General features: G+C 35.9%; 2 protein-coding genes across 2 annotated transcripts in view; one reads left to right on the top strand and one right to left on the bottom strand.

The window, feature by feature from the left end:
- LOC145678966 (uncharacterized) overlaps positions 1-19,172 on the bottom strand; it is a 21,524-nt gene extending 2,352 nt beyond the window's left edge. The window contains exons 1-4 of the mRNA XM_081749570.1: positions 19,106-19,172; positions 9,797-9,944; positions 6,224-6,482; positions 4,244-4,357 (exon numbers count right to left, since the gene is read on the bottom strand). Coding sequence (XP_081605696.1) covers positions 4,244-4,357; positions 6,224-6,482; positions 9,797-9,944; positions 19,106-19,172 — 588 coding nt within the window. The remainder of the gene's footprint in view (positions 1-4,243; positions 4,358-6,223; positions 6,483-9,796; positions 9,945-19,105) is intronic.
- Positions 19,173-34,192: 15,020 nt separating this feature from the next.
- On the top strand, positions 34,193-58,778 carry LOC145679663 (uncharacterized). Its single transcript, XM_081750240.1, has 5 exons — positions 34,193-34,313; positions 36,892-37,039; positions 39,705-39,963; positions 51,937-52,053; positions 58,577-58,778. Exons 1-5 carry the CDS (start codon positions 34,247-34,249, stop codon positions 58,706-58,708), a joined length of 723 nt encoding a protein of 240 aa, XP_081606366.1. The 5' UTR covers positions 34,193-34,246; the 3' UTR covers positions 58,709-58,778.
- The last annotated feature ends 13,311 nt before the right edge of the window (positions 58,779-72,089 follow it).

Raw genomic sequence — 72,089 nt, 5'->3', positions numbered from 1 at the left:
GCAAATTCGGTAATGAAGAGCTGATGTGTCTCGCTGATGTAAAACATCATGAGTCTCTTTTGCATCTTTCCTTTTTCCCATCATTGCTGTACATGAAAACGGCATCCTTTTCCCAGGGAGCATTCGGAATATATTGTCACTCTTGTAGAAATTAATTACGGTTGCTTTTGCGTTGCTTCTTAGTACGATACTTTTACATTGTTATGTTTTCTTTTGTGCATGCCAAACTGCTCCACTATTTTTAACCACTCTGAGTATTCTTCTAGGACTACTGGGGAGGGGTTTTCTCACTCTTTGCACTGCTTTTGCTAACGATGCAGCATTCTGATAGCCCATACTCGATCCAGATAGGACAGAGTCTTCTCGGTTCCTTTCGCTGCGGACTTCTGCATGCGTATTTTTGTTTGCCGACGCACTTTTTGCCTTCGATGCTGACATTGTCTTTCGGTACTGCTGCATTCTATGCTTTTCTTTCTCACGATTTGCTGCTTTTTCTTCTTCACTTAACTTCTCTAGCGTTTTCCGTTGTGGACTTCTGGGGCTAACTGGTGCCATATTTATATATGGAAGTTGCAGAAAAGAAATGACAATGGTGCACTTTAACACACACCATAACTGAAATCAACGCTAAGACAATCCTGTCTCTAATGAACACGCAGCAGTCGATGCAGTGCTGCCATTTGTACTAACAATACTACTCGATTCAGGAACAATCAATATATATTGTTTCCACTGCAAAAGAAGGCTAGTATCAGGCAAGACTAGACATTATTTGCCGTGACGTACGTAACAAATACCATTATGTTACGTACGTCACGCATTCAGTTCGTTGGTCACGCACTTTATTGGCTAACTAGATGTCACAAACGTTTGCGGTAAATTCCTACTGTTAGAAGGTATGATCTATTTGAATAATTTAACGAATGAAAATTGTCCACGCGCTTTTCATTGTACAGGATAAACTTAACCCCCTTTTCCGTGACGTACGTAACATAACACCACGGGTCTTCTCGATTTCACTGCTACTAGCGATGCGTACCCACATAGAGCTGAAAATTTCTGTTTTGGCCTGGAAGATAACGTTCCATACACGACATTTCTATGAAGAATGGTGAAAGTATTGCACAGATGCTCAGTGGAACAATAACTAAACTATGCACTTCCCTTTCATTTCACAACATCACATTAATACACTTTCTGTTACAAAGAAGCTGATTACTTTACAATAGACAACAATTTCATAACAAATTCTGCAAACCATATAACTACACTTCATTCTCTTTCTATTGATGTATAGCATGTTATGGTGGAAGCATTATGGTTTTTTCCCTTCAATGTTCTGAATTGTTTGCTTTTACCCTTTTTTGTCTGGCAATTTTTAAAATAACTAGTAAACATATAACATACACGAAAGCTTTGATGGGGCTTCTAAGATATCCCATAAGACAGAGCGAGCCAGAATTTTCGTCGCGACATACGAAATGAGACAGATCTTGTTTTAATAGAAATCCAACACGATAATGACAAGATTTCTTCAAAACGACACAACTATTTCACGACACATTTGATGGAGTTAATAGTCTTAACGATTTTATAAAACTTTAGAGAGCTTAGTTACTGTAAATCGGAACTGATAGGTGTAGAATTTTCTAGTTGAACAATCTATTTTGATATCCATAAACATGCAGCAAATCAGATTATGCATTTATAATTAGATAAATGAATCTCAACTGCACCACAACTAATTTCCTCAGATTCTCATATTATTCTGTTTCATGATTTAGGTCAGATGCCATATCGTGTTTTCGACCCCTTTAGAAAACGTCAGCCATATGTATGTTGTAATATTCAGGAAGTTTTGTATTTGCAATTATAGATGAAAAATAACATACCCAGTTCTGTATGTTGTTAGTGAGATCACACTAGTTCTTTGTTATAAGAAAGTTTCATCCTATAATAAATTATTTTTTAATTATGCCAGTGTTATTACTTAAGGTAAGCTTCAGATAAGCATCCAAATTGTAGAAATGGCATCTTGCCAGCAGTTGGATTCAGGATAAGGCAGATATGTATGACTGCTGAATTTTTCTAGAAGGCACTTACGGCAGGTCTGACAGGAAAAAATAAAATCAGTTATCTTTCTTTTGTAAAACAAAAATCTAAATAGGTATATTTTTTTGATCCCTTGTATTAAGTAATTTTATTAACATCATCTTATGATATAATTTTAAAAGTTTCAAGTATAATTTTATTTCCCATATATCTGTATTTACTTAGTTAAGCTTACGTATATCTATATTATTATAGTCTTCCAGTGATTTACTTGAAAACATATTTGAACATATATTTCTTGAACCTTTCTAAATCATTAAAAAAACTAATTAGCTTAAATATTCACAATTCTTAATGGTATGTATTCTCTATGTGATCTTTTGATAATTCAATGTTTAATGTAAGATTCAATCCCATACAAGTTTTTTTTTGGGAAAGTGGTTTTACTTACATACAAACAATGTAAGAAACAACCAATTTCACCCTTGTATGCAAGTAATAATTTTACAGTATAAAACATAAACATAGAACATAATAATGAAGGTACTGTTTTGTTGCAAAAGTATCCTGGCCATCTAATTTGAATGCTGTATTCTGGCAAATGAACGTAGAAAATTCTAATACGTTGGAAGATCTCAAATGACCACATCAACGTTACATTTGACTCGAACAATTGGTTAGAATGCAATGGCTTTCAAAGTGAGGTAGGTTACAACATTTTTCTGATCAAGGTCGTACACACACTTCTGCTATGCTAATCACATTGAACTAAAGAATTGGGAATATACACTTGGATTTCAGAATCTGTGTTTCGATACTTCACATGGTTCTTAAAGTCAAGTCCTGAACAATGATGATTTGGTGTGTATATCTGTTCTTACAGTGAAGAACCGAATCTACAAAGAAGAAACGACATGTCTGCTTTAGCAATAGGTAAAGGAGAAAACCAGCAAAGTATTCAGTAAAATAACAACTTTATTCGTACAAGTGAATTGGAAGAGGTATTGTTCTTCATCTATCCCAATCGTAGTATGGATATAGCGAGTACTTAGGGATAATTTTACCAAACCAATAGCTCAGAAAATGCAATGTTATATATGTATTTATATATATATATAGGATGTTCCAAAACGCCCGATTAACCTTCCCAGAAATTTTGTATCCAAATAGGCACGGACATCTAATCCCCAACGAGGTGGCGCACCATCTTCTTCGAAAATTAAGTCCGAAACGTCCTGCATCTGTGGCACAACAAATAACGGCAACACACCAAGATGGGTGTTGACTGTGGTTGTCTTTTCACTGAAAAAAGTCATATGATCTTATTGTGCATAAGACCTCGCCACACGTCCAGGTTAGGGCTATGTCTGACGGTCTCGAACACAGTGTCGTGATTCTCGCCTCCCCCCTTGCCCCCGATTCTAGCATTGTGTCTTTTGACAACACCATTCGAGTGAAATGTTGTTTCATATGGAAAAAGAACAAGTTTCAGATAGCCAACATCTTCCTCACTCTCAGTCAGCATGCAACAGCAAAGTCATAATGAACGTTGTAATCCGTTGGTTGTAGGGACCTCACGACCTAATGTGTACACAATGAAAAGAAGATGTTTATGTAGGACCTGGGGCACTGATGTCTTAGGAACCTGCAACTCTCGTGAGGCTCTACGGACTGATTCTTGGGACTTCTCATGAAGGCGTCCCTCATTGTCTGAAGTGTCTGTGCACTAGGTCCAGGTCTTCCTGTTCTAGGGAGTTCACTGACACTGCCTGTTTCCTTAAAGTTCGCATATATCATCTTGATGCTTGTGACATGTGGTGGCTGTCTATGGTATGCCGTCTGGAATTGTCTCTGGACTGTTTTTGGTGACTGTGTCTCATGATACTAGAGAACACATTGGGCTTTCCCCTAGTTCGAGTATATATTTCTTCACATAGTGTCCGATTCCGCTGTTGTGATGTCACTGAGCCCAGTAAAAAAAATAACAGTAAATATGTACGTACACAGAAACTTAAATATGTTACATGCAATTCAAGATAAAAATGTATTTATCATGTGTCATATTTTATGAATTATGAATGTTTGTAATCAGGGAAAGAATTTTGGGACACCCAGTATATAATATAAATCATATTACAATATAAGATTATATAAGATAGATATAAGATTTAAAATTTAAACTATATATTACCTCTTCAAGAAAGAATGCAAGTATTGGTGACTCTATTCTGTTGCGGAATGTAGCTGGTCCGCCTTCCATTAAAAGGAAAGTGTTCAAGTGAGTATATCCATTAAAATGTATCAGCTAAAGAAAGGAAAATTATAAAATACACATTAGGAATTATAAAGAACATTAATGGCTTGGTTTAGGTTTATAGAACACATTACTGATATACATTAAGATACGTAGACTGAAAATTCGTGGTAAGGGCCAAAAATGGAAAGGTTCGGTTTAAAGTGAAGATGTGGCCTATTTGTTTAACGCTGCTCAGTGAGCAACGGGCTATCTAATATTCATTGTGGAAGTAGTTTAAATAATCACAAGAAGAATGTGAGTGGCTATATGTCCCACCAGTTCTGAAGTAACATCTGGGCTTTTTACTCAACATTTTCATTTTGGCCCTTAGCAAGGATTTTATAGTCAATCTACATATATTAAAAACATATGCGAATTTTAGGTCTTGTGTAATTGACGTGGATTATTTCAAATAGTTGAGAAATTGCCTTAATAAGATATTCAGTCATTTTAAAAATTGGCCCACCAACTAATATTTGTGAGTTTTTCAAATTATGTGAATGTATGTATTTCTTATACTGTACGTTAGAGACCTGCACGGGCCGGGCTTGGGCGGGCAGATTCTGTTATTCTTTTGGGCCGAGTCGGGCTTGGGCGGGCCGACACTGATTTCTCTTCAGGTCGGGCCGGGCTGGGAAAGATTAATTGCAATTCTTTAATAATTATTGACTTTCGTTAAACGATAAGTGGAATAAAGCCAAACGTTGAAGAAGTGTGCCCGTGAAAAATGTTACAAAGAATGCAATAGCTATTTATAGTGTGTTGCTTAGCGGCTCCACTTTCACTATAGAGTATTGCAGGTATCGCGCGGTAAATTGAGCTCTGACCTTGACCTTCACTGAACCCAAAATATGACAAAAAGGAGTGGGAAAGTTTTGCGTGTCGCTAAACAATATTGCCATCTTCACTTTATGCTAAAAATCAATTAAGTTAGATTTTTGTTACAGGAAATTGAGTTTTTGTTCTTTCAATGACAGGCAAAGTTCTAGGAAGCAATGGTACCATTCGAGAGGCAAGCGTCAGGTTGTGAACCAGAGTTTAGAAAATGTTTCTGAGGGTTAGGTCAAGTTTAATACTAAATTTTGAGAAAGATTGGGGCTCAAGTTAAATTTTTTAACAATTTATCGGGCCGGTGTTGGGCCAAAAACTTTTAAAACTTATCGGATCCGTGCCGGGCTTGGGATAAAAATTTTAAAAAAACTTATCGGGCCGGACCGGCCTCGGGCCGAAAATCTCCAAAATTTTCGGGCCCAGGTTGGGCCGGGTCTAGGTACATTCGGGCTGGATGAGCTCGGGCCGAAAAATTCGGCCCGTGCAGGTCTCTACTGTACGTGTATGTATAATTCACATTCGAAACTGAAACATTAGGTTTTACATCAAAAGAAAATATCATTATGATCCACTCTGTTTGTCTATGATTGATCGTTATTGTATATGTACAAAATTAAAATGTAAAAAGAAAAAAGGAAGTGTAAACTAAGTATCATAAACATATTTTACGCTGAGCGGTTCTATGTATTACAAAATTAATACAAACATTATTTTAAAAGTAGTTAACAAGAAATCAAGAAAAAATTATAAGTCGTCAACTATCGTTGAGTTTATTTTTCTAGTCGCATCCTTAACCTAGATTTTTGGGGATTTTTTATCCTGGTCACACTGTAATTCTTATGGATAGCAACACTGAAAATTCTTTTGATATGTATTTTCTAGTGTACAATAACGTAAGCTTATTATTGTGATAAGTCACATTTCATTATCTCTTTTCACTTACGAAAAGCGGACAAAAGAAAATTGGTTAGATTTGTATCATCTTTAGTATTCTGCCCTTAACTTTTTAAACTAAATTTATTCCGGAGGATTATACATACATACCGCAAATTCAAACAGCACTGATGTCATGTATATCTTCTGAAATTTTACTGAATCATACAAATGGGGACATCCGCTAACTAAGAATCCCTCATTCAGAACTGGACCCAACAATTCGACAGTGGTGTTTATAGTTACCCCATCATCAAACGATGAACCGTAATAATTCTCAACAATGGGTGTTGAGGTCCTTACAATGTCTTCAATCCTCACGATATAACCATTCTTTGTAGTTATGTTACAAGTGTATCCGTTGGGAATGCTATAACGAAATAAGAAACCATCTTGTATAACCAACTTTCTCATTAGCCTATGTTATAAATACACATAGTATTTTCGTATAGTATTTGAAGAGAGGCAAACTAAAAATTTGGAAGCAATGGGAGTAATAAAGAGGAAAATAAACATAGTACTCGAGTATAAACAAGGAAAAGAGGGTAGGAAAAATAGTTGGGGATTCACGGTTGTTAAGACTACATGGAAGACGGATCTTTGAAACAAGTTGTGATTGACGTTCGACTGTAAAACCAAATTCTTCATTCAGACCTTCTGCATTGGTCAGAGAACTCCTTCATGGCTAAGCGGTTAACGTACGCGCCTTTGACATGGGACACCTGGGTTCGATTCCGGGCGGTAGCTCATGTCGTTCGTATTTCACGTTAATCAGTAGGTCCCGTCTCATATAGCATCGCTACTGAAAGTTACGTTAAATTCAAACTCAACTGTGTTGGTCAGTGTCTTCTCCACAAGCACTTGGCTCTTTTGTTTGCTGGCATTTTGGAATTACTGCTAGTCCAAAATGACTTCCTTCCGATTTTACTTAAAGATAGCTGCATAACCTAATGTTTGTGTGTTGATATCCTTCTAAGGTCCTAGATAACCTGAGCAGCTGACCAACATCATTCCTCCTAAGACTGGCAGCAAGGTTGTATACTGATATCCAGAGTGCAAGTCCAATCAAGAGGAAAAAAATAGCTTTTGGATTTGTTTGCTGCGTATTTTATTAGAAAATAACGACAAGGATTCCTAGCTGCTGCTTATAGGTTTTGCCTCCATGTTGACTAACACATGCCAAGCCTAGATGCTAGAATGGACATCATACGAAAAGTTGGAGCAATCAGAAAAGACGATGAGGTTGACAAGGGGAATTTTATACCAAGATAGCACTAAAGGAATTTCTGTACAATGATAGCGATTTAACAATTTTTTGGTTATTTCTATATACTTTGGCAGGCGGAAAGTATGTGTTGCGTACTTTACATACAACAAAAGACAAATTCTGACCAAAATATATATTATATAATAAATAATAACTGTGCAGTTTCGGCAAAGTATCTTTGTCTTCATCAGACACATTATCCTTCGGGAAGATATTTTGGCGAAACTGTAATGAGACCATTTATTAGATAATATACACCGTATGCTTTGATCAGACTGTGTTTTATTATATACAAAAAGTTCCAAAGCCAGAATGAGTTATATATATATATATATATATATATATATATATATATATATATATATATATATATATATATATATATATATATATATATAACTCATGGTTTACATCCAAATAGTCTTCATCCTCCTGCAATACAATGTCCAGATTTGTGTAAGGAAAGCAGTTCTTCCTTCAGGATGACTTATAAAAATATATGTTTACTTCATGACAATACAAGTATCATTTATTCATGGGCTGGTTTAAAGTTTAACGTCCAATCTTAGCATTTCTGTTACTAGAGATGAACATGTTCTATAATATGAGATCAGAACAAAATTGGGAGTATACGCTGTGTTTTCAAGAATAAGGACAAGACGCTCATACAACGTTAGTTTCTTGGGATTATTTTTCTGGTGGTATATAACAAGACTATTCATGGCTTTGGATTGATTGTTTTAACAAAAGAGACACTGACCAAAGCTTAAAACCCACTTTATTTTAAGCTTTGGTCAGTGTCTCTTTTGGTAAATAATATGCCTATCTAGACAAGCAGGGATTTACGAGGACTTACAAACGAAAAAAAATTAGTTAAGCCATTTTTCTCTTGTGTAGTTCATAGTCATCGAATTAACACTACATTACTGCCTCGTGTGTTCAGCTGTATGCTCTGGAAGATAAGTATCATTGAGCATAATACACAATAGATGAAAGTCACCAATCCTTTCATCTGTTCATCTATATATTAAAATGCTAGAAAAGTTTATATATAGGTGTACGTTTATATGTTTGTGGCCAGTCCTTTCGACAGTGAGTTCTCGGGAACCATAGGCTCAAGAATGACACCGTTTTCACTGAATGTTACAAATTTCGTGTAGATTGTTTAGTTCTAATTGAATATTAAAAAAACATAGCCGTTATTTCTTTATTACATTTCTTAGGGGTACAATGGAAGTGTTAAAGACTTAAATAAATAAAGCATTATATCCTACGAATTATACATTTCATCACCACATATGTGTATACAGGAGTTGTATATCTCTCAGGCGTTTGTTTCATGGCCAAATAATAATGAAAAACTAAGGATAACCATTTCTCCAGTCTAAAATGAATCTTCATTATTTGGAGTGTTTTGTCCGATGAACATCACATATCACTCATATTACAATGAATGATGTGTGTAATGTATTTGCTTATTACATACTGCATGCAAGAAGAAAGAAAACACTCATCATATATGAATTAGAAACTCCGGCCGGCTCAAATCTAGCAAACTGTGCGAGATATTGAAAAAATCTCCCCTTTATGATATCCTTTGCCGATTTTTATCAAGATTCCCTTCACTTGTGTCTGTAGAGGAACATTTGCCTCTGTTGTGAGGAATGACAAGGAGATTCATGTTCATATGTGAATGATTCGCTGTGTAGAGAGTTCAGGTTTAGCTTGTTCTTAAAAAAGCTAATTTGGTTCTAGGTGATAAATTACATGAAAATTGCACGCCAAATAAACCTCTTCAAGTGCTAGGCAATTTATACAGCCCAGTGCTGGGTCACCATATAGAATGGCAGTACTAGAATGAAATATTTACGATGAAACTAACTTAGGAAGTGCAAGACATTAATAGAAATATATCTTATGAGAACACGGTAGTTCTTTAAAAATTGTGGCTAATTAAGGTTGTTTAATTTATTTAACATTTTGATTTCTCAGTCACTTGTTTTACCTACTTTACACTTTTAAAAAGAAATCAGGAAAACTATCTCATAACATCCCGATATACTCCAAAGAGAAAAGAAGATTATGTGCACATATTAATCAATCGGATGAAGAAATCAAGATGATGCTGGTAGTATTAACATACCTTGTTGTTCAACACCATTTTCTATAGCTATCACTACGCGCCTTTGGCGTGGGAGACCCGGGTTCGATTCCCGGCGGGAGCTCATGTGGTTCGGATTCCACGTTAATCAGTAGGTCCACGTCTCATATGGCCTCGCTGCTGAAAGGGACGCTAAACTAAAATCAATTCAACTCAACTCTATAGCTATCAAGTTACTACACTTCTATAGTGTTTAATTTCCTTTACTCACAATATTTATAATACCCAAAAACTTATTATTTTCCTTTATACTTACTCATATATGTGCTCATGATCAAGAAGAGTTATGTTTTTATATTCAGTATATATAAGATATTCATGTAATTTATTGAGAAAGAAATCTATATATGCCTCTGCTCTTCTCACCAATTTTGCATCAATAACCCGCTGTTCCACTTCGTGCTCTGAAACAATATTCCATAGTAAACACACACTTTAGATTAGCATTTAAGATCTACACTAATTTACTAAGGGATTATTTACAATAATTTATTGCCATTTATATCCAATTATTGTTACCATTTAACGAAAAATCTTTATATATATAAAGATAGATAGATAGATAATTATATATATATATATATATATATATATATATATATATATATATATATATATATATATATATATATATATATATAGATATAGATATAGATATAGATAGATAGATAGATAGATAGATAGATAGGTAAATAGATAGATAGATAGGTAGGGTGCTTCAAAACCACACCGATAACGTTTAGGAGGTGATTCCTGACAGCAAGGGAAGACAAAATATATAGACCAACCTGGGTGCACAAATGCTTCCTTTCGGAGTTATAGGCTACCGAAAACATGGAAAAATCAAATAGCTCCAAAACTATGGGACCTACTGTAGTCGGGTCAAGACTTCACTAAGGAATTAATATATACGCTACCCAAAAATCCATGTTTCAAAATTCTAAGGTACTCAAGAAGCATTTTTTATAGGGGGAGTTTGGCTAAGGGCATATAACTTGAAGTACTCCACCAACTACATCTATAAAAATTGTTGCGGAAGTACCGCAGGATTCTGAAGCACGAATATTTGGATAGGGCACATACGAATTCCTAAATGAGGTCCTAGGCTGCCGAAAACATGAAAAAATGAACTTTAAAGGTCCATAGCTCAAAAATTATGGGTCCTACCGTAGTCGGGTCAAAACTTTACTTAGGAACTAATATGTGCTCTATCAAAAATATATGTTTCAGAATCCTAAGGTACCACGCAACAATTTTTGTACAGGCAGTTTATTTAGGGGCATATAATCTGACATACTCATTAACTACCTCTATAAAAATGGTTGCGGAAGTACTGCAGGATTCTGAAGCAAGTATTTCTGGGTAGACCACATATTAGTTCCTTAGTAAACTTTTGACCCGACTACGGTTGGTCCCATAGTTTTGGAGCCGTGGACCTTTAAACTTCATTTTTGCACGTTTTCGGCAGCCTATAACTCCGAAAGGAAGCATTTTTGCACCCAGGTTGGTATATACTTTTTGTCTTATCTTGGTATCAGGAATCAACTCCCAAACGGGATATACCAACCTGGGTGCAACACCCTGTATATATATATTTATATATAGAGAGAGGGTTCGGAACAACAGGCGGACAAACTTCAATTTTGTATAAATCATCTTTTTTTTTTTTTTAAAAAAAAAAAATAGTACTCGTATGTCTACGCTTTGAAAAATTAATTATTAAATTATGTTTCCTAACGTTAGCAACGTCTATTATATCTGTGAAATATTAAATTTTTTATTGTATTATTCAAGTATCAAAAACTTTTCTATAAGTATGTACAGGAACTCAAAGACCTATAAACATGGTTTATTGTTAAAATATAGAAACTTTCAAATGCATAAACAACTCCAAAATAGTCTACAAGGATGTGTGACGTCCTAGTTGTTTATGTGTTATAAGCCAGAGAAAGTATTTCTCAAATACATATAAATACTTCTCAAAATTTCCAGTCAGAGAGAGAAAGAAGACGGGAAGGACTACTGACTTAAGTCGATATCAACGAGAAATGAGAATTTGCTTAGTACGAAGACAAGCGTGTAAGTTAACTTTTATCAAGTTGAATTGGTCTTGTTGAGAATATTTACAAATATTCTCATGGAGGTCTCCTGATAGGCCTACCAAAGACCAGATCCTTCAGATGTTAGTAATTTTATAAAGTTGCTTCTTTATTAGTCTTTTGTAACAGCAGACATTCTTTTAGTGCACTAAATTACTAAATTACTAAATTACTTATTTGCTTAATTACTTGCTTATCTACTTAATCAAGGTTTATATTGAATATGTCTGCAACAGTTGTAATGAATTGTTTTGTTAAGCAGTCCCTTTTTGAGCAAATAAATCATCAATTTTAATTTCATTTGTAGACATTTGAAACCTCAATTAACATTCAATATGTAAATCATAACCAATATACTACCAAATAAGATTGAATTCTATTAGTTAAATCTATAGACACATTATTAAATAATCAAAACATAACTCTCAAGATCTTAATTGAATAATCGATACACAATTTCCACTCGATGGCATGGCACTATCATGAGAGTCGCGTTGCACAAAAGGTTTCTACTGCATGGTTTTGGTGAAGACTGACACGCCACAGAGCAAAGATGGTATCCTGCAGCAAAGATAACGTTGTGTCCAGAAGAAAATTGTTTAAATTGTAGAACAAATATAGTGCAAGTATCAGCGGCGCAAATCTATCTTCAACATTGGAGGGCACGTGTAAGACTATTTTTTTATTTTTTTATTTTTATTTTTATTTTTATTTTTATTTTTATTTTTATTTTTATTTTATTTTATTTTTTTTGCGATGTTCAAAATATTTATGAAGTTGAAAAACAATGCTGTGGAGAGTCAGGGAGACAGAGTTGCATTCAACATTGGAAGGCGGGCAGATTTGAGGCTTATTCTGGGGGAACATCAATTTCATGTCAGTTTCCTTTGTATCAATCAGACGCAAATAATCTTTTTCCTCTATAAGCATATTTCAAATCGGATCATTGCGGGGGTGTCAGTCCCCCAGTTCCAACATTAGAGGGGACATATCCCCCTTTATCCCCTGGGATTTGCGCCAGTGGCAAGTATAGCTGTGTTCGAAGACAGTCCAGGTCAAGGCTCAGATCATCAACCATCCATCAGGCATCTTCATCGAGCCAGGTAACTAAATAGTAAATAAATTTTGTAAGAAATTATGTCATGTTATGGTATTATATCCACATTTTTCGAGTTTTATTTAACATACTTCTTATAATATTGATACTTTTGACTACAGAATTCGACCACGTGCTCAAACATATTCTTCTCTTGTACTTCGCTAGACTAAATAATGTTATGTGTGTGATTTAAAAATGGAAGGAATCTCCCTTACCCCAGGCAATCCTTCTCAATCAAGAAATGAGACTAGTGTGTCAAGTAATATTTTACAGTTTCGAATAAATTGAACGGTGAAAAAAAAAAAGGTGAAAAGTCAGATTTTTTTTAAAAAAAACTTTCCAATTTCCTGCTTTATTGTAAGCATTTCTTTTCTTTTTCTTCCCTTTCGGATAAAGGAAATTCGAAACATCTGGAGTAATTTTCACATCACAAATAAAAGCCGAAAAATTGTTTTCTATCAGGAATTACTTTTATTCTACTTTCCGCGGAATTACAATACTACACATAACAGATTGTACAAAGGCATGCCAGTATAAGGACATATAGGTTTGGATAAAGAGTTTCTTCGACATTGGATATACCCTACTGTTTTTTTAATTAAGAATGCTCTTGACATCATACTAAACTGTGTTCAACAGGTTAAGAGTATGCTTTAGGAATATCTATTTGGAAACAGAGAGATATAACATGCTCAATAAAGTAAACGTTTGTGAACACAAAGCAAAATATAGCCTACCAAAAGAAAATGGTTCTTTGCTTCTAAGAATGAACCCAATTTTTGTCTTTTATTCTTCCAGAGTTCCAGGCTTTCTCACAGCCTTAAAATCACTAGTGTCAAGCTTGGAGACGAGTTACTGAACATGGCGTTCGCTTGCTACGTGCTAATATTTACAACAGAAATAGAATACTCTTGAAGGCTTGTGTATAGCCTAAGCCCCTGCATTTCAGTTGGAACTGGAATTGTCACAAAGTGGAACATGTACCCATTGTCTACCATACCAATGTGATTCTTATTAAAATAAGTGCAAGGGCCTATATTCGACTTTTCTGCACCAGAAGTAAAGCAAACAAACCTAACTTTAACTAATCTGGAATCAGGAATCTTAAATATTTTTTCCCCTCAGACACAAGTAATTGTCATGTTAAAGAAAATACTTCCGCAATTTCTTATTACTAAAAAAATAAGAAAAAAAGAAAAAACAGGTGACTATCGATTTTCGCAAAGTTATTCAATTCTGATTCATCATTGAATCATTAAAATCATTGCAGTGAGCGAGCTATACTAAATCCTACTTGAAAGGCACGTTCAAGAGGGAGCTGAACCCCCTTAGAATATATATGCGTCCCCCTATAATATCTATACACATTCATTGAACGATTTGCTTTTTTTCTGTTTAATTATTTCGGAAAAAAAGGGTCTTATAAGCAAAGATTTTTTAAAAAGAAAATTAGTTTCCTTAATTAACAAACCGCATTTTCATATAAAGTCGAAGTTAAATTAGAATTTGGAGATTAGATACAGTCACACACTAACGCTATACAATGTTAGTTGGAGAAATATGACAATATGTTGGTTATTGCAATCGATCAGACAATAACAAGTCGCGAGTTCTGTTGCGACAGATTCCTGTTGTTCTATTGCAATTTAGAACTAAGTGGGTTAGCCAACCACAGCAAATATTGGTTTAATACACAGTGACATATCCAACGGCCTAGAATCCCCTCTTGCAGTGTTGGGAGCAACGGGGGAAGGCATGGAGGTGTAATGTGAGGGTTTTCCACATTTTTTTCTTTTTTAAAGCGAGTTTTCTGTGCTTTGAACTTTAATGCATTCCGGCATTCGCCTGGTGGGATTAAAGAAATTCTTTGGAAAAATTTTAGTTAGAATGGCCTTGCCGGACCAAATCTGGCAGTTTTTTTTAGGTGCCTCTTATTTTTTTGTCCCTCTTGTATAAAAGTCTGAATTCAACACTGCTTGAATCTGGCTGAATATCCCTTATTATTGACGAGAAAAATAAAATGAAGCAATGCTTCAGATCAGACTTTCTTAATACAAAATAATTTTTACACATACAATGTTTGCGCCTTCTGTGCTCTGACTTTTTCATAAACTTTCATTTTATATTCGCTGATAAGCTTTTACGTTATTTTCTGAAATGTATTTAATACTTTATTTCGTGCCAGGATGAACCTACCGTTGATATGCAATGTATTGTACGACGACCAAAAGAATGAAAAAAAAAAAAAAAACTCTTCAAAAGATGCCACGTAACCGGTGGAGAAACAGAGGCGGAAATAGAAAGTAAAAAGTGGGGCACAGCCAGAACCTAGACAGACTAGGATAGGTATATCATGAGTCTACTATAAACTTTCAAAAATATATAAATAATAATTTAAATTATTTTTGTCATTCAAAAAATTGGGGGCCTATGCTCTCCGGCCATGGGCTAGATCCACTACTGTAGAGGAATCAAAGCCCTGCATTTCATGCCGAAAACAAGAGAGAGAGAGAGAGAGAGATGGAGAAATAAAACACGTGAATACCGTAGCGAACGTTGGAAGACACGTTGCTAACCGTGTTGTTGGAACCCCATGTTCGTGAAATAAACCATGCAAATCCAAACTACTTAGTAAGGAGATAGACTTTCTTCACGGGTTTTGAGATCTTGAGCCCTATTACATACAAAATGCTAACTTGTTTAGTTGCATTAAAGTAAATCCTAAGAAGAAATCGCGTAAAAAAAATATTCACGAAACGTTAGTGCATAACACATAGCAAAAGTAAGTGGGATAACATCAAAATTTACAAAAGTGAATTTCTAAGTGTTCATGAAGTACATAATTCAAAAGAAAAACAAGAATAAATGCTACTGTTTTTCAAGTTGTAAATTGAACTATAACGTCCAGAGCTAATACCAGAGGCAAGCATAAGAAAAGGCCAAACAGAACAGATGCAAACCGACTTCCGTCTATCGGAGATCACGTAAACAGTATCCGAAAGTACCCCCCACTACAGTGGATCAGACAATTAGGGGAAAAGCTTTCTTTTCAGTGTGATTTATCAATTTCTCGATTATACGAAAAATTTTATATATACTGCTCCACAAAACTTAAGCAACTGGAAGAAAGTGGCAGAAAATAAAACGACACGATCACTGCACCAAGTATAATGAACAAACAGACGGTCCAGATGCACAATGCAACACAAGTGAAGACGAACAACACAGTTAGGATGCACAAAGAGACCAAAAAGTTCAGCACAACGATGCCTCAACAGGTGAAGCTGGATTGTGCGAGGGCATAGGCAGTCACTATGCCGTGTGACCACCACGAACAGCTATACAGGCACGACATCTGACCTCCATGCTGCAAATCAGAGTGTTGATCAAGTCTTCCGGCAGATGGCGCCACTCCTCGAGGAGAGCTGTTTGCAGGTCAGGGAGAGTGCGTGCTGGTGGACTGCGCTGTGCTATTCGTTGCCCAAGAGCATCCCACACATGCTCGATGGGATTCAAGCCCGGCGAATATGCAGGCCATGCAAAGTCTTCGCTCTTCAAATACTCGGACACAAGATGTGCACGGTGTGGGCGAGCATTGTCATCCATGAACAGGAAGTCTGGCCCAAATGCTCCGCGGAAATTGCGCACATGTGTATTGAGAATTTCATCCCGGTACCGTTGTGCTGTCAAAGTGCCATGTTGCACAATATGGAAGTCCGTTTCCCATCTACCATAATTCCACCCCACACCATAATGGAACCACCGCCATAGGACGACTGTTCAGCAATGAAGTTTGGATGATAGCGTGTTCCTGGCTCTCTCCACATTAAAGTCCGACCAGAATGTGACGACAGGCTGAATCTCGACTCATCGGAGAACATGACACGCGCCCACTGGTGTTCCCCCCATGCAACATGTTCCTGACACCATGTGTAACGTGCACGTTTGTGCTCCAGTTTCAATGGCACACACAGCACAGGCCTTCTTGCAAACAGTCCTGCTCTATTGAGCCGCCAGCGAACAGTTTTACGACTCACGCGTTGTCCTGTAGCCTGAAACATTTCTTTGGCCAGTTGAGAGCATGAAGCTTGACGGTTACGTTTGGCAGAAATTGTGAGAAATCGGTCCTCGACGGCCAACGTCTTTTTCGGACGACCTCCTCCATGACGTCTACTGACTTCACTTCCATTTTGGAAGCGACTCCACAGCCTCGACACAACACTTTTGTTCACGTTGAATTCCTGCGCCACTTCCACTTGTGATCGGCCCAATTCCAACCGCCCAGTTATTCGCCCGCGGTCAAAGTCACTCAAATGTCGTCTACCAGCCATTGCAAGACCAGCCACACAAGAAACACTAACTCAATGCTTGGAGCCTCGGACACTACTGGGCTGTGGTGTACACCTCATGGCATAAGTTGTTCACAGCGCTTGCAACGGTGCTGCTTATGCGATAGAGTGGATACTCGCCTTGCCTGTGTCTCTGTGTATGTTCATGCCAGTAACCAGTGTTGAATGGGCCCCACACGTCACTTATACCACGTTCTCTCGGGTTGCCTAAGTTTTGTGGAGCAGTGTATAACAGAGGTGGAAAATAACATTCGTAATCCATTCAGTTAAGATGCCTATTGATGACTTTTTTTTTTTTTTTTTTTGCAATGAATTTAGTATAGATTTTTAATTGACAAAGTCGGGCACTTTTAAATTATGTGATATATCAAAGGTTAAAATTGATGCTTTAAGATCAGCGGGGACAGAAGATGACGTAAGGGCTATCAAAAATGATCTGAAACTTCACCAAGGATGAGCTGAACCCATGTTGCTAATCTGATGCATTTGATAATTCATATTCTACTGCAATATATCATTTATTTATTTATTTATTTATTTATTTATTTATTTATTTACTTATTTATCTATTTGTGTACTAGTATATTAAAATACGCGTGGTTAAGTAGTGGGTTGTATGAATCGTTGTTTGATTCATATCTAGTTGAAACAGTGAAACACAAATACTCGTACAACAAGCGGGGTGACCCCGTAGCGTAACCACTAACGTTTTCGCCTTTAATGCGAGCAGTCCCGCGTTCGATTTTTGGTAGGAACACTCGGTCGAGGGGATGTAACAGCTTTTACAGGTTAGTCGTCTTTCGTGAATTTCTTTTACTGGGCTTTCCTCATTCACACTAGGCAAATGCTGGGATAGTACGTAACACAGGGGACATAGGCCATTTCCTTCTTTCTCCACTTCCTGGAATAGTGTGTTCTTCGAGGGTTGTTATCCCTTAATAAATAAATAAATAAATAAGACAAAGGGAACACAATCGATGAACTTAGGAATTCTCGGCATGCAAAGCTGTGGAACGAAATCAATATTGCTCAGCTTGATCACCAAATATAGTGATCTTTGTTCCTTATACGATTAGCTACTTTGCCATTAAAGTTGGTTCAGATCCGACAAACAGTGAAATAGAAATGCGTTGTCATGAAGACAGAAGTGTTAGGGATCTGCAGCTTCAAGGTTCTTTGTGTTCGAAATATAGAGTGGTGCTAAGTATTTTTCCACGCTTTTGCACATCTCTAGATCTGAAAATATGCACTTTTCCCCATATGCCTTCGTTTTTTCTTTCTTCTACGTGAGGAATGGACTTTTGTAATCCGAGCCAGGTGCACAATCAGAAATTTTTGTTGGGAGTGGTCTACTAGTATCACAAGACTATGTGTATGCAGTATTGAACGAAAATGAAATGAAATGAAATCTTTGAGTTTTACGTGCCGCGGTTACGCCAGCTAGGCTAAACGAAACGGTGATGATGAGAAATGAACGAGATGGTGGAATGAACCAAGTGGGAGGATAAGGGAGAACGCCGAGGAAACCCACTCACACGGTGTTTGTCTACCACAAAGTTCACATGGCGCGAGCTGGGATCGAACCAGGAACCCCATGAACTAAAGGTGAACGCTCTACCACTGAGCCACCGCGGTAGTATTGAACGAGTGTTTTTCTGCACTCGAAAAGAAGATAAATAATTGTATAATACTTCCACTTATATTTTTAGAAAAAAAAAATATAGAATTAGGTCTTTTACTGAGAGAACGAGTACAGACGAAGTATAAGATCACATTTTCATCAATGATTTCACTGTTAAATAAGTATAATTTTATTGGTATAGTGTACAAATATATATTTTGAGTTACAAATTTTGGGGGGTTCGGAGCCCGTAGACCCCTCGTGGCAGCGCTTCTTATCCAAGCCCATTAATTTTCATGTGAAGATATTAATTAAGAGATATAAAACTAATTATTTATACGTATGTGTATATCTTTTGTAATAGTCTCATGAAATAGGTAGTTAAGTATTAACTTACCATCAGTTACATTAGAACGTGCGTACACTAAAATCACAGTTGAAACAAACACGAATAATTTCAACATTGCGAATGTTTTGAAAGTAAATACTAATTATATCTTAAGATCTGTTAGTTTAATACCGGTATCATTTTATGCTTTCTGTTTATATACTAAGCATATACACAAAGATAATTAAAAGCTATGCGCAAATCTTTGACAGATAATTATCATATCCATTGACGCAAGTAATTAAGGCGTAAGTTATTCCGTTGATTAAGACATCAAATGAAAAACTCAATCTTACGGTTTTATCTCTCTTAAGATTTTGACGCCATTACAAGACACAAATACTTGTTTTTGTGATTATCCTCAATGAATATATTTCTCATTAACAGTTTACTTGATTTTAGTACTAAAAAGTTCATTTACCCTTATGTTATATTTTCCTAATTATGATGTATTAATAATTTAAAATAATGTATCAAACAAGAAAGGAAATACCATTAGATAATTTATTATTATTGATTTAGTTATCTTGCAATCTATGGGAGGTCATTTGCTAGAAAGTGAGAAGCTAGTGAGTACAGTAATTTCCTTATCTCTTCAATAATAACTGTACTTCTTACTATTGTCAGTTACTTATATTGCGTGCTCCACATAAGAAGTAGTTTTCTTTTTCTTTCTTTTCTTTTTCTTTTTTTTAGAAAGACAATACTTCATTAAATCGGTCATATTATACATATTTATAATCAACTATATTCCCCCATTTAAGTATGAACTACAACGCCAGGCATACACCGAGGGAAAAACGTGTGTGGCGTACGTTAAAACATAGATTACGTGTAAATCCTGTAGTTTTTGGACTTAACGTACAACAAACGTATATCTAAAAAAAAAAAAATAGTATATTTTATACGTACATTTTGTATAAGTGTTGAGAATACACGTACTTTCAGTACGAACGAAAGAACTGTATATAGGTGGTCAGGATCTCACATACAGATGGACGTATGTAAAATACAGCTGACGTATGTAACATACGTGTAAGTATGTAATATACGGAAGTGTGTTAGATGCCGTACACCCTGCAACGGCATGATGTAATATCTAGGTGGGAAAAGTATATAAGCTATAGATAATGTTAGTTCCGTACTGATTTCCGTAGTAAACATAAGGATTCCGTATATCTGTACACTATATTGCTGTCCGGATAGCGGATTTTTTTTGTGTACGTTCACCCCCATTGGGTCTTAATGTATTTATGCCCTTAGTGATAGAGCACCTTCCCTTAGTCCGAGCGGTCCTTGCTTTGTTTCCTGGCCAAATAAGTTTGTGGTGGAATAATATCATGTCCGTTAGTTTTTCCGGGTGCTCCAATTTCCTCCCACATTAATATCCCACAGATTATGCTATCATCATTCACTTGTCTTAATCAGCCGTGTCCCTTAGCCTGAAGGGGATAATTGTGGATCGTTAAACTGAATGATTCCATAACCTTTCATCGCATTTATACTATGGTAAAAATAAAGAGAGAGATAGATGTTCATCAGCAAACGCGGCTGTGTCTTACTTGCGTATTGACTTCACTTTCTACATAATGCTCGCGAGAGGAGTAATGTTGTGTTTTTTTCTTGCTTCTTTGCTGTCGTATGTTGTCTTCGCAACTAGGTGTGAAGTTAGTATTTTCTACTGAATTTCAGATGTTATTTCGTTAATTTTTGTTCAGATATTTAGTACATTACTGGAATATATCCTGAGATGGGAATATATTTCATTAAAAAAAAATAATATGAAAAAGTCTCATTAGACAAGTTTCCGCACCAGCCTAAAGTTATTGTCCGTGTTTTTTTTTTTTTTTTAATCCTTAAATGGTTTCCCTAGTACGGTTATTTCAGTTGCATTTGCCAACCAGAATTTCCTTACTGAACTTCTTTGAATGCTCTTATTTCACCATTTTCTTTATTGTCTTGTAAACGGAACTTTTGGAAGAACAGCTTTTCAAATGAAATGATAATAAAATGATTTTTTTTTTTTTAGTTTAACGTCCAACGATTATGTCTGTTAGGCTAACGGAGACGATGATTAAGCAAATGAATAATGATGGAAGAATTGGTTAAGAAAAGAGAATGAGGGAAGAAAAAGGAATATCCTGAGAAAACCCACGGATACGGTGTTGTCCACCACAAACTTGCTTGGTCGGGGATCGAACCAGCGACCCCACACACTAGAGGTAAGCACTCTACCAGTGAGCCGCCATGCCTTCCCTGAATGACTTATCAGTTGACTGTTTACTATACTCTATTTTATTCAAATGTACAGTTCATTCTAAGTCGAATAGAATATGTTACAACTTCCAATTCACAGTTCTTGTCTATTTCAGTGTTTAGGATAGCTATAGCTATACCTATTGACTTTGTGGCGAAGAAACACTATATGCATGGGATTTCTCGGAGTTCTCTCGATTCTTCCCATCTTCTTTATTTCACCAATTCATTCATTCTCATCATTGCATCCTACTTTATCATACACAGCATAGGCGTGCGACTTAAATCTATTTTATTTGAAATTTGAACCCGTCCAGCTACGAATTCAAAGTTTTGTTCTTCAAGAACATATATATTAAATGGGTACGTTAGGTCTTCATTTTCAATTCGTTCGTCTGCTAAAATATCAATCCAGAGTGGTAAAATGTGCATCAAGAGTTCCGCTGCTGCACGGAGTGTGTCATGCGATGGGGTGTGTTTCAAGTACATATTTTAATTGAGATGTTACTGTTTCCAGTTGCGTAAAAGACCAGTCGTTGCCTTTGACATTTTTCCCAAGGTTAAATAAAGCAGCAGAACGTTTTTCCATTATATAAATTCCCATTTTATATTTAAATCCTTAGTGTTGTACAGGACATGAGATTTCCGTTTTCTAATTCGAGACGACATAATAAACACAACTATTCCTGTATGGTTTTCAAGACGACAAATTTCTCTCGTCTCGTAGAGAACATCAGTGCATCTAAATTATTGATCTCAAACACTGTTTTAGTGTTAGTGTCTCGTGAAGAACACTAATGCACTAAATATTAGACCTCAAACATTGGTTAAGCGTTATGTGATTCATATTTAAAAAGAAAACTATAAATTGCTGAAGAATGAAGAAAATGTATCAACGTTTAAAGATACACAAGTCACAAATATACAGGGTGTTTCAAAACAACACCGATAACGTTTAGGAGGTGATTCCTGACACCAAGATAAGACAAAAAGTATAGACCAACCTAGGTGCACAAATGCTTCCTTTCGGAGTTGTAGGCTGCCGAAAACACGAAAAAATGAACTTTAACGGTCCATAGTTCCAAAACTATGTGACCCACGGTAGTCGGGTCAAGACTTCACGTAGGAACTAGTATGTGTCCTGTCCAAATATCCAAATTTCAGAATCCTGTGGTACTTTCGTAACGATTTTTATATAGGTAGTTGGTTTATATAGGTAGTCAAATTATGTCTGTAGCCAAACTCCCTCTATGGACTTTTAGAGTTCATTTTTTCATGTATTCGGCAGCCTATAGCTCCGAAAGGAAGCATTTGTGCACCCAGGTTGGTCTATACTTTTTGTCTTACCTTGGTAGCTTGGTAGCTTTTGTCTTGTCTTATATATATATAATTTAAGTGTTATATCACCCAACCTTTGTGAACCTCTCGTGGCGTGGAAGGATTCTGGTAGCTTATAGTCGAAATAAAGGATGAAATCAATGCATAACTACTGTACATGCATTTACAAAACAAGACGAGAAAAATTTCGAGGAGAAAAAAGAAAACGTTTTCGATAATTAAGACGAGATAAGCTTTTCGAGAATTGAGACGAGATAAGTTTTCCGCGAGTAGAGACGGGATAAACTTTCGGAGAATTGAGACTAGAAAAGCTTGACTAGAATTGAGACAAGAAAAGTTTGATTAGAATTAAGACGAGATAAGCTTGACTAGAATTGAGAAGAGAAAAGCTTTCCGATAATTGAGACGAGATAAGCTTTATAAGAATTGAGACGAAATAAAGTTTTTGAGAATTGAGACGAGGTAAGCTTTCCTAGAATTGAGACGAAATAAACTTTCCGAGAATTGAGACGAGAAAAGCTTTCCGAGAACCAAAACGAGACATAATTATTCTAGAATAGAAAGGAGTTGGCAAAAAGTTACGAAACGAGACGGGAAAACCTTATTTCTCGTCTTATTTCGTAGACAACACTATAAGACCGACCGCTAATTGACAGCACGACAGCATATCTAAGCCAAAGGACAGTACACCCAGGCAACTGTAAACAATGGAATCAAGTCTCGTGTGGCAAATTCAAGCTAAAGTAGGCGTAGTGTAGAGGATGTCCCTCCACCCCATGGAGTTTTAAAATTTTGTGATTCTGTTCTGACAATGAACAATGCTATGTGTGAGAGAAAAGACTGGAAACGTTGGTTGATGCTGTGAGAGTGCATCTAATGCATTACAGCACTAGCAATGGAGGGTATACGAGAAACAAGTTATCAGGTGAATTAAGGACTAAAATACCAGAATTTATCCACTTAAGCGGAGTAATAAGGAACTCCATGCTACAAAATAAAATTAGTTCAGTAAGGTTTAACAGATGTTTGTTTTTCCCTTGCTGTCGATCAGAAACTTCGTTAATAAAGGAGAGGAGAGGGCAGTTATTTTCTTCCCTTTACTATTTAATCACATGATGACTACGTAGAGATTAAAAGGAAATATGATAGTTTATTTGATTTGGATTTACTTTTCTATTCAGGGCATTAAATAATTGTAAACCCGTAAGAGTATATATATATATATATATATATATATATATATATATATATATATATATAAATTGGATAAAGAAGTAAATAATAGCAATTAACGAAACTTCATCATGATCCACATAAACAATAATGTATTTTAAACTATGAAGGGCTCATCACATGGCACGAACAAGCTTACAACAAACTTTTATATCTCCACTTTAATTAAGTGCAATGCGTCGATTTTTATCTCCAGCATCGAATGCATTTACCACATCCTCTACAGCAATATTCATTACAACTTTTCTTTCTACTGAAAGGAAACAAGATCGCTTAGGTGACGGTTTGTCATTCGATTTCTTAGGTATGTTTTAACCCGTCATGAGAAAGAACGCTCACATGGTGAACTAGATACAGGAATGGTGACAACAATTACGGCTAATTTGTGAATTTCATTAAAAGCAATTTCGAAACGATCCATCACTTCAGTAAACTGAGAAACCGAGGTAATTTTGCATTGCTTTTCCACCTCATAACGTTTCAAAACTTTCGGGAGTAGTTTCAGTTCCACCTCTACACTATCGACATCACATCCATAATGACGTGCAAGTGGTTCAATTTTCTCAAATGAGAGGAAGTGTTCACTTTTAGGGTAAAGACTGCTTATTCCACATCGAGTATCTGTATTTTCTGTAAAACGCCTACTCATTTCTGCAAGTATTCTGCCAAGTACAGGGAAGAAGTATCCTAAGTCTGTAGTCTTATTGGGATTGGATATCTTCTTCCCCAACCGATATTTGTTGATTCATAATATACTGACGTAAATGATGGGGCAGTGATCATGTTCTGGACATTGGACCCGTTAGAGTTATACCGTTATTTTCAGCAAGACTCAAAGACTCATTCCAAATTTTTTCGAACTCCTCGACTGTGTTTCGAAAATCAGTAAAATAATCCACTACACCCTTCTTAATTAAAACAGCATCAGCCAGTGTGCTCTCCTTGTTTTGCAGATAATCTGACAATCTTTTCAACTTTCCAAGAAAAAGTGTGAACAAGTTGAGTTGAAACACAAACTGAAAATTCACTTCACTCAATAGACGTCTTGTTTCAGAACAGCGACTTTGATTTTCATTACTTATTTCAGCAAGTGTTAGAGTGTACGTCTGATGGGGATCTTGGCTAGAAGATCGAAACGTCACGTGTAAATGTGTTTTTATATTAAATAAGTGCAGTCTTGTTCAGCAGTGTGTTTATTTTTCACAAGTGGGTATTACATTTCACAAGTGGGTGGTATACGTCTCCTTTGGGGGGAACTTCGTCAAGGTTGCACATGATGAGTTTGACTAGTCAATCCTGTTTTTGTACTCAATCAAATTAATCACGATAGTGAGAGGGATGGAGAGACACAAGCAAGCTGCTGTTTATATATATATATATATATATATATATATATATATATATATATATATATATATATATATATATATATATATATATATAGCGAAAATACAAGAAATGAAGGTAAACGAAGGGAATAATAACATTTTCGAACCTAAAAGAGTTGTAAAATAGGATTTAATGGGTGCTAACTTAACACAATGAATTTCGTCTTCTTTTTTATTTTATTCCATTTATATATGAAATTCTTCCAATCTGAAGGAATTTATTCGGATCATTTCTCCTTCCCCAGAATCTTTTTTGTGCAGATATCTAGTTGTAACAGGGGCGCCGAAAGAAAATCTTCTAGAGGGAGGCCCATCTCCATGGTTGCTATACTACGTCTGGTATTTACTATACTGGTACATGATTTTCTATATTACGTATACATTTTTGTGAGCCAGAGGGGAGCTCGGGCCCCACCCTGCCTCCGCCTTTGGGCGCCCATGATTGTAAAATATATTTACATTAAAATATATGTAGTAGTCAAACTATAGATTGGATTTTAAACACAAACATTAAATATATTCTTCAGCTCTATCGATTAGGCTTCTTCTGAATTTCTATTGCACTTCAAAAAATATTTTTACCGTAAAAGAATCGAAATTAAAATGCTATTTGTGAGATCATGCACAGAATAACATTTCAAAAGTTTACAATTATCACAGGAAATTAATGCTATCACCCATTTCGAACATTTTAAAGTCATTTCTATAACTGTTCTCCAAATGAATCTCTTTACCAATCAAGGGAAGTTTTGTCTAGCTTGAGAAAACGTCCGGAAACAAGCATCTTGAAAGCAGTTCTTATTTGTAATAGAATACCTAATGATCGTTTTGGGCTGTTGTAATGGTCTGTCGATGAAGCTTGATAAAGATTCAGTGTAGTATAACAATAAATTCTGCTTCTCTTATATGCCCCCCCCCCAAAAAAAAACACGGAAGGAAAAGCGTAGTTAGATGAGTGAGTGTAGGGGGTACCGAACTCTACTTCGCCCCGGGCGCCGAAATCTCTAGCTTCGGTTCTGGCAGACATGGATTCCGAAATTGAAATATTTTAGAAGAGAGCTTTGAGGTTCAACATCTTACGAAAAATCCATATTTATTTCGTCGTTGTAAACAAAAATGTAATTATGAGGTTTATTTTCTAATGCTTATATTGAATAACATTCTCTTGGTGCGATTTAAATAAGATATTGAAATTCAAAGATATCCCCTGGAAACTATCAATGTTGGAGTAACACCCCTTAGCATTCAAGTGGTACATATTGCCTGGTAGCTCTCTGTCCAAAAGCGGATAATTTTCCTGATGAGGCAGCAAAGAGCGTAATTATTCACTTGTTTGCCTTGCTGGGCCTCACAAGGGAACCTTCCGAAAATGATAGTTGCAGTGAAAGATGTGACCTATGCCAGTTGAAAGAGCTATGAAAGAGATGAGCATCCCCCAAAAAATTAGCTGCCCATAGCAATAGGTTCAAAAAATATAAGGGGTGGAATTTCGGGAAACAGCAAGGTTGGACAAGGGGGAAATGTGCAAATTCCACAAAAAAGGGGGGCACGGCAAAATACAATGCTGACAAGTGATGTATAGAAAGAGACTTGCCACAATAGGGAACAAATGAAGGCCACCAGTGGGGTTAACAGTGTTGCCAACTGCAATGAAAAGTACATGTTTTGCAAAGAGCACTATATGAAGTGAGTGCAATATTAAGTGTCAATTTGTCATGTACAACATAAGATATGACGTGTATAATCAGTGGTACAATCTAACAAAAGAAAATAGAAAAAACAGAAGTACGAAAAATACGGAAAAGACGGAGTTGGCCATAATGCGCCACATTTGATCACGAGCTGTGCATATTAGAGTGAATAAAACAAGAAGCGCCAACTATGCAGGAAGCCGACGTACCTTGAGTCGAAAAGAAAAACGAGGTCCAAAGTTGGCAACACTGGCCATAAACATCCAGACAAGTTTAATATAGCTAGGCCACTCGCTTCACAAAAAGAAAATTCCGGCAACAGACATCACTCGGAATGCATCAATACTATTGTGATTCAGGCAATGTCAAGTCGGGGAACATGAAATGATTGGATTGAGCCAACATCCGATAATAGAAGTAGTGAACATACATTATGTCATGGTTGGGTCGTATGTGGGAATATAGAGGGTGTCCCACCAAACTTTGTGACCTGAAAGATTTGCGAAACGAACAAGAATGTGACGGATCCAGTTGTACAGGAATGTACCAATGTCAGCGGGTGATGAGTCTGCGAGAAGCAAGTGCCCCCAGAATCCCCATCATAGGGCCCCAGGAGCCAACTTCAAACTTTCATTTGGCAACAGGGACCGAGTGGTACCTCTTTCGATAGATCATGGAATATGCAACAACACCTATAGGAAACATTTGCTATATGAAGCATGGTTTTCAAAATGGGCGCCACAAATGTATGTTATGTCTTAACATGGCATTGAACATTGTGATCTCAAATTGCTGCGAAGCGAAAAGAGATGTTGCAAATTCAATTGCACAGGAATGTACTCATTACGAGGGCCAAGAAAACTTTGTAAGGACCTCCCTCATAAGGTTCGAAGGGGTCAACCGCAACGTTTCAAATGGGAACAAGGGGCGGATGATATTTCTCTGAATAGATACAACACCGCCTATAAGAAACATTTGCTATATGAAGCACGGGTTTCAAAATGGCCGCCAAAAATGCACGTTGTTCTTGTCACCGAGCAGATATTTTTGGCGGACATTTTGAAATCCCATATAGTAAATATTTCTGATATGCGTTGTTGCATATTCCAAGATTTATCGAAAGAAATATAACTCGACCGATGGTGCTATTTGTAATTTTGAAGTTGGCTCCTGGGACCCTATGATGGGGAACTTGGGGGCACTTGCGTCTCACAGAAGTCTGTCGCTCGCTGACATGGGTACATTCCTGCACAACTGAATGTGTCACATTTTTTTCGCTTTGAAACTATTTCAGTCGCAGAGTTAGGTGGGACACTCTGGATATATCATATAGGCGGTGATAGTACCGCAGACAGCAGCACACAGCAGATCAAGCCTTTGATTATGTTTGCTTTCTACAGGTGTGGATATGTGATAGAAGGACCACCAAAGGTTCCGATACCTCTAGAGTACTGTTTTGAGACATTCACAGGCGATCATTGTACCATGTGCGACGGATTGGCAGTATTCCGCTGTGCTCACTGCAAATGTATCTTCTGTTTGGACCATTGTCTCATCGAACAATTGCACGTACAATGTTGACGAGCATGTACAAATGATGCGAAGGCTAATGCCTGTTGCTGGAATTTTCTTTTTGTGAAGCGAGTGGCCTAACTATATGAGAATTGTCTGGATTTTCATGGCCCGTGCTGCCAACTTTGGAACTCGTTTTTCTTTTCGACTCAAGGTACGTCGGCTTCCTGCATAGTTGGCGCTTCTTGCTTTGTTCACTCTAATATGCACAGCTCGTGATCAAATGTGGCGCATTATGGCCAACTTCGTCTTTTCCGTATTTTTCGCACTTCTGTTTTTTCTATTTTCTTTTGTTAGATTGTACCACTGATTATACACGTCATATCTTATGTTGTACATGAAAAATTGACACTGAATATTGCACTCACTTCATAAAGTGCTCTTTGCAAAACATGTACTTTTCATTGCAGTTGGCAACACTGTTAACCCCACTGGTGGCCTTCATTTGTTTCCTATTGTGGCAAGTCTCTTTCTATACATCACTTGTCAGCATTGTATTTTGCCGTGCTCCCCTTTTTTTGCGGAATTTGCACATTTTCCCCTTGTCCAACCTTGCTGATTCCCGAACTTCCACCCCTTATATTTCTTGAACCTTTTGCTATGGGCAGCTAATTTTTTGGGGAATGAACATCTCTGTTACAGCTTTTTCAATTGGCATAGGTCACATCTTTCACTGCAACTATCATTTTCGGAAGGTTCCCTTGTCAGTGTACTCATGTGGGAGCGCCATCGCCCCAATTTATACTATTTAAGAAATTATTGCGTATAGAGACATTGGTGTGTAGTTACTGCACAGAAATCTAATACCTCTCTCAATGTCTCTCATCTCATTATAGGCTTCAATAATCCCTTTAGTGCTACGTTGTGCATGTGACTAATTGAATTCCTCGTTCTTTGTAAGGGGAGAATTACTTAATTCAACATATTTCCATCCCATCGCCTCTATGGAAACACGTTAAAATCCCTTCACCCCTTTGGAAGCACATTTAAGGGCCTTCACTACAGCGAAATTAAACTACCGCTAATTTTAGAGATTTTCTGTAATATCTTCAAAACAAATAAAAATATTCGAAAAGCAGAAACGTAATGAACTAGACAATATGATGTTGCATGTGATACCATTATCAAAACTCATCTATCTGCTTTCGATTTGCAACTGTAGATAGATTTAGCATTTTTTGCGGGTTCTGTCAATAGTGGCATACCAAAAGCAAATAGGTGAATTGTGGTAAAGGCATCACATGCAAAATCGTATTGTCTAGTTCACTACGTTTCCGCTTTTCGAATATTTTTGTTTGGTTTGAAGATATTATAGAAAAACTAAAATTAACGGTAGTTTAATTTCGGTGTAGTAAAAACCCTTAATGATAAAAATTGAAGAAATTTGGAACACCTTTACTTCCTGAGGATGCGTCCTTTAATAAAAATTTGACAGATACAGATAGCCTCACTGCTGATACCTCCATTAAATTATATTTATTCATTCATTCATTTAATCAAAATGACATTATAAAACCAGCGCTTGAGGTAAGTCGGCTTACTATGTTTCAAAATTAATTTCAGACACCTCAACCATTTTCCAATGACGCGACTACAAAAAAAAAAAAAAAAAAAAAAAAAAAAAAAAAAAAAGACAACGATGATTTTAAGTAAATATTTTTCCTTTTAAAAAGGTAAATTTTAAAAGCTCTTCACTTGTTCGCGATATATTGTAGTTTTGACATCTAAATTTTGAACCCACTCTAACCCTCTGCAGATAAGCAAAGTAACATGATGAAAACTTAGCGTAATGTAGGTGCTACATATCTTCCAAATGTATTTTAAGTTCTTCAATCGGAATATGATAACAAATGTCAAACATCATTAATTTCAATGTGAAAAATGAAATAATGGAAAATGCCCTCTTGATCGTCTAAAAACGAGAATTTTCCAAAACGCTAATTCACGTGTCTATTTAAAATAAGAGTTTCACGTTGCTAATTTAAGTAATAAGTGAGATATTCAATTTTTCGCATAAATTGTTCCCCACTTCCTCCTTAGGATATATTTTAATCAAAATAACATGACAAAAAAAGTTAGAAATAGTTCATCTATCTATCCAAAAAGCCATTGCAACGGTTCAGCTGTTTTTCTGTGATTCGATCACACACAATATTACTTCATCTTTTATAAATTAGATACGACTCTAGAGGTATTCATTACTGTTCTTAACTTCGTTTACCCATAGTTGCAGCTCATTTATGTTCTTACCGAATACCTGGTAAATATATCTCATTTCATTAGCGTTTGTTCACATTTTAAAATCGTCAAACATTTTGTGTTCCTATAATTTTGATCGTGTTTCTCTAACTTACGTCAAATTTTGAAGTATTTTGACAACAAGCAGCTGTCTGCAAGAGTACTCATTATAAAACAATACCTTCCAATTTTGAAGTAATATAGTTTATCCTGTCTGTTTATGTATCCGATTTGATTTTAATTTGACCTTAGCGTCCCTTTCAGTTAGGGATGGCAAAACCGGTTTTTATTAAAACCGAAATTCGAAAAACCGGCATTTCGGTTTAATCCCAAACCGGTTCGGTTTTTCGCCGAAACCGGCTTCTGTTTTCTCGAAAAAACGGTTCGTTTTTTTACCGGAACCGGTCTCGGTTTAATTCAAAACCGGTTCGGTTTCTTCGCCGAAACAGGTTCCGTTTTCACCGAAATTGGTTTCGGAGAAAACTTTAGGAAAGCACATAATACTAATTTTGTGGAAACGGAATCGGTTACAGGAGAACAAAACGGAACCGGTTTTGAAGAAAACCGAAAACGGATTCGGTGAATAACCGAAATTGTTTTTGGAGAAAACCAATAGCCGGTTTCAGTTCAAACTTAAACCAGATTTGGAGCAAATTGAAACCGGTTTAGGTTTTCAAAAAACTGTTTCAGTTTTCCTAAAAAAAAACGAAAAACCAATTTTTGAGCCTACTACTAATTTTAGTACGAGGCTGTATGATGCGAAGCATTCCTGTTTAACGTTGGATCTGAACCACATTATCTCTATTAGACTCTACATTATTTTGAGCAGTGTTGTAAACTTTACCAGTCTTTACAATAGCTGAAGAATCAATTGAGATATCAAATAGCTGAAAAAGCATTATCGTCTTTAAATCTATTGCGAAACGATCTGTGTCATTAGATGAGGTATTTATCTAAGCAGTTTCTCGAATTAATAATTTTTGAAAAAAATCAAATTTTTAATTTCTTTTAACTTTGTTTCCTATTCTTTCGATGTGTAAGTCTGAAACGTGCTATAACCTGATTCAGTGCCATTTAAACAATTATAAATTTATGTTAGGTCAGCAACACTACTAACTGGATGATCACACATTGGAGAATTAAGTAAGTTCCTCCTCAACAGTAATTACTACACTTTTTTTTGTAAACACAAAATAGTTGATGTTAACAGTTCATTTGGAGCAAATAATTTGGATGCTGTGACTTCCATAGTTTTATGCCTTCAATTTTGAATTCTCACTCTGTGGAGTGGCTTTTGTTTCCTAATCTGAAATTGCGAAGAAAATCCAACAAATCACACTTACGAAGTGTAACACTCCGATTTTGATAAAATTTGGCAGGTAGATACTACACATGAAATAAACGAATACGTGTTTTTCATTTTCTGCAGGAAAACGGTTTTAGTGGGCAAATACCCCCAAACAAAATTTTGAAAGTTAACGCGCGAAAGGCAAAAAACAAGTGAACTGAAGTCAACGAAATTGTACACACATATTGTAGACATAAAATGAGGGAATACGTGTTTCGTACTTTCCTAGAAAAACGGTTAGGTGGGGCGTGGACCCCTCTAAATCTTTGATCACGAAATATCAAAAGTGCTAGTAACAGATGCCAGATGTGTGTAAAGGACATGAAGAATTGCAACGAAACTTTGTGTATAAACAATACGCAAAAAATTAACGAATACGTTTTTTTTTTAATTTTCTGCGGAAAAACGGTTTTAGGAGGCAAAAACTCCCATCCAAAATGTTTAAGTTGAGGCCCGAAAGGCCAGAGGAAGTGAACCGAAATGAATGAAATTGTGCACCAATATTGCATATATAAAATGAGGGAATACGGGTTCCGTATTTTCCTAAAAAAAAAAAAAAAAAAAAAAGATAAAGAAAAAAGAAAGAAAGAAAAAAGAAAACGGTTTGGGTAGCACACAAACCTCTAAAAAAATTTGATCGTGAAATATCCAAAGTACTAATAAGTGTATGACAGAAGTGCTTAAAGGACATGAAGAATTTTAACGACACATTGTGTAGGGACAATACGCAAAATAAATAAATAAATAAATAAATAAAAATAAACAAATACGTATTTTTTCACTTTCTGTGGAAAAACGGTTTTAGGGGAGCAAAAGCCCCCAGCCAAAATGTTGAAATATGAGGCCCAAAAGGCAAGAAGAATTGCACCGAATTGAATGAAATTGTGCACAGATATTGTAGACGTAAAATGAGGTAATTGGGTTTCGTATTTTCCTGGAAAAAAGCGGTTGAATGAGGCACGGACTTTCCAAACCGTTGATTACGAAATATCAAAAGTGCAAATAAGCATATGTCGGAGGGTTCCTAAAGAATATGGAGAATTGAAGCGAAATTTCGTGTAGGCACAATTTGCAAAACAATAAATGAAACGTGTTTTAATTTTTGCGAAAAAACAGTGTTCGGGTACTAGGAAAAAACATTGTTGGTCAAACTGTGTTTCTCTTCTGATTTTAGAATCTCCATTGCTTTAATTTTTAAAATACGTACCAGAAAAACAAGAAGTGGTATCACTGTCGATCAATGCTTGCGTAAACAGCAGAGGCTGTTGAAAACTAATATACTTTTCATCCAATGTTTATCTGCTATATATTACTTTTGAAAAATAGACCCACCTTTCTTTTTAAGAAAAAAATATATTTTGTTTCGTTCAAGAGGCAGCTAAATTAACAAATAGGTTTAAATCTGTATCTGAACCGACAACCACATTAGGGCCACTGGCCTAACAAATATATTTTGGGATCTTCCGATACTTGATGTTTTGGGCACTTTATTGACTGGGCTAATAGGACACTAGAACCACTTGCTAAGCTTTAGAAAACAAAACAAAACAAACAAAAAATGAAAATAAATTTTAATTTTTAAAAGTTAAAAAAATATATATATGTCATATAAATGTATTTTACAGAAACACTAATACCTTCTCACATAATCTCTCAAAAAGTGACACATCTAATACTAGAATATCGAGTTCACTTTCTTCAATTAGGCAGAGAGATCTAATTAATGTAGATTAGATTACTTTTCTCAGTTTATAATTACATTGACACTTCTCTTCTTACTAAGATGACAAACAAGATAATCCATTAACGTTATCTATAGCAACGACAGGAATATGAATATTCATATCTTAATGACGTCAACATATTTTGAAAGGCATTTTTAGAGTATGTCATTGACTTAAAATATCCAAAAAATGAAAATGATAATTAACCTTCCATCAATTCTAAGATAATGTTTTAGATAACAAATTTTGGATCAGATAGGTAATATAAATAGGTGTTTTAGAAAATTGTAATTTAGGTTACTTTAACTGTGTAATCATTTTTTTAACATTGTGTGAGGTTTTATGGTTTAACAAGACGAAATATGCTGAAATTAATCATTTTCATTAGTTTTACAATTTTTCTTCACACTTATCTTTGTGCTTATGTCGGTAAGTGGAATTAGGTATATAGTTTCATGTCACTAGTAGCCTAATATTACATTTCGAATAAGTCTTTAACCAAAACTGGACGTTTCTGCTTTTGAAATGTTTTACTAAACGTAATCAGTTATGCTTTTTACCGTTGAAGTGAAATGACACCCTCCCTTCTTTCCCCTGACCAATTTCAACCCTAAACTGTAAGAATACATCAGATAGCTTGCTTTATAAAAGTAGAATATGTTTACAAAATTTTCTTGGGAATATTTTATTCACAATCGGGTTAGTTGGGGATTAACTCCTTTGTTATTAACACATTTCAACTCCAACAGTAAAGGCGGTTAGGAATCTTCAGTGCTAGAGCTCCTTCGCGGCTATTAGCTTACCGTTCGAGTCTTCCGCATTAAAGATCCGAGTTTGATTTCTGGGGAAATCTCATGTGGTTCGAAATCCACGATAAGCTCTATACTCACGTCTCATACACCGTTGGTGAGAGATCCATATTTGATTCTCGACGGGAGTTCATGTGGTTCGGACCCCACGTTGTTATAGATTCACGTCTCACATAGCCTCGCTGTTAAAGGGATGCATAACGAAATATCAAATCAAATTCATTTTGATTCGGTACTAACGGGACGCTAAACTCGAATGGCATCTACAGCTCCTTCATAGCTAAGTTGTTAGTGTACGCGCCATTGGCGTGGGAGACCCGGATTCGATTCCCGGTGGGAACTCATGTGATTCGGATTCTACGTAATCAGTAGGTCCCGTCTCAAATAGGCTCGCTGCTGGAAGGATTAAAATCAAATCGACATGAATGCCATCTAGCAACAATATATTTACACCATATATCGAAGGATTTTATTTTACGAAAGCTGTTGTGGATCTTTTTAAACAGCCATGCAGCTACATGTTTGTGCAAAGTGGGAGGGGTCGATTTTTCATTCTTGGCCGATTTCGAACAAAAGTACTGGGGATTGTATAAAATCGTCAACAATCATACAGAACATATTTGGTCGAAACGGAGTGATTCTGTAGTGGATAAATAAGAGCATATTTTTCATACAGAGGCGGAGGGGAGAGAAGTTTATTATTTCTTATGATATGAAATTTATCTCTTTAAGTTAGATATTAGCTAGACCCTTGATTTGGTAAGATTTTTTCCAAGGAGGGCAAAATTTGTTTGACTGCTGTTTCAACCCCACTACACATTTCTCAACACCGGATATTAGTTACAGGTATACTTGACTTAGGGCATCAAATTTTTGTTTCAATAATGTTTCAAAATCCAGTTTTTCTAATTCTATTATATAGTTAAAATAGCAAATGCATCACTTATACAATGTACATCAGATAAAACGTCTAGTGTTAATAAATTATAAACAGCTGAAGACAGAAAGATGACAAAAATGTGTGTGAGAGAAATGACATAGGACACATTGAATAGAGAGTGCTGCTTTTCCCACAGGACCATCTATCATGGGATACGGGGGCTACTCGAATATTTTAAATGAGAAAGTATGTCATTTAATGTATCACACAAAAAAATTCGAAAAATGAAACAATTTCTCTATGAAAAAATAATTTTTGGGGTGGTGTTGCAAAATGGCTACCATTTAATTGTTAGTTCTTGCACAGTCGATAAAACACACATTTGCTTAGTACAGGAGTTCTCAACCTATTTCCTATCACTATTCCCATTTTATCACATCCTCTCGCTAAGCGAAACTCCCTTATAATTTCTGGTTTGTAATAACTTGTGTGGGATTTTTAATATACCTATGACAGAGATCTCATGATATCCATCTATTTCTATAATAGTAGAATCCATTTCTTGTAAATAGTGCATACAGTAACTTCCGTAAAAGCGAATGGATTAAACCCAAATTTGGTCAGTTCATTCATATTATAAATATCGAATCCGATCCGTCATACTGTTTGAAAATGGAGGCAGTTTGAAAATTTAAAAACTTCATAATTTAATTAATTTTGGGTCACACGATAAAAAGAAAGAAAGTGGTGTTAAAAATGTGGACACTTGTTAAAAATTTATTGAGTATTTTAAATGTCTTGATAATGTGCGTCATGAAGATTGAACCGAACATTGCCGCACTAGTGAAATCAGACTATGCTCAGGTATCTCATTAGCTTTCAACTTTAATTGTATTTCAATATGCAGATTTTGTTGCATTTGTATTGTTCTGGTATTTCAATATGCAGTTCTCAGTAGCTTCATATCGTACTTTTTTTCATTTACACTTATTTTTAAACAACTCTGCACCTGTTGAAAGTGTTTAGTAGATCTATTTTTTGTTGTTCTTAACACTATGTATAAAAATAAAAATATGAACAAAATTCAAAATAATATTTAAAAATGTTTTCCGGTATTAGATTCTAATTATATTTATCTCTTCCGCTTTTATTCGCGACCCCCATGAAACTTTCTAGCGACGCCTAGGTTGAGAAACTCTGCCTTAGTGTATGCGAGATATTTGATTTCTATAACATGCTCTTCTTGTTGTATTTCTATAAAAATAATATTAGACTAAATATTTTAAGCAGTGAATGGCTTGTTTTTATTTTTTTCTAGATGCTGACAAAGAGAGAAAGATTGTCGACTCGAAAGCAATAAGACAAGCAGAAGCATACATAGATTTTATTCTTCAGAAATTGCTTAGTGAATTAGAATACACTGGGTACAAAGATGTCAATACTTCTAGAGGCGAATATCAATATCCGTAAGTATCAAATTACATTCAATATCTGCTAATATATACCTAACCTTATATGAACATTTGGTTCAGAACTTACTAATATGTATATACAATATACCATGCAGAATGTAGAGGTCTGCACGGGCCGGAATTTTTAGCCCGAGCCCGGCCCGGCCCCTGAATTTACAATGTGAGACCCCACCCGAGTCCGAAATATGTTTTAACATTTAGGCCCGAGCCCGGCCCGAGCTCGTGTGATAATCAAATGAGACCGAAATAAGCCCGAATTACAGAAACTTAATAATTAACGCAAAATTGTGTTTTTATTTACAGCAATTAGAGGTTTAATTTTGCAGATGTGCTTTAAAAGTTCTCCAGAAAGAACACTGCAATATATATATATCGTTGTACTGTATATTTATAAAGTTAAGCTCGAAAAGGCCCTAGAAATATGGTTGTATAATTTAAACATTTACTGCCCGAGCACGGCCCGGGTCCAAAGTGATATATACCGGGTACTAAGTAGGCCCAAGCCGGTACAGATCTCTAGCAGGATGAGAGTTATGTAATGCAAAAGGGAAGAAACTTAAAGAAGTTTTAAAATATTTTACTATTGTGGATATTTTGGATTCCTTTTCAATTCCTTTTCAAATTTTAAACTTTTATTTGAATTTCACTTTTCTAAACAGCCTCTCGATATTCCCTTATGAGGATTTGAAAATAATAAAAGGGAATCAAAAGCACAGATATTCGATGCTTCTTACGTTTTTCTATTTTTTCAAGAAATCAAAACATTAGTAAAGCGAAGCTAGAACTAAATAAAACAACTTGAAACATTGAAAAACATTTCAGTTGTTTTTCCTTATCCTGTTGTTTGTGATTGTAGTTCCTAAAATATTGCATCTTTGTTTTTCATCCCTGAAATTGGAAGATTTTTTTTTTTTTTGTTTTTGTTAGGTATGTTTTCATTATTTTTGATGCCTTACTTTTGCACCTAGAAGATTGCAATTTTGCACAAGCATTCCATGAAACAATTAGTATTTTTCAGATTTATCATATCTCTGCGTTAACTGAGGGGGTCCAGAGGGAAACAAAGGTAAAAGAAGGGATATTTCTTAAAGTAAAATAACTTGTTTCGCGATTTTTGTTAAAAGTCGCCCGCTCTAGATACATGATGGAGACAAGCGAAAGGCTGTTCTATTCTGAAGATAACGATGTACGATACATGATGATGATGTACCATTCCTAGAATAGTTAGGAATGTCTCAGGAAATGTTTATATTACATCCGGATCTTTTGGAGTAATCTGGAGCATTATGGGGCTCATTGGTAAATATTATTCCCGCCCTTACTATTCAAAATGGAAGCTTGAAGTGCTGTATACACATTTACTACATCTTTTATCATGTTTTGGTTCATTTTGAAATTTGTGCGTTAACAGAGAGGGGTTCAGAGGGGCTTAAAATTTAAACAAAAATCAGAAAAAGTCGAATTTCTCTTAAACATTTGAATAGGATGAACATTATAGGGAAATTCAAATGATACCGTTTGAAAGGCTGTTCTATTCTGAAGAGAATGAGATAAAAACTATGATCGTAGAATAAACAAGAATGCTGCTGCAACTGCTTGAATGAAAGTCTAAAATTTACCTTTAAAAAAAAAGCAAGATTTTAAAAGGGTTAAACGAAAATACTATTGAACCAAATAATTTATGCTTTTAAAAAGTTCTCATTCATGGGCAATTCGTATTTCTGGCATTCATGGGCGTATTTCTGGCATTATGGCATTCGTTGGCATTCATGGGCGTATTTTATATTCAAATTCGTATTTTGCGTATCTTCAATGCAGCCTTTTACTATGTTTCAGTACTAAATAATTTAGCAGTAAAACATTATTATTTGATGTTCCCAGTATTTTCAGAAATTTGAAAGAGTGAGGTCGGGATGGATTAGCATTCTTTAGCATTTAAATGTTCATCGGATGATAATTTGAATGTATACGAGGGACATTTCTGTTTCCATTCCTTAAGCTTAGCTAAGCGTCTAAACTCAGGTTACTTATTAAGCTGTCGAGCAGAGGTTTTCGTTAATTGTACTAATAGTCATAGTGAAGGAATCTAAAGAAATTTTATAAATAGAACAATACATGACCTTCATACAATCTTCTGCTGTTCCTTTTTCGCTCAGCCACATGACACGGTTTCGGGGGGGTGCACACTGGTCTTGCAAATGACTGTGGGGTATTGTTTGAAAAACATTCTCTTAAACGACACATAAGGATTTAAACTTAAGCATATCAGTTATATATATATATATATATATATATATATATATATATATATATATATAACTAACTAACTAACTCTATGGCCTATGGAACCCGGAGGTTCAGTGCCGCGTTCACAAAAGCTCTCCACTGACTTCTATCCTTAGCTAAATTATATATATATATATATATATATATATATATATATATATATATATATAGAGAGAGAGAGAGAGAGAGAGAGAGAGAGAGAGATAACATTTATCTTTTTTTCTCAGTTATATGTTAATAATGTAATGAATGTCTTCTGTAGTGGTAAAGGTAACTTTATCTATAATCTTAACGTTTTTATACATAAATATGTGCTTATTACTAAAACACCCATTGATAACATTTACAACGTATTTTGTGAAAATTATTACAGCCTTCCCAATGGTTATACTTGCAATGTGTCTGCTACTGGTGGCTCCATACTTCATATTGAAGAGATAGTGAGAATTACTGAACCAGTCGCCGGTCATTATGATCCCCATCCAAGTCCCAATGCAATACAAATAAATTCTACTGTAGAATTGTTGGGTCCTGTCATCATCCAAGGATTCCAAGTAAGCGGATGCCCTCATTGTGATACTTCAGTGCAGCGTCTGAAGTTCTACCTAACAGCTGTTCAATATCATTTTTCGGTAAGAACTACTCTAAAATAACCTAATATTGTTTACTGCCATATTGAAGTAAGATTTTTCGTGCTTTAACAGATCTCCTAAACTATTAGAGGAAGTTCGGGCATTATGGAATACAATTTTTGTTTCGCTTGTAAGTCAGTTAATATTTGCACATTGAAGCAACAATAAAAATAAATATACGCCTTACATATTTGGCTTTATTTATGCGTATCTTCATAATGAAGTTTCGTTATAGGGGTGGGCAAAATTTATAATTTGTAAAGAAAACACTTTGAAGGGTAACATGAAATAGTCGGGTAATATGAAATACAAATGCTACATAGAAAACAAATGAGTTTTCTGTTGAACATACAATGAATACAGTGACAATATATAAAATTCTGAATGCCAAGCCATAACTGAATGTGATTACTTACAAAAGTCATAATTATAATTCTCTGCTTCAGGATCGGCACAGTCATTGTATGCTCACATTAAACATGATGAACGTTGGACTCAAGCTCATCCCTTGTATCAGCAGAAAATTTGCTGTAATAAAAAATACACTTAGCATTGTTGTCATCATAAATGTATTTTAATTGCCCAATACCGATAGATATTTTTGTAATCGGAATACCATACGGAACACGAAATACCATGCTTTTCTTGCGTTTATTCCATATTGCCCTCCACGCTATCTTGGAAACGAAACTGCTGTTAAACGCATTCGAAGGCGTATAGGATAATGGCGCTTATAAAACTGCCACTCTGTATATCCAACGTCATGGTAAACAAAGAATTGTTGTTCTATTACATTTCAATAGGAAAATACAGGTTGTGAAACACTTACCTGTAAAAATTTTCACGAATAAGAAATCAAAATTTTCACGTCTACCAACACAACGAATGGCACAATCACAAGGAGGCTGACTGTAGAGCATCATGGGAACATGAGGTAGTAGTTTCTTTCCTCTCCGCTTGGAAGCAACACACTACAGGCGAGATAATGAGGTATTCCATATTATCATATTCCATAATACCCGAACTTCCTCTAAGCATAGAAACTTTAAATTTTGCATGAACGTCCTACTTAGACCCTTGTCCGGAGGACTAAGATTGATTTATTTTCTCTTTCAATATGAATCCTAAGGGGCAACGAGCGTGGAGGGTTTCATCGTTCACTAGATCTCAAGAACGTTTAGAAGGAAGCATTTCCATAATGAATAGAGGACTACATTGATAGAATTGAATGATCTATTTACAACATACACACAGAGAAAAATCCGTTCTCCGGAAAGCGGTATATTGTACAAATATACGGTATCCTCTTGCTTACTATAGAAATCAGTATGGAGCATACGTTACCCGTATGCTACATAGGCACTGAATTTAGATGTTACATCATGCCGTTGCAGGATGTCTGACATCTAACAGTTTTCCGTATATCACATACATATATTTATATTACCTTCGTCGGCCATATGTTATATACGTCCATTTGTATGTGAGATCCTGCCCGCCTACATTGTTTCATACGGAAAGTACGTATAGATGGAACACTTATACAGAAAGTATTATAAAGCATGCGTTTTTAGTTATACGTCTACTGTACGTTAAGTCCAAAAACTACAGGAATTACGCATGTGACCTATGTTTTTAAGTACGCCACCTACATTTTTTTTCTCAGTGCAGGAGAGTAATAAATCTGTCCGCCACTTTTCAATCTGATCAATTTTCTTTTAAGAATATGTACAGGGTGTTTCACTTAAAATGCACACTACTTCCAAATTAAAAACGATTGAAAGAACGAAACTAAAAGGGATAGGAATATATTAAAGAGTCATCGAATGAAGCAATTTGCTTACTCCGCAAATTCCTATAACATAGGACCCAAGTGCGTAACTCAAAAATTGTAAATGTCAAGTATGTAATTTTATACATCACATCAAGACAAATGAACAAATTACAACTTTTCAACGAAAAAGCTTTTACTGCAATGTGTTTAAACGTACAATGCTAACAAATCACAAACAGTTTGAAATGAAAGGACGAAGGAGGATTAGAATTTTGTTTCGCGTGTGTGGGGGGGGGACTATCCCCACACGTCGTCGACAGCGTCACAAAGTGTCGTATCTAAAAAAAAAACGAAAATTGAGATATTTTACTATGTGGTTGTATACACTGACTTCTACAATTTCCCAAAACGACACATCTGTAATGTGCGTTGTTTTGACGGTGGTGATGACGTCACTGTGTCGTATCTTAAGATGAAGCATATAAACCATTTTCACAAACAGTCGTATCTTGAGTTACGACAGTTTGTGAGCAACAAATCTTTTCCAACTGGACAGATACGTCTATATTCAAATTAATTTGTTTATATATACAAAGTGGCCCAAAAGTAGGTGTAAAGCTCCGTACTAATAAACTCATTGCTTTCTATATCATTTCTTATTGTTATCCATCAGATAGACTTAATTTCTTTATTATTTGTTCTTAATGTCTTTTTACTTATATTTTAAGCTCGGAAGAGCCGAAGCAAATAAACTTATAAGCTAGAATGTTATACTTGATCAATGCGGGGCTGTATACATATATATTTGCACGGCATAGGGCGTACTCAGGTTGCGGATCGAGGAGAAGGCCTTTAGATATAGAGGTTAGCTGCGAAGATAGTGAATAAGCAGTCGCGGGCAGACAAGGAGTGGCCCTCCAGCTTGGGGGTTTGGGTGAGGCTAACAACCTCATCCTGTAAAAAAAAAAAAAAAAAAAAAAAAAAATACAGCTTTTCAGAAACATTCACAGAACCCTGGGACCAGGACTGGTAATTTGGCACGACCTCAGCAAAACAAAATGGACATGAGATTTGGAACATGGAATATTAGAAGTCTTTATAGGGCAGGCGCGTTAAAATCTGTAACGAATGAGTTAGAGAAATACAGAATGGACCTAGTAGGAGTTCAGGTTGGTTGCTATGTTGGGGTATGCGGTGCAAACACGTAAGAACATCAGAGAAATTTCTCTCCGATTCTTTGAATTTAGGCATGGACAAAATGAGGGAGATTCAGTCCACAGTGCTATAAGCACATCTATTAAGCACTGTGGCAGTAATTTTGTACCCTCGCAACTTAAACCGATTGTTAAACTGGCAAGGAAAAAGAACCCATATACCGTTCATTGTGTTGACAGAAGCGATGTACGAGACTAGATCTCTGTCCTAATGTCTTTGTATTCTGTCAGTTAGACGTGACGAAAATGCAGATCCAATCAATTGGACGGAAATGCGCGAAGTGAAAGTGAACAAAGATTATCCAAACTGCATTCAGTTTAAGACAAGTCATTTCGAGGACACTTACAGAACTATTTCCCTGAAAAGAACGCAGATTGAATCCACCAGATAGAAGTTCCTACTTTGCAGACTTGTCAAAAATTATCTCCACAGAAGTACGAGGACTTGTTATCATTGTGTCTGGGCCCAACTCCAATCATTCGAAACCCTGAACATGTTCAATTTTACAGAAACTTACCACATTAGCCATCCTTGTCAAGTGCAATATCAAAGCATGCAATTTGCAAATTACTTTGCAAAATTTTACCAGGGAAGCAAGAAAGTTCGTGCGCTTTTGAACCATTCCCGCGTCCATTTGGCTGCTGCGGCGACATCTGTCACCGTAGCATGAAAGTTTTGACTGTTTGGGAAAGCTTATTCATTGACGCATCAGCCACGATGAATATAACAACGCATTTGTTATCGTGGTGTGTAAAAATCGCTCGTAATCATGTCAGTGTCAAATGAAGTTTTTAGAGCTTGTTTGCTTTACTAGTTTAAATTCGGGACAAATGGTGCAGAAGCAGCTAGAAAAATATGTGTTGCGTTCGGAGAGGGTGTAATAAGTAAACGTACAGCACAAAAATGGTTCCAGACCTTTTCAACTTGTGACGAGACCTTGCAAGATAAGTCTCGTTCTGGGAGGCCCAAATCAGTGGATCAGTGGATGGACCACCTGAAGGCCACTATTGAAGATGATTGCAGTCAAATACGTGAGGAACTTGCTCACCGATTCGAGGTAAGCAGGGAAACCATTCGGGTAAGTCTGCATCAGTTGGGCAAGATCTGGAAACTGGGTCAATGGGTCCCTCACCAGCTGACCGCTACGAGCCAAGTTCTAAGACTGAATATCTGTTCATCTTTGTTGACGAGACACAAAATCTGTCCAATTTTGGACCGTATATTAACTTGTGAGGAGAAGTGGGTCATGTATGACAATAAAAACTGTCATACCATTGGCTATCACCGAATGATCCGAAGCCTTTGACTGCAAAACCGAACATCCATCAACGCAAGGTTTTGCTCTGTGTTTGGTGGACTACAAACGGTATCGTGCACTACGAATTCTTGGAACGTGGTAAGAAATTACCAAAGATGTGTACTCATCACAACTGAGAGCGGTAGCCACCAAACTGACCCAGAAACAGCCAGCAATAGTGAACAGAAGAGGTGTGCTCTATCACCAGGACAACGCGCGCTCTCACACTGCAAAACAGACACTGGAGGTACTCTCAGAACTTGGTTGGGAGCTTCTACCTCATCCTCCCTACTCCCCAGATGTCGCCCCTTCGGATTACCATTTATTCTTGGCCATGGACTACTTTATGCGTGGCAGGCGGTTCAAGACTGAACAAGACGTCAAAAATGCAGTTGCTGAGTTTTTCGAGTCTCGGGAACAAATATTCTACAAAACTGGCATTTACAAGCTTGTTGAGCGCTGGGAGAAGATTGTAGAAGCAAATGGAGGCTATTTTGCCGAATAAAGAAACCGCTGAAACCCTGCAATTGATAGTTTTCTTTCATAGTATAAAAGCGCAACAACTTTCTTGCTTCCCTGGTATATTCTGGCAATGACAACTTGATAGCATTATATTATGTTATGGTTAGTACGCTCTTAATGTTGTGTTTCTTGTGTGTTCTCAGGAATTTCGTTTCACCCTCAAGAATCTCAGGAAGCGTTTGTTAAATTATTTTGTGTAATAAACACGACGTTTTTTTCAATAAAAGTGCAATATATTCCGATTATTCATCTATTAATGTAGTTCTCAGTATAAAAAATATGCGTCGTATCTTTCATACAAGAGAGGATTACCATCGTCACAAACTGTCGTATCTTTTTCCCGCCAAATTTTCCACAAGGTTTTACAGGCAAATTCCATAAAACTTTCTACACTGATTTCTGATGATTTAAGTTATAACTTGGTAAATTTTCACTTCTTTCGGTAAAATAGATTTTGAGTTATGGCTGTTCAAAGTTGTGTGAAAACCTAAAAATCGCTCTCCTGAAAAGTTTAGAAAACTGAGATACGACAGTTTGTGACGCTGTCGACGACGTGAAAAAGCCCTTATATTTTTCCTTTTGGGTACCGACAATTGTTAATGAAGTTGTGCATATAACAAATTTATTTCGTGGCGGGAGCTTGAGCCCGATAGCTATCTCCCTAAATACGCCATCGGATGAAGTACTCTCAGATGGGAAAGTGTAAGAGGGATAATAGTGGCTCTGCTTACTTTACATGGCTCTAGATAATCACCCCGAAACTTTAAAAATAGTGGTCATTTAGTGAATTGCATTCTAAAAATTTAAAAAAAGAATCCTAGTGGCGTTTTTTTTTTTCTTTCACGATCTTCTTAACACTGTATTAAGTTACTACGTTGCAATATGAAGGTTTAAGAGTGGCATCTATGGTTCCGTTATATCACTACCGTTAGGATGAATCAAAAGAAGTTTGTTTTTCGAAATATTAATGTGGATAGGGCGGAAAAGTGGCGATTTGTGACCAAAAAGACGTCTGAATCTTTTTTTAAAACATTTTTTGGAGGTCGTTTAGGTGGCGCGCATCGACTTCAAGTTTTGATAGTGATTTGGGTATGCAACACGCACAACAATTTCATAAAAAATCATTATTTGAACATTTTATGTATTTTTTTCTGCATTGTGGTCGGTTTCTTGCTTTGGTTATGGTAAATCTGTTAAATTCAGGCCTCAGGGTGATTTTGTTTGCTGCTTCTTTATACTTTTGATCAAAAATGGTAAATTTCAGACTAGAACCCATCACGACTGGATTTCTTATATAACAGATTTAAGCACCCACTAATATATTTTGGTTATCTCTACAGATGTTTCGAGCAGTGTTTTTCTGTGCAGTCTAGCGAGAAAAAAGCCCGGGCCACTTGTCCAGTCGCGGTAGTTAACGACGGCATGCCGAGTGCTGAGTCTGTGTGCTTGCACTTCCGACCCCTCTGTACAACTGCAGCTCATATGCAACGTACATAATGAAGATGTAGGTATTGGTGTGATTTGGGACCAAGAAGGAACCATTGATAACTGAAGGAACACTATACTTCTAGGTGATACATTTCTCCCGATTTCTCCCATTCCATTTGAGAGATATGATTGATAGGGTCATCGAATAAAACGTCCTGAAAATCTCCGATTGGCTATGGTAACCGACTAAAACTCCGGCATGAAAATTTTGGTTGGTGAGAAATTAATAAGAAAGCAAGAGGATTGAAGAAAAAACAAAATACTTAGCAATTATTTTACCAACCATCAATTTTAATGCAGAACAGTACTATGATATGAATGATTGGGCTTGATGCTCCCGTCACGAACTTCCATTGAACAATAATATAAATGAAGAAGTAGATGCTTATATTAAACCAAACAAAACATTGAGGAAATTCAAGGTTTTTTCCTGCAAAACCAAGGGGGTGGAACAACTTGGAAAATTATCATAAAGGCTCCTTTTCCCCTTTTCGGTTTCAGCACACGGAACAACAACATCAAAGAAACTGGAATCTAGAGGACATTTCGAACATAAGGTGACTATAAGGTCCAAGGAGAAAACTAGAAGAAACTTTGGACCTGTCACTTAGTAAAATCATACTTGGCAACGTAATTTGGTTTGTGGGGACCTCGTAGTCCATCCACTTCCTCGTGGTGAGCTGCGAGTTATTTTCAAAGCATAGTAAGCTATAAAAACATACGAAACGTTGGACAGTAACTGAAGAACTGGTAACAATTAGAAAGCCTAATCTTTTGTTTAGTCTTTTATATCGGTACGTATGAACAGAAAAAGGCATTTTCAGCCGAAAATCGACAATTTTTGACCAAAAGCCTAAGGCAACGTCGAAGGAAACCACTCCTGAGGTACTCATTTAACATATTGTCATAAACAAGAAAAACCGACCATAATGGAGAAAAATACATAAAAAAAACAATAATGACTTTTTGGAATTGTTTTGCAAAGTTCTAGGCTGATGTGACCAAAATGACCTCCAAAAATTAAAAAAACTCAACTTTTTTTTGCCAAAAATGGCCACTTTTCTGCACTATCCACTCGAAAAAAGTTGTTTATCTATACACCCTAATGTGGGTTCTGTAGGACAAGAAATGTGCACAATTTGTAGCTTCTTTGATGTTATTCTAGCTCATTTCTTCTCATCTATTCTTGTCTAACCGTTTATGATTTTATAAACATCGAATGATTTATCTCAAATATGCAGTATATTTGGAAAAAATACACAGATTTACTTACTGACTCGTTCATCAATAGAAGGTCAAAACTGTTAAGCATAAGATACTGATATTTTGTATAAATATTACATGTGCCTCCAAGAATGTCGATAAATGCTATCTCCAAAGAGAGAAAGCTATCTTAAAAATGACTTAACTTGTCACAAGACCTCTGAAACTACTGCGTATAGTATCATGCATTTCTGAGTTAGTATTTTATTTATATACCAGGGATGCAAATAACCACTCGCCCACTCGCCCGGGGCGAGTATTTAATATCATACCGAAGGTGTGTAAATGATTTCTATTCTGGGATGTGGGAGAGTAAAATTTTGTTGCTTATTTGAATCCCTGTTATATAATAAACAGTAAATTAAACGGGAGTTTGCGAATTGCAGTTCCTGTTTTGTTTTTGCCGTGCTAAGATCTCAGAAAGAATTGGACGTGAAATTTTGTATACGTTCTTTCCAGCCAGATTTTACGACCTGAAGTTTGTAAAGTGCGTTTGAATATTATCATTTGCAGTTTGCGAAAGCTCCGATAAACATTCTCTGTATATAATAAGCTTCAAAGCAGGCAGGATCTTGCGAAATATGATCTGCAAGTAGAAACTAGGGTTTAATTTTGGTCTTGAACTTAATTGAGACACTTCAACTTAGTTTGTTCTCCACATCTCGAAAACTATTATACGTATAACCTTGAAATTACGTGTACTGTTTTTCATTTATTCTAGATTGATAACAGGAGAATTTTGTGAAATGCGACACCTAACGTGGAACTGCAGTTTGAATGTTTATTTTTTTTTCAATTACAAGATCAGATAACTATTAGGGATAAATCCTCAGAGTTTCCTATAAAAACTCAGCTCAAAGTTAGACACAGTTTCACAAAATGCAACCAAAAATCAATTTATTTTATTTTATTTATTTATTTATTTATTTAATTAATTAATTTGCCGTTCCGCGATCTCCGAAACTGTTAGTTGCATGACCATGACATCTTGTATAAATGACGCCTTGAGCCATAGGCTTAAGTCAAGATGAAAGTTTTCGATCTCAAACACTGTAGAAAAATAAACGACATTTATCATTTACTGAGGCTCACCAAATACGTATTCTACATAGTTGGCATAGAGATTTGAAATTTTGTGTAAATGTTCTCATTTGTTACAGAATTTTATATAAAAGTAACCAAGAAAGTTCTTTCGCTTTTTCACCCTGTTCGAACATCGATATGTCACCTAAGACGTACCTGGAAGATAAAATGTAGTCCCAATCAGCATCCACGACCTTCTGCCAACGTTCTGGAAAGCCATGGATTCTATAGCGGCAGAACTTGGTGGGCTGTGAAGCGAAGAAAGTATCAAGTACATTTTGAACCTCTCATAGGAATTTGAACTGGCGTCCTCTAAGATGATTGTCGAAGGAATGGAACAGGTGATAATCGGACAGTGCAATGTCCGGGGAGTATGGCGGACGCAATACTCTTTCCTATCCAAGGAGTAGAATGGTGTACCGGATCATCTTACAAGTAGACCTCACCACTTCGCCGTTGCGTTAGCAAAAGGAAACAACTACTGTCCTAGAGTAGGGTTGAATATAAGATATTGACAAAAATTATAGCTGCTAATGAGCACTAGAAATATGGGAAAACGAAATAGAAACATGAATGTGGGAAAGCCATCTATAATATAATTTGTTAGTTGCAACACCGATATTTTTTCGAAATAGATAGAGGAACAATAGTTATGACTTTAACTATGTAAATCGAGTTAGGAGGGATGATTTTATGGCATTCCAGATCATGACCGCCATCTTGAAATCCGCCATATTGGATTGACGTCAATTTTTTCAAACGGAAAGATGGTCATGTGAGGTATCAAACAACAATGATTTTTTCCACCCAATCTCATACACTAATTAGTTTGTCCATATCTAGAACGGTTTACGACTTACAGTTCTTTCAATGTTGAAAAGTTCGTTGTTTGTAGCAGATAACAGATAACTACAGTGGCAATGAACATAGCTCCAGAGACAGCATTCTTACAGAACAAAATTACGGCAATGCAAGAAATGAAAGTCCTCAGCATTCATAAAGTGGTTCTGACCTCGCCACTTCGTGTGTGAGTTTGTAGATTCAAACTGAAACTATAAGCAGTTGGGGCAGCACGATGAAGAGAATAGCAATATTGGTTGCCAATGGCATTCCTGATCGTAGCAGCTACGGTATAAGGTAGAAGCTTACGTGCATCGTGTACCATTCTACAACGCCAAGCTCTTTGTAAGGAGACAAGTGCAGGAAATATATTATTCTCACTGTGAGTTGTACCCGTGAATTTGGAAGTGTTTTAGAAATAGTTACTTCGTTTATTGCATTAAGCCTGTAATTCTCTGAGGTGCGTGCGTGTGTGTGTGTTAGGGAGAGTGTGTGCAGGCAACAATTCTAGATTAAAAAACGACACACCATGGCGTTAAATAAGGCAAACATTGCTATGTACCTCCTGCACCAGTACAGACATTACGGTTCAAGCACAATGAAACAAATATATCAGAACAGGAAAGAGTAATCGCAGATGACATAATTAGATTCCTAGCGGATGAAGAAGTGGAATTTGAAATGGAATACACTCTGGATATTCTAGAGGAGGCACATCTTGAGATAAACAATCAAGAAGCTAGTGTGGAAGCGGAATGATATGTGAATTGCTATTGGTCGAATACAGGGAGCAGGAATACACTTATGCTGGATACCTGAGAATTATTTAATAATGAAGAGGTGCGAAGTAAAATAGCTCCACCTGGGAAATCAGTGGAAGTGTGACAAATTCCAAAAGGTACCACCGGCATATTTCAACCTTTCAACGTATTTTTTTTTTAAACAATACAAAACATTCGCATACTATATGTGATTATGCAATAAAGGACGAACATTTCCATTCAAAACTGCATGACAGAGATACTATTGTCACTCTGCATTCCCTTGTGTACAATCAATTTCAGTCTCCTCGCTTCACAGGAATGATTCAATAAGCATTTTGTAAATCAGTATAAATGAGCCGATCGAATGGTTCGAAGTGCCGAAGAAGCACGCTTTCAATATTTCCGGCATTAACTTTTGTGATATTTGTGACGCTTCATTTTATATTTGGTGCTCATGGTACTCTGCAAAATTCTGTTTTGACCGTTTTATGAATGCTGAGGACTTGCATTTCTTGCATTGCCGTAATTTTGTCCAGTAAGAATGCTATCTCTGGAGCTATATTCATTGTCACTATAGTTAACTGCTATCTGCTACAAACAACGATTTTTTCAACATTGAAAGAACTGTAAGTCGTAAACCGTTCTAGATATGGACAAACTAATTAATGTATGAGATTGGGTGGAAAAAGTCATTGTTGTTTGATATCTCACATGGCCCTCTTTCCATTTAAAAAAAATTGACGTCAATCCAATATGGCGGATTTCAAGATGGCGGTCATGATCTGGAATGCCATAAAAACATCCCTCCTAACTCGATTTACACAGTTAAAGTCATAACTATTGTTCCTCTATCTATTTCAAAAAAATATCGGTCTTGCAACTATCAAATTATATTATAGATGGCTTTCCCACATTCATGTTTCTATTTCGTTTTCCCATATTTCTAGTGCTCATTAGCAGCTAAAATTTTTCTCAATATCTTATATTCAACCCTACTCTAGGACAGTAGTTGTTTCCTTTTGCTAACGCAACGGCGAAGTGGTGAGGTCTACTTGTTAGTCACATGGGGCAAAGCATTGTCATGTAATAGGAGGACCCCTTTGTGATTGAGAAGTACTGGCTCCAGAGTTTTGAGTTTTTGTTGAACACGGTTCAACGCTGACAGTACAGAGTTGCATTGATGCAGTGAATAGCTGGTAACAGTTCCCGATGCACAATGCCAAAAGAAGTCCGCCAAACACACAGGAGAACCTTCTTCTGGTACAGTGCTGGTTTCGGCTATTTTCGAACCGGTTCATTTGTTTTATTTTGGTGTCAGGAATCACCTCCCAAAAGTTTTCGGTGTTGTTTTGAAACACCCTGTATAACACTCAAGCTTTGCAATGTGCTACTCAAATAAAGGATTATTTTATGTGTAATATCACTGTGCATGATAAGTTATTACGTTATATTAAAGGTTGTATGTGCATTAAAACACACTTTTTAAATGATTAGTATGAACCTGGATCTGCATTTTTAATTATATATCGTTAAACTATGTATCATCCTTGGGATACAGATAATTGAGAAGTCATAACACTTAATATATACGTATATTTGTTCTTTACAGAAATCGAATATTATAGTAGTCGATCGTAACATAGTCTAAGCTAATGAAAATAAGAGCAATTAATGTCAATGATTAAAAATGTTCATATTTTCAATAAAACAACGTTTTTTTTCTATAGTTCTTTTACTATCAAAGCATGTCACATCTACTTGAATTCGAGCCTTTAGAAGCAGGACCAGCAGTATTTCGCAACACTCTTGTTCCGCCTGTACACGCATTTTTCCTTGAGCAAGAAGTAAGTATTATCTTTCAAATAAGTTGTTAGGCTTACGAGTTTCGTGAAATGGTATTTTGAGGAGTTTCTTTGTGTAAGTTATAAAAACTGGTGGGACCATCTAAGTAAACTCTCTGGTTCCCTACTAGAACCAAAACCAAAGGGATTTGTTCCAATCATTTTTTGTTTACCCTTCCCAGACCACAATATGCCATTAAAAACTAACTAACTCTATGGCCTATGGAACCCGGAGGTTCAGTGCCGCGTTCACAAAAGCTCTCCACTGACTTCTATCCTTAGCTAATTGGATCCAGTTCCTACTTTGTATTCCTATCTCTGCGAGATCCATCTTAATATTATCCTCCCATCTGCGCCTAGGTCTTCCTAATGGTCGTTTTCCTATGGGTCTACCAGTCAAGACTTTGAAAGCGTTTCTACTTTCTTCCATTCTAGCTACATGACCTGCCCACCTAAGCCTCCTAGACTTGACGACCCTAACAATGTTGGGTAAACCGTATAAACTATGTAGTTCCTCGTTATGAAGCTTCCGCCATTCCCCATTCTCGTTCCTCTTGGGTCCGAATATTCTTCTCAGGATCCTGTTCTCAAATACTTTCAGTCTATGTTCTTCCCTGAGAGTAAGCGACCATGTTTCGCAACCGTACAGAACAACAGGCATGATTATCGTTTTATATATTTTAAGCTTCAAATTCCTCGACAGAATTCGCGACGACAAGAGATTTTGAACCGAATAGTAACACGAATTCCCTGCTTTTAGTCGACATTTAATTTCTTCGTGAATATGATTTTCGTCTGTTAATATTGATCCTAAATATTTGAAAGTATCCACTTTATCAAAAGTATTATTTAATATTTTAACGCCTCCACAATTTGCCGTATTACGGTCCCGACGTACTTCCATGTATTTAGTTTTCTCTGCATTTACTTCTAAACCCATGTCCCTGCAAGCGTTTAATAATATCTCTGCATTTATTTCTACTGTTCTCCTATCATCCCCTATTAAATTTACATCATCAGCATATGCCATAACCTGGTGAATGCCGTTCAACTCTAGGCCCTGGTTGCTATCTTTGATTTTCCTTATGGCGTATTCCAGCACAAAGTTAAATAGTAATGGCGACAACGCATCTCCTTGTTTCAGGCCATTTTCGACGTGGAAGCTCGTGGACAAAAATTTTCCTACCCGGACTTTACTTTGGGATTCACTTAAACATATCTTAATTAATCTAATTAGCTTTCTCGGTATTCCAAGCTCTGTAAGAACGTTGTATAATGTTTCTCTCCTAACCGAGTCGTAAGCCTTTCTGAAATCAATAAATAGTTGATGTACCGGGGTATTGTATTCCCACTTCTTTTCGAGTATTTGGCGAATGGTAAATATTTGGTCGATAGTTGATCGATTTCGTCTAAATCCGCACTGATAATCTCCAATAATTTCATCTGCGTATGGGGTCAATCTTGCTAACAGAATATTTGAAAGGATTTTATAGGATGTTGACAGAAGAGAAATGCCTCGATAATTATTACAGTCAGTTTTGTCGCCTTTCTTGTGAACTGGAACAATGATTGACTCTTTCCACTCTTGTGGCAATTCTTCCTTGTTCCAGATAAGGAGAATGAGTTTGTGTATCTTGTTCCACAATTTTTCGCCTCCAGCTAAAATTAACTCAGCCGGAATTTCATCAACACCCGGAGATTTGTGTTTCTTTAATTTCTTTATAGCGGCTTCCACTTCTATTCGATTGGGTTCTGGAATATACGGTTCTGCGGTGTGTATCTCCTTTTCTCCACGCACATTAGTTTTTGGCTGCGTGTTCAGCAAATCGTTAAAGAAATCTTTCCATCTATTTAAGAGGCTATCCGTATCAGTGAGAACTGTTCCGTCAGATTTCTTTAATATATAAGCACGAGGTTGATAGCCTTTCTTAAATTCGGTGATCCCCTTATACATGTCCCGAATATTTTTATTTTTACTATTATCTTCAAGTTCCTTAATTTTAGCTTTCAATATGCCATTACGTGATATATTATATAAAAAATGTTCAATTTAAATGTTTGTAAGAGATGTTCATTTTAATCCCTTTAACAAAATACGAAATGAAGACATGTTGAAAATCGTTGTGAAGGAACGGTGGATATGGAAGAGAGTATACAGATTTTCAGTGATATTTAGTGAGTGGAATTGAATTACGGTAATCGTAGTGAGTGGAAAGAAGCGAAACACTTAAGATTTATAAAATACTTATGTCAGGAAATATACAAAATAGGTTCCAACACACAAGAATTCTGACTGAATTTGGGATGTATTTGTGTAGATGTATTTGTGTATTTGGGCAGATGTTTAGCAAGTCAAAATGAGATGAATAACTTAATGACAAACAACAATAGAATATATTTTTCTAGGTAGCATGTATTTTTTAGTTTATTGTCCCATGATTATGTACTGATTGTAAGGCTGACGGAATTGTTTTAATGAATGAAGTGGTAAAATTAAAAGGTTAGGGGCAAATAGGAAAACCCCAAGAAGAACAACCACACAGTGTTTGTCGAGCACAAAGTTCACTCAGCGCGAGCAGGTATAGAACGAGAAACCACAGTAGATCGTTCCAACACCAAGCCATTGTGGCCCTTAAGGGAGTATTCACGTCGTTTCACTTTCCATTTCCTAGAGGAAAGGCTTTCCATTCCTGTTTTGAAAGCTGTTGTATAATATTTTTATAAGGAATAGCAGTTTATAACGGTTTATTTTTACTTCCGAGCAACTGTAGTAGAAGAGAAAGTAAGGTGACCATGAAAATAACTTGATTCGCAATTTTTCACTAGTAATCACTAGTAAAGTTTTCTAGAGACTTACTGTACAGACTATCTTAAATATGAGTTCGTGAACAAAAATTTACTCGTAATTGTGTATTCTTCATGGTTCACTTTCATACGACATTGTTCAACAACGCCCTACCCCTTGACTGGGTACCCTTGCTTGTTTATCGCAATGTAGTGAGTTTATGACCTTAGTCCATCCGTATGTTGTTTTGCTGTGGTGAGTTTCCCACCAGACGCCAAAACAGAACTCCATGAAATTCAACACAAACTTGTATATACATAAGCATCCAACATGGTATACAGATATGCTGTACTCATATTGCGTGACGTTGCTCGCCCACATCTTGTTCAAGGATGGTCAGGCACGAAGTTACAGTGCGAAACTCTTCCTGCGCACAATATTTCCTCGCTCTCTTTCACTGATTACTACTTCTTATCGTGATGACTTTTTTTTTGGAGGGGAGATCTTCCCTGATGGTCAGGTAATGCAATTGAGGAATTATTCACTTCTTTTAATACGGAATTCAATCATTCGCTGGACGACGGTAAGACTGTGTGATTGCGTTCTGCGTCTATTTTGATTAAAGAGGTATTGCACTTTTCATTTTCTGGCCCTTGGAAGTGACGACGTAAAGAGCTGCTTCGTGGCTAAGCGGTTAGCATGCGCGCATTTGGCGCGGGAGACCCGGGTTCAATTCCCGGCGTGAGCTCATGTGGTTCGGATTCCACGTTAATCAGTAGCTCCACGTCTCATATAGCCTCGCTGTTGAACGGGACGTAAAACTAAAAAATCAATCAATCAATCAATCCCTTCTATTAACCTAATACTTATGCTATTGCTAGATTTGAATTGAGCTTAAATTGGTTTCGTCTTTAACATGCGTATACTTAAATTAAACTAAGTATTACTAACCAACAAATTTACAAATTCATGTAAACTTACATAAATACAATTATCATATTAGAACTAGTATATAACTCTAAGTGTTACTGTGTGTTAACTTATTTTGCATCTTTCATATTCAATTTGCCTCAGTTTGAAATATCGTCCGAAATTCAAGCACATGGTATGGGCATTTTGCTGACATCTTTTTATTCCCTTCTATATAAAGTTTGAGAATACAGTGAAACACAGGTTTGGTTATTTTAAATGAAAAATTTATTTACCAAATGTTAAGTCTAAACTGAAGAGATACAAAGTAATGGGGATCTTATAGTAATAAATGCAAGCCACATTTCTCTGCTTTCACATCGAATTTCCAAAAGCCCTATTTTATTTCTTTACATCACAAAACTTATATGCTGTCAAACTATTAAGTCTCTAGGCAAGGACGCTGATTTCTCTGCAACTTTGGTGGGCACATTCAGGTATGTGTTAGGTTGCAAACAAAGATCTAAGAAGGCATATATGAGGATTTTAAGACAAGCTGAATTCAAATTATACCAAATATTGTATATTCATAAAAAATACATATAACAATAAAAATACATATAAAATACACATTCCTAAAAATACATGGAGGCCCACATGAACTTTGGGGAACCCTCCCCCCACGATCGGCACCCTTGTCTCTAGGTTAAGCAGTTTGGCCTACGCGCTGATCAGTTGTAGTGAAGTAGCTTACATCTGTGTAGTTTATGAACTCGTTGGCATATTAAGCAGCAACTATGATTGTTTTCCATTTTGACACAGAAATATAAAATATATTTCTTACATAGTATATTTGACACTAGAGACCTTGCTGGGAACCTAGGGATAACGATTTTGTTTACTTTGTCCCCACACTCCTAAGTCTGTTTCTGTTTGTAAGTAATCTTTTCTGGTGTAAAACTGACTTGAATGATTTTCTAAATATAGAAACAAATTAATTGTGTAACAATTGTATACAATTGTATAAGTAACTCATATAACATTAAAAGTATTAACGTTAAAAATAGAAAGGTAAGTAATAAATATCGCAAAATGAAGAAAACAAATTACATTATGTAATAATAATGTTAGTAAATTATGGAAGGTAATAACACATATTATAGATAAAAATGACAAAAAAAATATGTAGAAATAAATGAACTAAACACTAAAAATGGTCTAGTAACGTTGGAACGTGATCCAATGTTAATAGTCGAAAGTTTTAATGAGCATTTTTCCAGTGTTGGAAAAAAAAAGAGAGAGAGAGAGAACAAAGAGATAGATGATAAAGTACATATTAATTAGATTTCCGAAACTCAAGTAGTAAACTCTGTATTTTTACTAAAATCACTGAACAAGAAATTGAGAGTTTCATAAATGAATTATCATGAAAAAAAATATCTGGTGGATTATAATTATTAGCAAGTTTATTAAAACAGACGAAATCAAATATATTAAAACCTTTATTGTATATCTTTAACCTAAGCTTAGAAACACGTGTATTTCCTGATTATTTCAAGACTGCTGTATTAAAACCTATATATAAAAAAGGCTCAAATGCTGATCCTAATAAATATAGACCTATATCAATCCTCAGTAACTGTTAGAAAAATGTATAAAGAGAAGATTGGTTAATTTTCTTGAACAAAATAAATTATTTTCTTCAAATCAATATAGATTTCGAAAAGGTAAAAGTACATTAGATATGTAAAAGTACATTAGATATGCAAAAGTACATTAAGAAGAATATTTAACAGAGATTGTTTGTAAAAATGTTGATAAAGCTGAAAAAGTAATTGCAGTTTTCCTAGACCTAGGTAAAGCATTCGACACCATATCACACAAAATGCTCTTAAATATACTAGAAAGATGTGGAATAAGGAGTATATCGCTATCTTGGTTTAGCAGTTATTTGAAAGACAGAGAATATGCCATCCAAAGAGGTAATATTCAAACCAATTATTCATATGTAAAACAAGGAGTCCCACAAGACACTGTATTAGGTTCAATATTATTTTTAATTTATATAAGTGATTTATGTAATTTAAAAATGGATGGGCATATACAATCATTAGCTGATGACACCTTATTTGTATTTACTGGTAAAACATGGACAGAGGAATTCAAGAAAACTGAAACAGAAATGAAGAAAGTAAAACAATGGCTTGATAATCATTAGCTAGTATCAATTACTGAAAAAAACAGGCATATAACGTTTTCGCCACTGTAAGTATTTAACAGTGGTTAAGTATTTAAAAAATATTGTTAATTAAAAGTGAGATTATAAATGTTACATGTTATGGTAAGAAAACAAAAATAAATAAAATGCGAGAATCAGGCTTACACACAAGCATTTGCTTATGTGAGCCATTTTCTATCTCTTCTTTATTATTTACATAAGAAGTACAAAAAAAATTCGCAATATGGAAATAAGTGCACTGAATTAATTTGCCCGACACCGGAAGACAGATATGACTTCTGGAAGTCCGAAGATCTGTCATCTCTGAATACCGGCTACGTTAAACTCTATTAATAAAGGGAGTCCGATTTCCTAGCACTTACAAGTAGGAAATTTGATTTGTTAATCTCTGTAGTAGTTAACTTTTCCTTATTTCTTTATTTTATTCCGTTAATATTTTGTATATTGTTATTGTATAATTTAGTATGTTTATGTACTTTTATGTATATGGTTTAATATATTGGATACACCCAAAATATTAAATTTTCTTCTTTCTTTCTTTAAGTAAATATAAAATCATTCACCAAAAAAATCAATTGTTCTTTTCTTTCTAGGTAAAGCCACAACTACAAGAATATCTGGTAGAATGGATGGACAGTAGTATGCTTGGTTACAAACTAAGCACTTTACTAGCAAACAATTCTTATGATGGAGTACATTTGCTAGAATCTATAAATTACAATTAGAGTGACAGTGTGATATAATTTAAAATGTATGTTGTAATTCATAGCTCTAATTTAAATAAATTATTTTGAACTCGCATTAAATAAACATATTTTTTATCTTCGAGCTTACTGAATATTCTTAATTTGTTCAATTTATATTTTAACTCGTTGATGCACTGATACTAATATTACACCACCTTTTATACAGGGTGTCCCAGGAGAAAGGGGCAATATTTTGGGAAGTGGCAGTATGGGTGATTCTAAGCAAAAAGGTCCATATGAGCGTAGTTCCTAATCTCAACAGTTTGAGAGCTACAGGTTGTGAATCATTTTTGATTTTATGTTGCGTATTGTTCACCCTGTAATTATTCTACAGAGGTGAGACATAGCGGATTTGAAAGGTGTTGGAATGATTTCTCCAACGGTATGCAATATCTGGCAAGAGTAGCGTACCCAGGAATTTATTTCGGGGGGGGGGGGTCCAAACTAAATATGAAGGTATTTTATATTAAAATTCCTAAAATTGGCCCTAAAATTAGGCTAAATTTTAAAAAAAGTCGAAATTTCGGGGGGGGGTACGCACCCCCGTGACCCCCCCTGCGTACGTACCTGTCTGGCAATGTTGTCCTTGAAAGGGAAGCTATTGAAGGAAATTTGAGGAAGTTAAGATTATTTAAAGAAATTGGATAGCAACACTGATTCGCAAATATCCCTCAAGAACTTCTCTTCCAAAGACACTACTGTCATATATTGCATACAATTGGAAAGGTCGTTCTATTCGCCTTTCAAATCAGCTATGTCATACTTCTCTAGAATAACTACAGGGTGAGATTTTTAATATAAAATCAAGAATGGTTCACAATCTGTAGCTCTCAAACCATCGAAAATATATCCCATGTTCATATGAACTTTTTTTTTTTTTTTTTTTTTACAATCATCCATAATACCATTTGCTGAAGAATTGTTCTTTCCTCCTGGGACACCCTATATACCACCGTGCTTCAAGGTGTTAACTTGTAGTATTATCCAAATTGTGTTCGATATGTAAACTGTGTTTGAAAAAGACTATTGATTATGCCTGTTTTTGAGGTGAAAATTTTGCAAGTTAAACTTCAGAAACTCGAAAACAGTAAACCAAAGGTATCAGGTTCGTGACCCAAACCAATCTTCACAATCAAGAAAAAAACGTGTTGATGTATTTTTTCTTCTTTTAACTAACGATATGTTGAAATGTTATTAAGTACAGAAAAAATAAATATTCATTGAAATATTTAATGATACAGTATTTCGAAACTATGTGTACATGTGAACACATTAGTTTTGTCAGTTACATTTCCATACGTAAAAGAACATTTCCAATAGGAGGAAAGACACTGAACATAGATCCCGAATTCATATTTTACGGGTGCTTAATCAGGGAAATAAGGTTCTGATTTAAGCATCGTCGTCAAAGAGATAATGGGAATGTCACTCAAATGATAGCTGTATGTAGTGGAAACGGACGACGCTCCTTTAGGGTCACATAAAAGAATAGAGAGAGATGGTTGGAGTAGGATGTGGGAAGAAAGGAGTTCAGAATTCACAGTGCCTGTAAACTTTCCATTGCTTCTGCTAGGTTCCTCGTTGTCCTTCATGCTGGCAGAAACTGACGAAAATCCAGTTCTGAGATAGGCGTACAGAACTCAAAATTCTCAACAAATGACTGGCATCCAGATACATGTTGTTGCTCGATCGTCATGAGGAACGCCGACGGACTCTTAGCGACGACGGTTGTCTTGCTCAGAATATTGTACACGGTTGACTCGCTAACCGCTGGGCTAACACCTCTCGATCGCACAGATACAATTATATCAATGTCTCTCGGCAGACTGTCTGTTTGCAATGGAGATTCCCGGTCAACTCCAACTTCTCCTCTCTTCTACCACTACCTTCTTCCGGGTAGCCCTGGGTTTATAGAGATGAATATCTCCGACGTGTTGAATCCGAGGCAAAGTTCGTATCCACAGATACTTAAGTAAAAGGTTAGATCATCAGAGAAAAGGATTATCTCAGCATTTATTACATAAATCATGCATTGACACAATTTATTTCATAACGTAAAAAACACACATTTCAAATCTTGGGGAAAAAATCATTAGAAGACAACATTGTCTAAATTCTCAGACACAGATGAAACCATTATTATGATTTAACAAAAGGAATATAAAAGGCAAAAGGAGAAGATAAAGAGTAACTTTTGCAACAGATATTAATGTCATTGTATCGAAAAGTCATTATATTCTTCACATGGAGCTTAGCAATAGTGTTCGTGTTAGCTCATTGGTAACCGCTGGACTTCTAATTGTGCCAAACTTTTGGTATGTAATGTTTTATTCATGGATGCATGAGTATTTATACTGAAATAAATCAGTTGTGTATATACATTCATATAATCATTTCAGAACATAATTAGTAACATCTGAGATGTAGTAGGTGTTTACAGAATGTATGTATATTATATGTAAATTTTAAATATAAATTAAGAAAATTCTGTAATTGCAATAAATAAGTGTGTGGAGTGTGTTTGTGTGCAACTGTTTGTCATACGGAGAATAATACTTCTCAATATTGTAAAACTTTGTCTCATATAGGATTTGGGGTAGAGCATTTAATAAAAACAGCGTACGGAATCGACTCCCACTACCAGTTTTATTATAAAACTTCCTCTATAAAAGTATTTTCACAAAATACTATTCAAATTGATCTCTCTAGAATCAAGGTGAGTTATAGATGGTCTTTGACCGTAAGGTCGCAGACAGGATCTCCAACAGAGCCCCGAAGCAGGCTAAGAGGAGTGGAATTAGGTGCCCAAAGCTCCGAAGCAAGCAGTGGGCAGGTTAGATGGCCAACAGAGCCCCGAAGCAGGCTAAGCGGCTGAGGTTAGGATTCCCAGTCAGAGCCCCGAAGCAGGCTAAGCCAGGAGAAAGGGTAGGCGTAGTCCCGAAGCAGACTAGAGGCCCTGGGGTTAGGTTACTCCTAAAGTCCCGAAGCAGACTAGAGGAGGGTCACCAGAAAACTGGTATCGAGTTGCCTTCGTCCATCCAATTTATAGGGTCCTTTTGGGTGGCGGTGGCGCTGCTGCTCCGATGTCATCTTCTGCTCCGTGGGAGGGGCCAGAAGCCGTCGTCTGCATGTGATTATAGGTCCCTCTGGTGGGAGATCCTCTTGCCGAACCATGTGGTGGTGTTTGTAAACATTGATGCGTGGAATTGCTTGTTTACGACATCACATTGGATATTACAATATTCTCATTACAGCTAGAAATTTGCGTTCTTGAAATATAGTCAGAGGCAAAAAGAAAACACATGGGTATAAACCGAGAATATCCAAAATTAGATTGTGATTCCAGACAGAACATTTACTATTCCTAAAACCAAGTAGACAATAAATTTTCGATACCAACAAGTCACCTTAAGAGATTAAATTGTGCTTTAGCAAGGAAGGTAAAACAGAATTTATTTCCATACTCTGTAATGCTTTTGTACATTTACAACCAATTATTGGGCTTGTTTGTGATATCCAACAGGCCTGTAGCTAGGCGTGTGTTATGGGGGATGCACAGTTTGTTCCCTGACACACACACACACACACACACAAACTAGGCTCAGCTGATACATTGGTCGACATAGAAGAGAGCGGTCAGCAGTGTTTGGCTGTTTTAAGCTCCGGCACTGCAACAACTTCAAGTGTGACACTGGGGTTTCCATACTCGGAAACTATCGTGTCTTCCCTTTCTCCCCACACCCACAATGCCCGAGGGGCCCTTCAGTCACCAGAGATACGGACTCAGGTAAACAATCCGTGTTTCTGGGCCGGTGCTCGCCACTCCTTATGAGGATCTTGCTTGGTCTACGTGGTCTAATGGGTAATGTGCGGCATAGAATGAAACAGCAGAGTCAGGAAATGAGGATACACCCTAAGATCTCCACTGGAAGCATTTCCAGTGGAGTACGGCGAACTCAGAAATGATTACAACACTATCGGAAAAATCAATCGGTTTTTCGACTGCTGTTCAAACACATCTCACTTTACGACATCAAAACCAACCTATTCGTGACCTACAGAGACTACCGGTTCTCCAGATACCCGTATCGATCCTGGTACTCACCGATGAAAAAACTAAGGAGTCACTGGAGATCCCCTTTATTGCGAAGCACACTTTCAAATTAAAAATCAACAATGTTTAGTTATAACTAAAACTCGTGAATTATGCATTTAAACTGAAGGAGACAAGTGATTAACAAAGGAAAATGATTGTGAAATAATTTATGGAATGAGAATTTAAGAGGTAACTAAGAAGACACACTAAGAAAATCAACTGGCACGTGTGTTTTACCCCAAACTAAAATGGCCGGGAGATCGAGTTGAGTTGAGTTGATTTTAGTTTAGCGCCCCTTTCAGCAGGTAGGCTATATGAGACGTGGACCTACTGATTAACGTGGAATCCGAACCACGTGAGCTCCCGCCGGGAATAGAACCCGAGTCTTCCATGCCAAAGGGGCGTACTCTAATCACTTAGCCACGAGGGAACTCTGGCTGGGGGGTCGAATATGGACTTCTCGCACCACAGGTCAAATAACCATGAATATTCTATTCATGAGTATCCAAATAATTAAGTTGGCTAGGATAAAGCACTCTTAAACTTGCGTGAAAAAACAACAAATTTTAAGAAAATTATCGTAAACAGACAGAATCACAAATAATGTTTGAGTGGAAAAGTGGTTAGAAAAATGAGATAGAAGCTGGCTTACGTTCTCTTTTAAATAGCGACAATGGAAGGCAAATAAACAAGGAAAGTTTTCCTCAGTATCGTATATATTTTCTTCAGAAACCTCATTAAAAATACCGAGCTCATTAAATAAACTTGGCAATTTGAAGCCAATTATCGAAGACCCATGCGTGTGGCACCTTCTTCCTTTTGAGGATGCTAAGATTAAACAGAGAGTGTGTTTTCAATTACGGCTTTCGTCTATAAACTTCACCAAAAAAAGGAGAGAAAACTTCCGCTAGTAGAACTTCTCCAACACTCCCGCTGTTAGCTGGTATTGATTCCTAACTTTCCATCCGACTTCTTCTTTTAATTTTTCTTTCTTTCATTATTCTTCCTTATCGTTTTTTCTTCTTGTTTTCTTATATAACTCTTCTTTCTTTTATCTACTTTTTCAACTTCAGTAGCACTCAGCATCTTTTCACATTTCTTCGTCTCAGTGAGAATAAGAAAAAAAAAAAACAAGAAGAGAAAATTGTATCAGAAAGTTTTGCTCAAAATCTGTGTTGACTAAACCAAAACTCCGATATTTTTCTACAGGATGACTGCTTCTTGTTTGGACAGAAAACCATTATTTATAAAGTAATGCATGTACATTAGGAAGGCGTCGAAGTGTTACTATCGTATATAATTATCATTTTATGATTAAAAAAAAACTTATCTGCCCAAATTTGTCAAACCATGTACGTCTGTATATGCACAGATGGGTTTTACTCAGGCGATGTGCAGTCAGCACACCAACTTGCATTGTTATTTGTAGTTGTCTAAACTTCAAATACAGAAAAATGCTTTTCAGCAAAGCTCTAACGGATTACTAGAGAATACGTTCATTGTTAAATTACAGCCCAGAAATGGCACGAGAGCTCCCGCGTGGCTAAGCGGTTACAATACGCGCCTTTGGTATGGGAGACCCGGGTTCGATTTCCGGCAGATCATGTGGTTCGGATCCCACGTTAAGCTGTAGGTCTACGTCTCATATAGCCTCACTGCTAAACGGGATGCTAAACTGAAATCAAATCAAATCAAGGAAATGGCACAATAGAATGTTGTTGATGTATTAATATTAGAGATAGTTTCTTAAAGGAAACGATCTAACTAGTAAAGTAATGGATAAATTTTCAGAAGTGTTATCGTAACTCAATTATAACACCTTGAGAAGCGAATAACTCCAGTTCGATTTCTAGTGGGAACTCACCCACGTTAAATGTACTGCCACTTCTTCTATAGCCTCGGTGCTGAGCAATAAGGCTGAAACTGTAAATTAAATAATCCTTGCTGCTGTAAGTTGAAACAGAATGCGGCAACACAAATTAGATGTTTTTCATATTGTAGAATACTTTATATTGTTAGGTTCATTGAGCAAAGTATAGCAGATTAGATTAATCTAGCTTAAAGCAGTAACGTAGAACACAAGAGGAAAGATTTGTTCTGCGTAACGAAGATATAACTTAGTTACAACACAAATTAGCTTTATACAATACAATACCGCAGTATAATAAGCTTGGTTAGTTCATATTTATGGAATACAGAAGTGCACAGTAGATTATTATTAAATATGTTAGTAACTTTCATAGAGTAGAGTAGTAGAGTAAATTAGGTTAAAATAGATTCCTAGTGTAGAACAGTAGCCTACGTTATAATGCAGGATCATAGAGTAGGTTAGATAAGGTTAGAATTATAACGTTATAGAGCAAGAAACAGAGCAGTGTACATTTAATTACTATTCGTCCCGCCTCAAATTGGGCCATATTTCACAAAATTATTAGTTTTGTAATACTAATACAAAATAGTTCAAAATCAAGTATTGGCAGTATATGCCATAAATCATGGGAAACTAGAGATATCAGCATTAATATATACAAATGACTTTTACTATCATTTATAACCACTTCCCGGTTATATATACTGTTTTGTCTCTGACTATACAAGACATCTTAAGGAAAAATCCATTTTAATATATTTTTATATTCCAAAAAAAAAAAAAAAAAAAAAACTTTCTTTATGTTGTGAGCATTGATAAGAAACCAATTTTCTTCAGTCGTCGTAACCAACAGAACAAAGCAGTCTTTCATTTCAATCCTATTTTCATAGTACCAAGTGTGTCAGAGACAGGCACCAGTCCACATGGTAATCACAATTTACCTAAACTAAAACACTCTTATGTGTATGGTGTTTTTAAATATTTAATGAGTTTTTGGACATTTTCATTTAGTTAGCTACCAAAATTTACATGCTTGAGAAAGTGAAATCAGCAATTCTCTCACGAAGCAAAGTACTTCGATAAGAGAATCAATGTTGCTGGAACTAAATATTTTACTTAGAGCATGGTTTCTATGTGATTTATAGGTATAATTGCATTTGCTCATCCTGGGTATTTGAACAAACTACCGTCAACGCATCAGCCACTCTGAGAAACTACGTTTTTAACGAATAGTGTGCATTTGTATTAGAAGAAAGGAACATCAACTAGTTATCCTCTTCTGTAGAATATTGCATACTAAAATGGATTTAATGCTATATTATAGATCATCAAGAATCCACATCTACAATAATCTCTTCGCTAGGAAGTAATTCGTTGGAGCTGCTAGTTCCCCTTTTTCCCCTATTCAAATAGTGCAAATAGTATGGAAAAGTGTAACGATAAAAATGTGAAAGTTTATAAGTGAACCACAATCGAAAGGGCATTTCATAGAAATTTGTTAAATATTTTTAATTATTATTTGAACTTACAATCTCTTTAAGTTTTGTGGAAATTTTTGTGTGCTTTCTCTTTTAACAATTCGAATTACCAATAAATCTTCGTTATCCAGGTAATGTATATTTTAAAAAAAATATTTGTATGATTGAAGATGTCTCGTAGTCATATTGAATTGCATGTATACAGTTTTAACATTCCGAACCATGGGTGCACGAACAAGCGTGGAATTGTAGCTACAATTGTCTTCCAGAGGACGAGGGTTACGTATTCTAGTAGAGTACTTCATGATATTTTACGACTTGTTGCCTTTAGAACTAGGACCCTGATTGGCTATTGGAAAAACAACTTGAACCATGCACACACTTGCTTACAATTTTGAAAAATATAAATATTAGTTTTTCTCTTACCATTACCAATTACGGCACATGGAGCTTTACAATTTACCTAAACATGTAGGAAGAATTAATCATATTCTTTTATATATAATTCGACATAGGTCTACATATCTTTTAAACATTATTACAATAATGTGTATTAGTGGAATAAGTGACATATATTGTACTTTGAATGTTAATGTAATGGAAATTTTGTCACTTGTTTAGTAGTCACGGATTGTAAGATGGTGTTAGAATTTCCAGCTATGTTAGAGTGGTGAATGGAAAGGACATTTTACTGGGAAGAATAATTCCATACCAATAAGTAACACTAAAGCAAATACGATATGCATGTGTAAAGTATCAGAAAGATTACATAGTAACTGCAAAATTTCAAATGACAACAAACACTATCTCTATGTTAAACCTCCGTTTTCATTTTATTTTTTTCTCTCGCATTCTTAAATGCAAGACATGTATTCTAGCTTTAATTCATATGAATGCAGATGCATAATACATACAGTACAGAATATTAAAAACTATGGTACATCCAGAGCTTTCAGACCATCAAGTCTCGTACATCACGATCACCCTGTAGTTGACAGCCACCCAGACATAAAAAATCAAGACAATTGTATGTATTTACTTTTTGGTAAAAAAAAAAAAAAAAACTTTTCATTGCATTATGGGTCTATGTATCAGTACCTAGAACATTTAAGTGAACATCTGTTTCCTTTAGTTCATAACAAGACTCAAAGGAATCGTTTCTTGTGTGATTATATGGTGAATATAAGTATTTTTTGTTAATATCCACAATTTCTACATTTTGCAGTTAAATATTTTTGAATTAAATGCATTCAAGAGTGTAGCATATAAGATTCGCTTCCTATTGAAAACTACAGTAGACTTACAAACAACTTGATTGCAATATTGAGGCCTGAAGTAGCAGTATGCATAATTCGAGTTGCAATAGGCCGGTACAGTTTGAGATAGACCATGATGTTCTACGGACATTAAATCCATATTACAAACAGTTTCTAGCTATCTTGAAAAATTAGTTATTTAAATAAATCAAATTTGAAAACAAATGTTGTGCTATTTCAGCAAATGAGTAAGAACTGATATGAAATGGCCTTTAGGAATCCTGAATCCATTAAAAAATAATTCGTCGCCTCATATTATGGGCGTTATTGGCAAAAACCTTGAGCGATTTTGGATAGGGAGGATACACGTAACACAGCTGTACAAAAAAAAGTAGTCCTTTGCATGAACCCCAGGCTAAGAATTCGATTTTATTACACAGAATCCAAATTTCAAAACCCTAAGACGATTTACTGTGTCAATTATTTTATGGGCAAAAAAATGAGCGATTTTGGATAGGAAGGACACACGTTCCTCGCCCATAAATCAAAATTGACATGGTAAATCATCTTAAAATGTTGAAATTTGTGTTTGGTGTAAGAAAATACATGGGGTCCATAGTCTGGGGTCGGCTACAGAGAACTTTATTTTTTGTATAGCTGTGTTATATGTATCTTTCTTATCCAAAATTGCTCAAGTTTTTTACCCATAACAAAAAATATGACATTATCGATTGTCCTGGGGTTTCGAAATTTGGATTCTGTGACAAAATACATTGAATGCATACTCTGGGGTCCGGTATACAGAACGCTTAACTTTTTGTATGTGACTGTGTTATCGTTTCCGTTCCATGGGAATCACTAGTGGAACCGGAAGTGGTAGTAAATTACAATAATTTCCAGTTACAAGAATGAAATATAGTTTTAGACGAAAACCATGCTTGCAATATTAAATCCATGTGTGTACACATAAAACAAATTCTCGGTATATCTCTTCACTATGAAGTGTCAGTGTTGAATTGGGATTTACAGTTCTTTTATAAGTATCGATTCTATATGAGACGTACGTTTAACGTGGATTCTGAACTACATAAGTTCACCCCGAGATAAAGCTGGGAATCTCACTTCTGGTTTTAATAAAGAGACAAACATCAAGATTTAACTTACGTTGGAACTCTGAATGGACATCAGTAAAGCCATTACTAACTATTTGTTATCATTTTTCGTTCTATGGAGATTAATTCCGAAATCGGTATTGGTAGTTGATTTCTATCAGTACTGGTTTTACTTTTAGTACTCTGATAAGCCTGGCTATCAAATCTACCCATCTACGATGGGACATTAAATAAATCCAAAAATGCTTGATTCTCTCTATTAAGTATTTTTTTCTTTATGGTGATTAACACTGAAACCGGAAATGGTTGTTTTCTACCATTTGTGGTTTGAATAATTAGTAAGAGATGAGGTGGACCATATTTTAGGTACGCTAAATCGATTCCAAGAAACTGCTTCTCGCTATTTCTTACAATTTTCGCTCTGATATCTGTCAACAGATAGGTGCATGCACATGTTATTTTATAAGAAAAAGACGAAATATTTAAGTTTTACTTCCCACACTTCTGCTGGTTAGGCTAATTGAGACGGTAATGATGAGAAACTAAGGAAAATGGTGGAATGAAGACAGTGAGAGGAAACAGGAGAACCCGGAGAAAACTTACGCATACGGTGTTTGTGGACCACAAAGTTTACTTGGCGCAAGCTGAGATCGAACCAAGGACCCCATGCACCAGAACTGAACGCTCTGCCAATGAGTCATCCCGGCCCCTCATTTTATAAGATTTCCCTATGTGCATCGCGCATCAGACTCAGATATCATCTAACGATATATGATTTCCAAAAGTAATTTGGTAGGAATTATGGTGTTAAAAACTCATTAAAAGTACTAATATTCTATGTAATAATATTTAAAAAGTTTAATAAAAAGAAGCATAAATATTACAGCACCGATACAAATTACAATACATTTGACATTACAATTGTACACATCATTGTTGGAACGGATCACGAAACAATCAGACTTGTGACTCACCAGTCCTAGTGATGCGGACAGACAGTGACTTGGTATGACGCGGACAGCCCGTTGTCAAGAAGAAAACAACAAAACAGGTCCCTTTTTAATTAGATATTTATAGATATTTCTGAACATTACCGGCATCTATAGTCTTAAGCCCGTCACATATGAGGGGTGATATCATTCGACAATCACACAATTCGCACAAGAGAGAAGGAAGGAAATTACCATTGACATGTGTGTTAGACAGTATTCCGGTATTTGTCTGGTGTGAGTGCGGAAAGCTAAGAAGATACCTTACTCAGGATAGGCTGCCTGAAAAGGATATTGCATTATTTCGACCGATTGTTCTCACCAAGAATCGCACCTGGAACCACTCGCACCAAAGACAGAGCGTTAGCGGCTGTGCTATGCTGGGTTATCATGAAGTTGCTTGAATTTTCCCTCCTTCAATCCCTGTCTATCTCTCTCATCTCATAAAAACATATTCTTATTTCTCGCTTGTGCGCGTCTCTTTTTCTCAAAGCATTACTCTGAAAGATAACTACAAGCTCTATTAGAATATAAAAGCTTGAAATCTAAGAAAAGAATTGTTACATCCTCTTTTTATGAAATATAGATAAAATTTAAATCGAACAAAGCTGTAACATGTGTATATAATGTAAGAGAGAGTCCTTATCCTAACAAAGAAATATATCACCGGAAATCACACACGTGCATATTCGAGCTTAATTATTGAATATCATTAATTTACTATATAATTCTGTAGTAATCTTGTGGAGCTGATAGTTTGGATATTTTCGAGTCATCAGGTCTGCCCGCATTACAGAGTCAAATCATTTCTAATATGCTTGCTATCACTGGTACAGAAGTATACACATAAAAGATTAGACAGAGAGCATAGCTACATCCTAAAATAACCAATAAATATTTGACTATTTGAACCACAAGTAGTTGTTCCATCCTAGAACATCACATTTGATTCATACAATACGTCACATTGTCTGCTTGCAGATTATACTACTATGTTATACGCTAGTATCTAAGTAAACAGGCCTTGGAAGATATTATTGTTCTAGAATTTTATAGTATTTTCATAGATACATCATTTCGTAGTTCCGAGGCATTATGGTTACATAGCATATTTTACTGGCACTTTTCAGTAATCTTAGAAGATGTACATTTTGTACTACCTAACTGATATTCGGTACCTTCCATAATTACATTTGATCTATAGTTAATATAAAGTTCAACACTGCAAAAGTTGTGATCTATTTAGATGTTTGTTCGACTGCTTTATTTCATTCACAAAATAATTTTTGCAACATTTTTCTAGAATGTTAATATATTTATTTTCCTAACATAAGAAATTATTTAGGGTTTAATGGTATTAGCAATAACATATATATAATGTAGGCATAATATAGTTAAGATATTGGTTTCAATAGTGTGAAAATATTGAAATACTGGTATATAAGAGCGGCATGTGGGTAAGCGCTTTAAAAAATAACCATATGCTTCTAAAATCAGTAAGATTTCGTACATTATTACAGAGATACATTCACCAAAATCTTCCAAAAGCTTCAAAATCACCTCTCTGAATATTTATAATTTATTTCCTCTATTCTGTGCATCAAATTTTCTTACACTTTTGCTTGCCCATCCCGAAAACTTTTCTCCAAAGGTCGATTTGAACAGCCAAGACCCAGCATTCTGTTGGGTGTGCTGGTGGACGAAGTCATGCCTGATACTTATGAGAGTTGCTTGCAATTATACTGCCATATGATAAATAATTCATACATTGATGTTTGCGAAAATTAACATTAGGAAAAACATTAGTAAATGTATTGATGTTATACGACTATTCGTCGCATCACTATACATACAGAACTTATTAGTGTTGCTTGTGATGTTGATTGTTTTTTTTTGCACCTCTTTTCAGTACGAGGCTATTTGAGTTGTGGGTCTACAGTTTAAGGCCAAATGTAAACCACCGTAATAGGTTCAAATGTTTTGGGTCTACTGCCAGGAATCGAACCTAGGATTGTGTGAATCAAAGATATACTTTAGCAATTAGATAATTGGGAAGGGCAGGACATAGAGTGAAGAAATTGGTTCACTGCTGCAACTCTTCTTGGGAAGTTAGAGTATTAACACTGATCGGACATATCTAGAAATTTCGTTGATAGCATCATTCATACTTTTGCTGATTTACTCTTGGAACTGTGTATCGGTGTTTATTTCTTGTTTTGATTTAATTGCTTAGTTACTTCTTTTATTTTGACTTTGATGTATATCCTTATTGTCGCTTGAACTGTTATTGATTTAGCATAGTTTCTTGTTTTGAATTTGACTGTATTTTCGTTTCAAAATAAACTTTATTTATTGCTCCTTTATGGCGCGGTCCTTGAAAGAGCAGTTGTTCGTTATAGATTGACGAAAACCCTTTATTAAAGGAAATAGGAGTTCTTTGCATCTGTTTTGATAAAACACCGCTTCCACCGATACGGTGTCCAACAACGTTATATGTGGTCCGGAAGTTCTCGTTTAGTGAGTAGTTGTCTTGAGAGTGATGACTTTCTTCACATTTGT

The sequence above is a fragment of the Thermobia domestica genome, chromosome 2, assembly GCF_964235325.1.
Source record: "Thermobia domestica chromosome 2, izTheDome1.hap1.1, whole genome shotgun sequence".
NCBI lineage: Eukaryota > Metazoa > Arthropoda > Insecta > Zygentoma > Lepismatidae > Thermobia > Thermobia domestica.
This window is presented reverse-complemented; position numbering and strand designations above follow the sequence as displayed.

Bases quoted from the DNA above. Each gene is read 5' to 3' on its own strand.
- LOC145679663 (XM_081750240.1), top strand. From the start codon at position 34,247: ATGCTGAAATTAATCATTTTCATTAGTTTTACAATTTTTCTTCACACT. The intron at 34,314-36,891 runs GTAAGTGGAATT...ATTTTTTTCTAG, and splicing joins TTATCTTTGTGCTTATGTCG to ATGCTGACAAAGAGAGAAAG. The intron at 52,054-58,576 runs GTAAGTATTATC...TTTTCTTTCTAG, and splicing joins CATTTTTCCTTGAGCAAGAA to GTAAAGCCACAACTACAAGA.